The sequence below is a fragment of the Ochotona curzoniae genome, unplaced genomic scaffold (genome assembly GCF_017591425.1).
Source record: "Ochotona curzoniae isolate NIBS_2020 unplaced genomic scaffold, NIBS_Ocur_1.0 scaffold_1037, whole genome shotgun sequence".
Classification (NCBI taxonomy): Eukaryota; Metazoa; Chordata; class Mammalia; order Lagomorpha; family Ochotonidae; genus Ochotona; species Ochotona curzoniae.
Genome location: NW_024467083.1, coordinates 17,153,710 through 17,211,965, shown reverse-complemented (window position 1 = coordinate 17,211,965; position 58,256 = coordinate 17,153,710). Strand labels below are relative to the sequence as shown.

Genomic DNA, 58,256 nt, shown 5'->3' with positions numbered 1-58,256 from the left:
TCCCACGCGGGTGCAGGTTCCCAATGGGCCGTCCTCGACTGCTTTCCCAGGCCACAGGCAGGGAGCTGGATGGGAAGCGGGGCTGCCGGGATTAGAACCGGCGCCCCTGGCTTGCAAGGCGAGGACCTTAACCGCTGCACCACAGCGCCGGGCCCTAGCAGAGCTGTTTTACCATTTACTCATCAGAACTACCTGAATGGTCTTTCAGTTATTGAGCCCTAGCTCCTGAGATCCTGGCCCTGCTGTGCACAATCAGAAGTGATTGGACTCGAATGAGCTGCCAGCTATTCTTAAAGGAGTGGCATCTGTATTCCATAATCAACAGGTGTTGCCCAATCTCATTTCCCTCTTAGCTGTTCTTTGTGGTCACCTGTTCTGTACCTTGGACATGGCCTTCAGTCTCTTGGGTAAGAAAGGAGAGGTTTAATGGCAGCCAAGTCTAAAAGAAATCTTTCTTGCTCTTATTCATGAGTTTTCAGTTTATGTGGCTGGTTCCCAAAAAAGCGACAAGGGTCTGGTGTGTTTTTCTTGTTAATGTTCATCTGCTTGTGAGACAGAGATCTTCTATCTGCTAATTCACTCCCCAAATGCCCACAATCCCTAAGGTAACAACAGGTGGAAGCCAACAGCTGTAGGACTCCATCCGGGCCTTGCATCACCCGCCTCCTGGGATGCATGTGCGGGAGCTGCTCAGAAACAGAGTAGGCGGACATGACCTCATTGTGACCTGGGGTCTGGGTCTTCTGAGGGTTGGTCTAACCTGCTGCGCCTTCCAACCTTGGTTGTTTTAATTTAGCATTAGCGCTTAGAAAAATATATTTTATAGCAGTATTATGCAACATAAGAGACAGCGTTCCCAAAACATGCTGAAAGAAATTTATTTCTTGAGTTTTTTACACTGGCTTTGCCCTAAAAATATACTGAAAATAGATTTTCTTAGAGAAATCTAGTTTTTTTCTAATAAGACTATTTTACATAGCTTTTTTACATTAGTCAAATACATTATTTTTACTAGACAGCACAGATCCTCACTATATCCATGGTTAAATATAAAAGAAAATGCCATCAAGATTAAAAAAAAACTCAGCACAGGATTAAAATCTACTCCAGGAGTCATTTAAATTGTCCTTTAAGAACTAGAGAGTGATTCAGCCTACAGAACAACCCCCAAAATGACGCTAGCTGCCGCCGAGGCCCACAGACCCTCCACCTGAAGCCGGAGTGCTGAAGAAGGTCCTTCACCCGCCACGGAAGGAAGTCCTGACGTCCTAAACGCTCCTACAGCGCTCACGGCTCCTGTTCAGTGTTCTGGAAGGAAACAAGGTCTTTTTAAAGGATACCCACACTACTCGGTGGTTTGCCGATTATTTTTCTGTATTTTAAAATTCTAACAGAGCATTGTTAACTTTGCAAAAGGTCCTTTAGTCCAAATCCAGCGTCTCTGTTTTGATCTCTTTGTAAAAGAACTCTCTGTTCATCCATTCTTTTTGCCTGCGACCGTAAAATAAGGCTGAAAAAGTCTTCGTCTGGTACTGTGGGGCCCTTTGTGGCAGCAGGTGGTGGGGCACATCTTTGGTCATCTAATCTGGACCCCTAAAATGCATAAGAAAGAGGGAAGCACGTTATTACATCGTCAACCGTAACAAGAAAATGTAACTGAACCTTTTTGCCTCACCTGGCAGTTCACTATCTAAAGTGACTCCGTATATGCATACATATAATCAGAATATAAGGAATTATATAAAATTCTAGGTATGTAATTATTATGTAAAAATTCAGTAGGTGAATTTCTTTATATTGTCACATGAATAATCTGGGATTAATGAAAGTGCAAAGCTAACTATAAATTTGACAGTTGAAGATCCTTTTACCAATAATATATACCAACAATATAACTAATCCATTCTTTAGAAATACAATGCTGTGTACAAAAACCCCCATCTTGGGCTGGCGGACTCAGCCTGTAACCCCAGCGCTTAATTTTGTAGACAGTTGTGTTTTTGGTCATTGCTGAAGCATCTGTCAGGCACTGCCTCAGGCTGCTCTCCATGACAGCTGAACATCCGGCTTGTGGATACTAACAGAGCTGGAATGGGTGTTGGCTGGTTGTGCAAGGCTGCAGCTCCTGCCAGGACAGAGGGTAGGCCAAGTCGGGGCCAAGTACCCACCAGTGTGTGTGAGAATCTGCCACTGGGAGGAGACCTGATAGAGGATCTTGGGAAACTCCTGTCAGGACACAGTCCCTGAAGTTGAGTGCAAGAATCAAGGCTGAAAGTAGCCCAGACCAGGCCAGGTTATAGTACCTGCCAACATACGTGTGGGTCAGGTCTGGGGCAAGTCAGGCTGGGCCATTTCATAGCACCCATTGACAGACATGAGAACCAGGATGGGGTACAGGACAGGACAGGTTGGACCACAACACCAGCCAGTATACATTAGGGCCGGAACTGGGGACAGCCCAGGCTGGGATAGGCTGTAGCACCCACCAGCATGAGTTGGAACTGGGGGCAGGCTGGGTTGAGCCAGGCTTCAGCACCCACCAGCACATATAAGATCTGGTGGTGGTGGTGGTGTGTGCACACACGCGAAGATTTTTCTTGGGCCACTGCTCCCAGAGATGAGCGTGAGCACTGGGACTGGGGCAGACGAGGCCAGGCAAGGCTACAATACCCTTTGGCTTGCATATGAACTGGGTTGGGGGAGAGCCAGGCTGGACTGACTGACTATATTCATTGGTACATGCATGAGCCACAGTAAGTACAGGCTGGTTGGGCTTTGCCACAACATCAGCTGACAGATGCTAGGAATAGGGGCAAGTCTTGTTGGGCTAGACTGCAGAACCACCTAGAAAGTGCAAGATGCAGGGCTGGAAGTGAGCCTAGAAGGGAAACTGGGCACCGCTCTGATGGGCTACAATTCCCAATGGTAAGCATGAGAACCAGGGCTGTGCCTGTAGTGTAGGCTGGATAGTGAGGTCAGTTGGGCTGAGCTAGGCTGCAGCAGCCATTGGTGTATAAGCTGAAAGGGACGTGGGACAGATCAGATTAGTTTCCTGCACATACTATCATGTGCAGGAACTATGGCTGGGGCGGTCTTGGTGGGAGTTATTACGGATCACTTTGAGCTGCAGTTCACACTGCTGTGCCCGAGAGCTGAGTGTGTGGTGGGCAGGGTTAGGCTGGGCCATAGCATTCATGGATTTGCCTAAAACACGGGGCTTTAGACAAACTGACCGGGCAAATGCAACCACGTGTGTGTGTAGGCTGATGTGGGTGATGGACTGAACCAGATCCTATACTCGCAAGTCACCTCAGACAAGGTTTCTTTGGGGATCCCCCCAACTGAACCACTCAAAACTCCAACCACAAGGAAAATTGCAGGATCTGTGGTATGACCATAAGGTGCATGAGTTAGAACTGGGCTTCCTCATTTGCTGGAGCCTGGGCAGTGGATGGCATGCCCTGATGCACATGGGGGACATGGCATGTCATTGAGGCCTACAGAGGACATCTAGTATCACTGACAGCACTGACAGCAAGTACCTGGACGGATGGAGACTGTAAAGTGGACTATGTCAGCCAATGGACTTTTGGAGGATTTCCTCAACCTTAGAGCAACGAAATCAACAGAATTTCAGAACTATCAAAACCACTTGAGCAGTACTTTCAGAGCATGCTCCACATCGAGGACCCTGGGATGACATTAGGTAGTCGCCCCAAATCCCCAGGTACTTATGTGGTTAGGATGCTGGGTGTGGCTTCTCTCTCCCTTTCCCCCACTCCCCCAGATACAAGAAGAAAAAGAAAATGGGAAACAACGGTCTTATCCACTTTCCTCTGCCCTTCCCACCCTGACCCTGATTATTGGTCCACATGGCATGCATCCTCAACTATGTAAACATCAAAAACAGAATTTTAAAAATTAAAAAAAAAAAAAGCGTATGAAAGACTCCCTACCAAAAAGAAAAGTACATTAGACATGCATTGATCAAATTAGAAAAACAAAAGGACTCAGAAGCCTACAGCGTCTGCTGGCGAAGCTCAGGGATGAGAGTGGTCATGTGACAACACGTAAGGCACGGGCCAAGTACTCCTGCACACTAACTGATCTCCGTTCTAGCCTCCTGGTCTCAGCCCCCCCACCTCCCATACCCAGCCTCCCTCAGTTCTGCCCTAACACTGGTGACAGCCATGTCCTCCCGGCATCCAGCGCTGCAGCTCTTCAGTTCTCAGGCCTCTGGCCAGTGTGCTCATTCCTCTTTCTTAACCATTTGTTCTCCATGGTCACTGCCGGGCTCTCATTAGCCTCTTTAGGGAAATGTCTGATTTTATTCTTTGTCCATTCTTAAATCAGGCTGATTTCTAGTTTTAGTAGCCCCTATACTCTGCATATTAATTTCCTACCAGATCCAGAATTCCCAAATATTTTCTGTGGGTTGCTGTTTTACTCTGTTAATTGTATCCTTTACTGTTATTGACACACACGTTTTTTTATTTCAGTAAGTATTTGTTTCCTGTGCCTTTGGTTTACTACCAAAAAATAATCACCAAATCGAATGTCACAAACTTTCTCCTTTTTATTCTGTGAGTTTTACAGTTTTGGTTCCCACATCTTTCATTTTGAGGTAACTTTCAATTTTGTTGTTACATAAGATTCCTACTTCAGTTCTTCAAGTGTGCCTATCCAGTTTTCCCAGGAAAATTTGTTGGCAAGACCGTCCTTTCTCCCTCTGAATGGCCTTGGCACCTGCTACGATTTGAGGGATCTCCTAAAGTTCCCGTGCCGGAAACTTAATCCCAGTACTGTCAGGGAGGGCCTGGGCGGAAGTGGTAATGGTGTTTTTATCCCAGGAGAAGGGGGAATGATCTGAAGAGGGGGTCTGCTGGAGCACCGAGCTCAGCTGCCTCCTGCTTTGTGCCCTGGTGGTCTCTTGCTTCCACCAAAGCCCAAAGGTGCTCACCAGATGCTGGTACCATCTCTTGGGCTTCACAGCCATCCAAACTGTTTATCAAATCTCTGCACTGTAAGTCACCCCGTCTATGCTATTCTGCTAGGACAAAAGCAACCAGACTGCATTCCTCTGGAACACTGACCACATGTGCAAGGGACTGCCCCGGGGCTCTCTGGGGCAGTCAGTGGCCCACGTGTCGGATGCCAGGACCTTCCTGCAGTGCAGTGCACTCGGAAATCATGACTCCAACCGGATGATTATTTCTCAACATACTTTGACACTTAGGGCCCCTGGGGATTTCAAACATGTTTTAGGGCGAATTTTTCTATTTCTGAAAAAAACAAAAACAAAAAACCTGGAGTTCTGAGTTCTGATAGGGATTGCAGTGATCTGTAGATCACCTTGGGCACTACGAAATTTTAACAATAAATCTTCCTAACCAAGAACATGGTGTGTTTTCCCATCTTACTGATGTTTTCTTAAATCTCTTTCAGCAATGTTCTGTAGTTTCTACTGCACAAGCCTTTTGCTTCAGTAACTTCTTTTTGATAGTATTTTACATGAAATTACTGATTTCCTTTCCCAGTTGTTCTCTGTTATGGTATAGAAATGCGAGTGACTGATTAGAAAGGCAGACAGAGATGTCTGACATGCTGGTTCATTTCACAAATGTCCGCAATCGCTGGGGCTGGCCAGCCAATGCCAGGAGCTGAGCGCTCGGTTCAGGGCTCTCGTGTGAGTTGCAGGCACCCAAACACTGGAGCCATCACCTGCTGCCTCCTGGGGTGCATGCTAAGAGGAAACTGGAATCCAGAACTAAGCTGAAATGCAACTGTGGACATCCTTACTGGCATTTTAGTTATTGTGCCCACACCTGATTTATGTTTATGTCGACTTTATATCCTGCCTCTTTGCTGAATTTACTCAGCTAGTTTTTGTGTCTGTGTTTCAATACTGATGGTTTTCTATACATGTATAAGGTTATATCACCTACCAACAGGATAATTTCACTTACTCCTTTCCAACTTTATTGTAAGCATTATGGCAACTTTAGCATTATGCTGAACGGAAGTTGCAGAGTGGGCATTCTAGTTCTGTTGAAAAAGCTTTTAGTCTTTCATCACTAAGTATGATGTTAGCTGTGGGTTTTTCACACATGATTATTATACCATGGTAGTTTTCTACCATTCCTAATTTAAGAGTGTTTATCATGAGTGCCAATGCCATGGCTCAGTATGCTAACCCTCCACCTGCAGTACTGGCATCCTGTATAGGTGCCAGTTCGGGTCCTGATTGCTCTGCTTCTGATCCAGCTTCCTGCCTGTGGCCTGGAAAGGCCGGAGAGGACAACTCAAGTGCTTGGGTCTTTGCACCCATGCAGCAGGCCCTGAGGAAGCTCCTGGCACCTTGCTTTGGACTGGCTCAGCTCTGGCACAAGTCTTTTGCTTTGGTGATGTCTTTTTGATAGTATTTTACATGATTATTGATTTCCTTTCCCAGTTGTTCACTGTTATGGTACAGAGTTCTCCATTTCTCCCTTCAGCTCTGTTAGTTTTGCTTCATTTGGACTGTCATTAGGTGTGGATCATCAATATTTCTTGCATCTTCTGGGACCACTGCTACACTTCACTTTCACACTTCTCATTTCCTTACCTCTCACTTCTTGACCGGCCTTCCCAAGGCTATTGTTGAAGTTGCTCCCCGGCAGGCCTCCCACCAATGCTCTCCCAGTCTCCTGGCAAATCATGCTTAAACCCCCATCCTGCTTCTCAGGCAGCAAGTCCCTGGTTCTACTGGCCAGATTAATTTCCAATGTCCAGTGGACCTGCTGCACAGCTCAATAAGCTTTTCTTCACCATTTTAGTTTCTCAAAGACAACTAATTTCCACTTCTTTTCTCTTTGAATTTCCAATGTCCCAACTCAATCTCAGTTAATAAACCCACTTCCTGCCTCCCTGAGAAAGATTAAACCAGAGAGATTTCCTATTGGTTCCAATCTCTAAATCTACACACACACACACACACGGTTTTCCCTCTCGCCTTCAATAATCCCACACTCCCTGTTTCAGCACTGGCTCTGATCTTGTGTAACTCTTCCTTCTGTATTAGCCCAGTTAGTGAGCCACTAAACACTTCTGTTTTCTCAACTTGCTCAAGCCTTTGTCCCAACCATACCAGTAAAACAACATCTTTCAAAATTACAAAACATCTCCATGTTGCCCAGTCATGTAGTCGGGGTGCCATCTCACCCAGCCTCTCAGCCTCTGCCAGGGCTGAGCATTCCTGAAGACGTTCACTTTGTCAAGCTTCCACCATCTCCAGTTCTTGTCCTTCCAATTCTTGCCCATCTTGTACTACCTAGTAGATTTTGGAATGTTTCAGCAGGGCTGATCCTTGGTTTCTTCCTATCCCTGTTCCCCACACTCCTTTTTTTATTTCCCCCAAAGCTCCCACGTACTGGCTCATTACTCACAACAACCAATGCAGGGCTGTGCCAAAGCTGGAATGCAGAAACACAATTTAAGTCTCACACGGGCATGGCAAGGGCTCAACAACCTAACCCACTCTGCTGCCTCTCAGGTCTACATCAGCAGGAAGCCAGATCCAGGAGCCAGTCTGTTCTTCAGGTGATCTTTCTCCAGAATTTCAATACTAGCCATGTGCTTATTACTCCCAAACTTTCTTGTCTCCAAGGCTCCAAATTTTGTATCTAACTACCTATTCAACTACTCCAATTCACTTCTTAAACTTAAAAGATCTAATAATCTCTTTGAAAGGTAGTTACAGAGAGAGGTAGTCTACCTAAATGTCTACAATGACCAGGGCTGGGCCAGACTGAAGCCAGGGCCTTACCTGGTGACAGGGACCCAAGCACTTGGGCCACCTTCGGCTGCCTCCCCAGGCACATCAACAAGGAGCCAGATCAGAAGTGAAGTAGTCAGGATTCAAAACAGTGTCCATAAGGGATGCTGGCATTATAAGTGGTAGCTTAACCCACGGTACCACAAACTAGATCCTCATTCCATTAAAAACAAAATCATTTTATTATTCCATTATACAGTTCCATAGGCATCATTTCATTTTCTAATTGAGCGCTCTTAATTAAATGTACATAAATTAGAACTCTTGCTTTTTTCCCAACTTTTCCTCTAGTTCTTACTGTAATAAATGACAACATTCATTCATCCAGTTATTCAAGTCAAAAACAAGTTATCCTTCTCAACTCTGCCTTATACTTTCCCTTCTGTTTATTAGCACATCTTGCCCATCAATCCTAACTTTAAACTATATCCCTATTCTAAGTAGTGATCATAACTACAACCCTGCCCAACTCACTGCCTGCACTGCCACGCCGGCTTGTCACTCGGTCTTGTCCCACCAGCAGCCAGGACAATCTCTGGCGGCTTCCTCATGCCAGCACGGCTCTTCAAGCCTGCAGGAGGCTGTACGATCCATGCCCCATCACTCATCCGTCTTCCATTTGGACCACTCTCCTCTCTGCTCCCTCATTTCACACCACTCATGCTGCCTACTTCGCCATTTCTTGCACCTGCTAAGCTCTGACATCCAAGACAGGATTTGCTGTCTTGGCAAAGAATATTGTTTCCCAAACTATTCACACAGCACACTATTCCATTCAAGTCTCAGTTCACACAACAATCTAGAAAGGTCCTATCTAAAACAGACACACCCTACCAGCACCCTTGCTCTCTCCTAGCATTCCTTTAGTCTTTTTTAAACTTTCTTCACAGGGGTATCTATCTGATTCACACACATGCTCTTTCTTAACTCATATATATATATATAAAGCTTATGAAAAATGTATATTATGAAAAAAAATACTATTTAAGGAACCAGATTTTTGAGGGGGGGGGACTAAAATAAGCTTATCTTCTGATTGTTCTTCTATAAACTTTTTGAAGTACCTGTGTGTGTGTGTGTTTATTATATAAAATTTTGTTCATCATCTCCCTCAACTAAAATGTAGGATCCCCAATGCCTAAAGTATCACTTGAACCAGAGCAAAACAGGTTTTCAATAATTTTTTGTTGATATACAAGATGAGTTCTTCCTGAATGCAAATTATAAATTGCTAAGCTCCTAATGGCATATGAGCTATATGAAAAGAAAGAAAAATGCAGCCGTACCTGGCATTTTACAAGGATGTCAAAGAAGTCTTCATCGGGCTCCCTGCTGTCTTTAGTCATCAGGTGGTCGAGAACAGACCGAGTGTTACTCTGTGTCAGACGAAGTCCTGGCAGGTTACTGAAACTGGCCCTCTGGTCATCCAGCCTGCGGCTCTGGGAGCTGGCGAGAAGATCCAGGAACTCGTCTGTGTTGGGGGACACCACAGAGACCGGCGGAGCTGTGAGCAGAAAACAAATCCAAATGTCACAAAAAAGTCCCAGCACATCTGTTACATACAGGGCTGTTTCTGCTTTGCCACATCAGTGTGCACCCTGCCCTGCTCCTGAGTGCGGCCATGGCATGCTGGAACTACAGCACCGCGGCTGCCACTGCAGGGAGGAGAGAACCACACCCAGGCTCTTCACTGCGGCTGGAGGACACCCAGACTTGGCTGTTGCTCTTCACCAAGTGTGTATCTAAAACTTACAACAAAACGGTGCTAAGTTTGAGAAAGCGAACAAACTTTCACTTAGCATTTTATATTCCAGTCCTGAACAGGAATCATTTAGTCAACTGAAGTGAGTTTAGCATTGCTGGCAGATAATCTGTGCTACAAAAAGTCTTGTGGTAGCTGAACTCTTTCAGGAATTTCTAGGATCCAGGCTGACCTTAAACTCAGTCTCAGCTGCTGATTACTTCTTCAATCTGTCCCAGTGTTCTCTCAATCCATATATGAAGTCTTTACATTTTGTTAAAATCATGCAGTATGAAAAACTGCCACTTTTGCTTTCTAAAGTCAGATTTTTTTCTAACTCCAAAGAAACTAAGGTGTTACATAATGAGTAAAAAGCACATTAGAATAAAAATATAGATGCACTTAAGGGAACTGAAAAAAACTGTTTTGAACTATAAAAATACCAGCTTTTCAGATACACCTGGGCTTAAGCTCATTTCTTTTTATATGCTATGACTCATGTCTCAGAAACAAAAGCAAACTGAAGAGGTCCGTTCAAGCTGAGATAGAGCAGATGACTTACTCTTTTGCACCTTGGGGGTAGTCGTAGCAGCTGCCGCTGAGGTGTGGCAATTCTTTGCTTGCAAGCAACACCTCTGATCATCCATCCTATTGCTTTGAAACCGGCTTAGCAGGTCAAAGAACCCTTCATCTCCAACAGTATCTGCACTGATTTTCTAAAACATTGAGAGGAAAATCTACTGTGCTTAGGTATTCCACCGTTATCATTAGATCACCAGTGACTGTCATCAATGGACTCACATGCAAAAGAAGACAAAAACTAAATAACTGACTTTTTATTTTCAAAAACAATACCAAATGGCAATATTAGTAACAAAAAATTATGTCAGTTCAACAAAAATTATTTCTGGTTATTTCAGTTTTAATCCCTGTATTTCATGGACTTAGAATTGCTACAGATATAGTCACACTTCACCTCCCCACAGGGAAGCATTCTGCAAAGTGCGTCACTGGGCGATGCCGCTGTGTTAGCGTCAGACCACACTGCACACTGTGTGCACTCCCTCTGCGGTCTGCTACTGACTGACAGCTGTAACACTGAGCATCCTGCAGGAGCATCACTGACACAGGCAGGCTGACAGGCACACGATGGGCCTTAGTAGAAGGGAGTAAATGATTCTTGGGGAAAACAGGGAAAATCTCCTAGCCTGTGTTTTTCCGGCTCCTGAACAATGAATGGGAATTCGCAGGTTAGAGATGTTTTGCTTTCATCAACTACAGTTGCAAGGACTGATAGTGTCAGGAGACAACAAATGGGAAGATGAAGAGGGGGGAGAAGTAGTCCCCTAGTAAGGGTATCTGCATGCAGCTGTAAGTTTCACAATTATCCTATGGGAAGAAAGAGGGGCACTGGCAACAGTCAATTTTAAGCAGTTTGTTCAGCCTTTCCAGTGAGTGGAGGGGCAGTCATGAAGGCAGGAGAACAGCTAAAATGCCTATTCCAAAGGATACAGATATCAAGTCCTCAGGTAAAATCTGAGAGCAGAGATGTAACAGGAAAAAGAAAAAGAGGAGGCAAGGACAGGCCTAAGGGACTTGATGTCTCGATGTGAAGAGAAGGGGATCTGGATTGACACCTGGTTCCTGGCTTGGGGACAGTGCACATGGCATCCCTTTAATTAGTTAATTCATATCCCGGCAGCCCCACTTCCCATCCTGCTCCCTGCTTGTGGCCTAGGAATGCAGTCAAAGACGGCCCAAAGCCTTGGGACCCTGCACCCGTGTGGGAGACCCAGAAAAAGCTCCTGACTCCTGGCTTTGGATCAGCTCAGCTCCAGCCAATGAGGCCACTTGGGGAGTGAATCACTGGGCAGAAGATCTTCCTCTCTGTCTCTTCTCCTCTCTGTATATCTGACTTTGCAATAAAAATAAATCTTAAAAAAAAAAAAAGAAAACTGGGCCCGGCAGCGTGGCCTAGCAGCTAAAGTCCTCGCCTTGAATGTGCCAGGATCCCATATGGGTGCCAGTTCTAATCCTGGTAGCTCCACTACCCATCCAGCTCCCTGCTTGTGGCCTGGGAAAGCAGTCCAGGAAAGCCCAAAGCCTTGGGACCCTGCACCCATGTGGGAGACCTGGAAGAAGTTCCTGGCTCCTGTCTTCGGACTGGCATAGCACCGGCTGTTGCACTTGGGGAGTGAATCATTGGATGGAAGATCTTTCTCTCCTCCTGACTCTCCAATAAGAATAAAATAAATCTTAAAAAAAAAATAAAATGCAGAAACTCAAAACACAATACTGAAAAACTTGAACATACCCTCTGACAATTTGGAGGTCGGTGGTCAATGGAATTACTGGTATCTTGGAGAACTTTAGTGGAAGAATGATTTTTGTATTTTTTCCCTTTCAATCTGTTGACAAACAGTAGCTTTGCAGAAGGTTTGGCAATAAGAGGCTTTTGTTTAGCAAGAATTTCGCTGTTCCAGTTCTGTACCTACAAAATTATAAATGGAAAGAAGGACGTGAAAAACTCAGCTCTCTCTGGTTTCCTGCAGTAATGATCTGATACATTCACTCAATCTGGGAAGGAGAGTTTTAGGTTTCTTAATAAATCCCCTTTTCAGTGTAATTCACTGACTTCAAGAGCTTGAACCAAATGCACACTGTGGACTTCTCATTATCAAAATATTAAAATGGTGGCTCCTCAGACCCTAAGAAGAAGAAAGCAAAGTTTTGCCAAAACCCTAAGAACAAACCCTGAATGGTCAAAAAGAGCCAGTTTCATTTTGGATGAGTTACTTAAAAATCTATTACTATTAAAAATTCTGGGTATATGCAATGTGACTTTGCAGGCACTGGTTAGAGCTGTACCATGATGCCAGGCCCAATGCTTTTATTATACAGATGGTAATATACTATATACATATTTTTGTGCACTGTATCTTTTCTGATTCTTTTAGAAGGTAAGTTTTCATCAAAATGTACTCATTTTGTAAATTCCTATTTGCTGATCCGTTACTCAAATATCTTACAATGGCTAAGGCTAGACCAGGCGAAGGCTGGGAGCTGGGAACTCAACGAGGTCTTGTACATGAGCATTAGGAATCCCATTACTCGCTGCTTCCCATGGTCTGTGTTAGTAGAAGCTGAAATCAGGAACCAGAGACAGGGTTCAAACCCTGGAACTCAGCTGTAGGATGCGTGTCTTAACCAGTATCTGAACTGCTAAGTTACACCCTGTTCCAGCTCATGAAATTTCAACAAACAATATCCAACCTTTTCTGGTGTTAACTTCATAAGTTCCATATTTTCCATACTGTGTCGGCGTCCCAACTTTGGGCGTGCACCTTTATGAAAAAAAAAAAAGGTCAAACAAGCAAGTGGGACATTGGGAATACAAACAGCATTGCTCTGTTGGGTCTAAAGTTTATCTATAAAACTCACATGAAAAGAGGAAACAGCTACAAACTGACTTCATTTAAGAACAATCATTTTCCACACCAATTACATAAACATAGACTGTACATTCCCTCTGAAATGCTCTGACTTAGGGAAGTATGTTCTGGTTGGAAACTGACATTGGTTACTAACATAACCTCTTAATTTAGAAAAAGGCTATTCATGAAAACTGGCTTTACGCCATCCATATGATCTCAAAACGCAAAACACACTACAGAGTGGTTTGAAGAAGTGAAAACGTAAGGAAAGGGATCCAGACAGCATTCCCAGCTCTATCCTGCCAGTCCTTTGCATCCTGAGGTCTCAGTCAGAGAACAGATTTACTGCCAGCTAGGAAACAAGTTAAACAAAAAGTACAGTCCTCAAAAGGTTTTTCCGTAAAGTTATTAACAACTAAACACAGAGAATCTCGATTTTCAGTTTTTAAAAAATATTTTGAAATGCGTAAGAGATATCTGAGAGCTAACACTCATCCTCCCTGTGTGATTCCTTGTTAATTCTCCTCTTCCTCCCTGCACTTTTCTTCATACACAGTGCAGTTTGGTGATCACTTTGACAAGGTTAGCTCTTTAGCAAGAGGCACTCGCAGACAATCAGCAAATACTTTCCTGCTAAAGATAAAACGTCTGATTTTTTCCTGTCTTTTTGAAGATGATAGTGCATTTGTGATTCAAATTTGGTTGAACCATTTTAGTCTTTCACTCAATATTTCGAAGACATCCATTTTTTTTTTTTTAATTTTAGATCATGCTTACACAGTAGGTCAGGATGGGAAGGATTCAGGGTTCGGAACCCGCCCTTCTCTGTGTGTTCAGTGCCTACGCATGTCCCAGCGATACGTGACTGTGTGCTTGGAAACATCTGTAGGTGGTACTGTATGTTTTCTGCAACTCTCCTTTTCTTTCTTTTTAAAAGATTGTTTTTAAATTGAAAAGGCAGATTTACACAGATAAGGAGACACAGAAAGAAAGATCTTCTAGCCAGCCTTTAATAAAAGAATATACCAGGCCCAGCGGCAGCGTGGCCTAGCAGCTAAAGTCCTCGCCTTAAACGCACTGGGATCCCATATGGGCGCCGGTTCTAATCCCAGCAGCTCCACTTCCCACCCAGCTCCCTGCTTGTGGCCTGGGAAAGCAGTCGAGGACGGCCCAAGGCTTTGGGACCCTGCACCCTGCACCCGCGTGGGAGACCCAGAAGAGGCTCCTGGCTTTGGATCAGCATAGCATCGGCCGTTGCGCTCACTTGGGGAGTGAATCATCGGATGGAAGATCTTCCTCTCTGTCTCTCCTCCTCTCTGTATATCTGACTTTGTAATAAAAATAAACAAATAGATCTTAAAAAAAAAACTATAACATATTCTATACTAACAAACAGGACAGTGTAAAGTAATTAAAATGTAAAAAGCTGAACTGACATTCTCTCTAGCTATGCTGAACACGTGTGATAAGTATGTACGTATGTATTTAAAGAGTAATTTTTTTTTTTTATTGGAAAGGCAGATTTACAGAGAGAAGGAGAGACAGAGAGAAAAATCTTCCATTTGCTGGTTCATTCCCCAAGCAGCTGCAACAGCTGGAGCTGAGCTGATCTGAAGCCAGGAGCCCCTTACGGGTCTCCCACATGGCTGCAGGGTCCCAAGGCTTTCGGCCATCCTCCACTGCCTTCCCAGGCCACAAGCAGGGAGAGGGATGGAAAGTGGAGGAATCAGGATAAGAAATGGTACCCACATGAGATCCCAGCGCTTGCAAGCTTGAATAACTACTATGCCATTGTGCTGAGTTCCGTGATAAGTAATTTAAATGTAAACTTGAGGATGAAGAAATTGAGTTTGGAGCCTGTGGTGCTGTGGCGTAAGAGGTAAAACCACTGACTACAATGCTGTTTTGAGACCTGGCTGCTCCACTTCTGATCTAATGGCTTGGGAACGTATGGGAGGAGGGCCCAAGTGTTCAGGCCCCATCCACATCCACATGGGAGACCTGGAAGAAGCTTCTGGCTTCTGGTTTCATACCGGCCCAGCTCAGCCACTCTGGCCATTTGGGGAGTGAACCAGAAAATGGAAGATTTCTTTCTGTCTCTCCTCCATTCCCCCCTCTTCGTTTCTGTGACTTTGAAATAAAACACAGAAATCTTAAAAAAGGAAAGAAGGTAAGGAGGAAGGGAGGGAGGAAAGGAGGAAAAGAAGGGAAGCAAAGAGGGAAGGACGCAAGGGAGAGAGATATGGGAAGGAAGAAACTGAGTTTGAGGCCAGCATTGTGGCACAGCTCCTCTTGTGACACTACTATCCTGTATGCGCAACAGCTCAGGCGTCAGTCGCTCCACTTCCAATGCGGCTCCCTGCTAATGTGCCTGGGAAGCAGCAGTCTTCCGGTGCTTCTGAGGAAGAACGAACGCTGCATCTGAAAACTGATCACACCCTTGCTTCAGCCTGGCCCAGCTCTGGATGCTGTGGTCATTTGGAGAATGAACCAGAAGATGGAAATCTCTGTCTCCGCTTTTTTTCCTTCTTTCTTTGCAACTTTCAAATAAATAACTCCTAAAACAAACAAACAAAAAACCAACCAAACAAAAAAAACAAAGAAAAAAAAAACCCTCAAAAGAAACTGAGTTTAAAAGGCCTACTACTACTTACCATGCAAGCTGTTATCTATTTCAATATTTTCAGACATTATGGAATTATTGGTGCTGTAGCTTAGACCAAGAACCATTTGAAGATCTGAGAGGTTCAGTCGTGCTGTTAGCTCTCCACTTCTATCACCAACCTACAACCACAAGCATTTATATTTTACAATAGTATTTAAAGTTTATTTGCAATGAAGATGGTTGAAAATATAAACCTAAACTGAAAGGAAATATGGGGAAATGAGAACATCTGCGTTAGAACTGAGACTATGAATGAACAAACAGGGGCTTTCCATTAAGCTTTTAAAAGAATATAGAATAAAATTTCCATAGTACTATAAATAATTAAAATTAGTTAATTAGTAAATATCAGTTAATATTTTCTGTTAGCTCTGGGATCATAATAAAGAATAATATAGCTCATTCTGTGACATTTTCTTCACATTCCATGAATGAGAGGTCTCCAAAATATTTTATTTTCATGCTTAATAGTTAACATTCAATAATCCAGCACTAGATATAGCTGCTTTAAAATATATTATTTCTGGGCCTGATGCAGTGGCCTAGCGGCTAAAGTCCTTGCCTTGAATGTGCCAGGATCCCATATGGGTGCCAGGTCTAATCCCGGCAGCTCCACTTTCCATCCAGTTCCCTGCTTGTGACCTGGGAAAGCAGTCGAAGATAGCCCAAGGTCTTGGGACCCTGCACCCACATGGGAGACCTAGAGGAAGTTCCTGGCTCCTGGCTTTGGATTGGCACAGCACCAGCTGTTGCGCTCACTTAGGGAATGAATCAATGGATGGAAGATCTTTCTTTCTGTCTCTCCCCCTCTCTGTATATCTGATTTTCCAATAAAAATAAATAAATAAATAATATATATATATTCTAATTGTCTGAATAATTTGCAAGGTAGATATTATGCCCATCTTAAGATGAATTGGCTCAGAAAAGGTTTTCAAATTCAAATAGCCATCAAGTTCCAGAAATGTAACAGGAACTAGTACCCGACTCTTTTCTTCAATGCCACACTGCTTCATGCAGAGGGCGGGATGGAACAGACCATGTTTTAGAGTGATGTCCACCTACGCCCTCAAGCCCAGTCTCACTTTCCTGGCTTCCTGGCCTATGAAAGCTGGCACAAACATTCCTCTATGGATTTTAAGGTGCTGTGAGGATGCTAAGAGAACAGTACAATTTCAGCCATATAAAGCCATGTGGAGAAAAGACAGGGGTCCTGCCACCCACCGCTGATCTGTGAGTTACCGTGGCACCCACAGTATTTTTTTCAGTTTAATACCTCTCTTGAAATTTCCAAGTGCTTTTCAGCAAAATGCATTGCTTGATCATGATTTCCCAGAGCGGTGTACGCATTTCCCAAGCTCCAACATGCTCTTCCTTCACCAATTCTAAAACATAAATGAAAACCAACGTGCAATTATCTAAAAAAGGTCTGGGTAAGAGAATACAATTCTCCCAGCAGGGATTTAAAGCATGGATAATACTTGGGTTTTACTAGGTCTTTTGTATGAAGAACATACCATCACAACACCATGCACACACATACATACACATACATACATATTCCTTTAATGTAAGAAATATACTATGAAACAGTAAAATCTCAGGGTAAGAATTCTGTGCAACTTGGCCACATCCCTGCTGTAATTGTCCTAAGAATTAACTACTGTGTATAGGTTTGAACACTAACTCTGTGTGGGAGCATTCTAAGCAACCACAATGAAGTTCCTACTCATTCCAAGGTGAAATCAACCTTGTAAAGAAAGCAAACATCACAAAATAACATTAGCACATACACAAAAACACAACCATTGACTCAGCCACCATCATTTGAAAATCACAGCTCATGTAAAATTGAATTACCAGCCTCTCTTCAAAACACTGGGAAGCTCTGCATGGCAGGGACCCACGTTCCTGCCTGGCAGCCTTGAGCAGCAACAGCAGTCCTCTTTACGCTGGGCAGTACTCACCATCACTCCCACGGGATGTGGACACACAGGCTTTGGTAGAAGCATCAAGTATGTGACCCAGTTGCACATTTAAGGTGATGTGGAACCACACTCACCCTGTACCAGCCTACCCTTCAGAGAGGGACCCTGAAGGCCATTACCGAATCAGAAGTAATTCCTTACAAAGCAAGTAAGAACATTCTGGGGATTTGATAAGCCATCTGCACTTCAGATGAAATACGATAAAACAAAAAGCAAAGATGTGGAACGTACCTGTCATTTAGCTCTCGAGCGATGGCCAAGTGCTTCAGATGATAATCAATGGCTTTCTCATAGTCCTGAAGTAAAGTGTATGTGTTCCCAAGGCTGTAGCATGACTGCGCTTCCACAGCTCTGTCTTTAAGCTGCCGAGCCAGCAGCAGCGTCTTCCTACGAGAAGACATTCCTCCTTAGACCTTAGCTTGCGCGTGGGCCATGATGTGATAATCATAAACCCATTACCCATCCTCTCGGCTTCTTCTGCTGCCTTTCAGGTATTTCTGTTCTGCATCTGAACATCCCATACTTTAGACAAAATGATGTTTGTGAAACACAAAAAGCAGGTTCAGATTTTCAGAATAAATGTGACAATTCTAATAATTCACCAAAGGCAGCAGCACTGAAACCTGAGCTCAGGGCTCCTAAAGACAGACACAGCATTGATGTTTACAAAGCTTTTTTTCCCTTTTGTATTATAAAGAACCCAAACAAGCCTCTCTACAAATCACCTGTTCTTAATCATCTTTCCTTCTGTTTTGTCAAAATCCTAACTAACCAAATGAATTTCTATGTGTAGGCTATTGATTACCAATTCAAGACAGATCCTGAACACTTCATCTAAAACATTATCCACATTCTGCCACATTCTGAACTGTTAAGTGAGAAGCCACAACCGTCAATAGCAGGGGCACCGAGGGCCTGGATTCAAACCCCGGCTATGCCAATTACCAGTGATGTGATGGGGCCAGTCGCTCGCCTCCCTCTGTGCCAGTTTCCTCCTGGCATTCTAACAAGAGTCAATGAATTGCTCTGGAAAGTGCTTAGAATGGCATCCTGTGCAGTGACAATGCTCTTTCATTACCAGTGCTTAAGGCAACAGATACTTCTAAATCCAATCATTTAAATGACTTTTTCTATAATTTCTGCCAAATACAGATTCTGTTAATGCAAAACAAAATCAGACCTGATGTATTTAATGATGATACTTCAAGGCTGTCTAATGCTCTTACGTACTTACTCTAATGTTGTCTGTCCTGCCAAACATTTTTGGAAGACTTCGGGAATTACCTTCAGACCCCGAGGCACAGTCTTTCAGACACAACATTAATGGCTGTGCAGTTAATTTGTAAATGGTCAGAACTCTTTCTGGAATTAACTTCACACTACTGAAGTTTACCACACTACTGTTTTGCATCCTGAGGCTTAAGGATCTGCAGTGGCAGTCATTTTGTGTGGACCTGAAAATAATTTCAAAACGGAATTCCAAAAGTAATTCTTACTGCTACTTTTAGAATATATGTAAAAGCTCTGCTTTCCAAGGGGCAAAGCTTGCTCTCCTTTCACTCAGACTAACCTAATCAGTCACTTTCTATTTTATAACAGAACATTTCAATATTTAATACAGCTATCCCATTTATGTATCATGTCTTCTATATCCTCTGGCTTTAAAATCCAACAGACATTCAAAAGCAAGATCTGTACTACATTCCTCATAAAGTAATATACTTTATTTGGGACAACAGCACCTAAGTAACCAATAATAGTAACCATTTGTCAATGTTTGAAGGAAGATGGGATGCTGTTCAATTTTTTACATAGACATAAAGCATCTTCACTTCTTTGTAGATGACTAATTAGAACTCTAGGACTCTCCTAGGTTGGGTTTTTCAGCCATGTAGTACAAATCAATCATATTACTTTGGTTTAGTCAAATCAGCTAACTAGCGAAAATGCCAAATGATCTAGAAAGCCCACAGAGGCGACCTAAGCGCTCCGCATTTGGCTGATCTCTCCATTTTGAGTCTACTGATTTTTGAGAATGGCTCTGCCCCAGATAAGTGAACAGAACCTCGGCTTCTAGTGAGGACCAGAGTTAGCAGGGAAGCAGGTGTAAGAACTGCTCACCAAGAGGTTGGAACACCAAGAGGACCCAAGAGGGCAGGAAAAAAGCTCAGTTCTCACTGGTAGAGCCCAGTGTGCAGTCTTATTACCAAGCTTTTCTTTGACCTCTTTTCTAACCCATGATTAGCTGAAATAAACAATACTGACATGCATGCCATATATACAAAAAGAGGCTTATAAAATACTTCAAAAGTTTAAAATAAAAGTAACCCAAGTGTCTGGGGTACATACTATGGATACTATATTTCAGGCATAAAATGCTTAGCATGTGTCATTCAACTCTTAGAACAATCTCAAAGGAAGGCAGTGAGTTACAGGGGAGGAAACACAGACTTAGAAGCCCAATGTGCCACTGCCACTATGCAGCAAAAAATAATTTTTAAACCCAACATCTGTTTTAATGGGACTGTCAGAACTGCTTATTTTGTATCAATCTACAGAAATATTAGACTGACTTGTAGTACTCTGAAGCAGTTTCAAATTCACCAAGGAATATGTATGCATTTCCAAGGTTGCTGTAGGCTCTTCTTTCAGCCGCTTTATCTCCAAACTCTTTGGCAATAAGGAGACGCTGCAACAGAAAACTTCAATTAGACACAGCTATAAAGAGAGGGAGTGCAATCACTGTTCAGAACTTCGATGCAGAAAGTGCTGTGGCTCTAAGGCTCTCCACTGTACCTGCTCATGAGCTATAACTGCATCCCTGAAGTTGCCAAGGAGGTAATGTGTGTTTCCAAGATTCCCAAAGGCACGTCCTTGGGCTGCTCGGTCACCCAACGCGGTTACCAGGGACAGGTTTTCTCTAAATGTAATAAATTGAAGAAAAAACAAGTTGGGAAATAAATCATTTTGTTTAAAAATCAAATTATTTCAATTAGGAAAAAAACAATGTATTAAGATTACAGCCATAATGTGCAACATTTCAATGATATCTCTAGGATGGAGGGCCCGTTATAGGAAGTAGCTGGGAACATTGGATCACCACTGAGGATGTTTCTGCCCAGGGTCAGGCAGAGTTAATCAGGAACTCCTAGACCAACAAGTCCTATTAAATTCTATTGGTGGGAAGAAACAGAATGGAGGGACAAGGTAACGACACATTTAAACAGAGAATCATTAACCAGGGTGAAGCAGAGAGACTGCAATCCCAGAAAATTGGAGAGGACAGCCGGACAGCAGAGGAGACTCATGGACATGAGGAAGCAGCAGAGACACCGGAGCAGTGTTGAAGTGACCAGACAACCCAGTGGTGGTCAGTGATCGGTGATTGGAGATCCGCTAGTGGTCAAATGGGAAGGGAGGTTCACCAGGAGCTCAGGAGGTGACCCAGGCATAGAACTGCCCATCCTGCTGACTTGGTTAATTCAACCACGAGCAGAAGCAGAGTAGCGGAGCCCAAGCTGTCAGGTGCAGGAACATGGTAGATTTTGTGGCTCATCCCCACTAGTGTCACATCAGGTGCTATTTTGTATACTGAGGAAAAGGGTGTGTGTGTGTGTGTGTGTGTGTGTGTGTGTGTATGTCAGTGCAACTGAGGAACAACAGCGAGCTGAGCATGCACTAAGCCAGGAGTAAGCTCATTTCTGGCTCCACATATTGTACTGGTCCCACATGGAAGGCAGTACTGACTTGGCAGTCTCCAGGTTCTACCCAAGACAGGTCCAGATGGCCCCCAGGCCTAACAGCCAGCAGGCCCAGATCTACACTGTGCCACACTGGGCACCATTTTATGTACTGAGCAAAAAGCTGTGGGGCTGAAGGAACAATAGCGAGCTATATAGGCACTAAGCTGGGAGAGAACTCACTTCTGGCTCAACATATTGCACTGGTCTCACAGGGAAAATAGCATTGACTTGGTATCTTATGGGTTCCACCTAAAATATATCTGTGGGGGGCCTTTCAGACCTAATGATCAGTAGGTTCTGGCAAGACCAGTACTACTGACAACCCAATGATTTAGGACAGCTGGTGTCTTCCTAATCCTAGACACTGCTCAAACCAGGAGCGGGAGAAAGGTTGTGCAGGCAGTGTTGCAGCCACAGCACAGGATCACAGGGGGTGGAGAGTGGTGAGTCAGACTGTGGTAGAAGCCTAGCACAAGAGCCCAGGACCGAAATGTGCCGCAGGGAGTGGCACAAATGAGTGCAAACGAAAAACTGGGCACTGAATACATTCAGTAAAATCAACAAGACCAGTGGGCAATGCAGCTTAGAAACCGGCCCTATGGAGAGGAATCTGCTAACCAGAATAGCAATGACCAAGAGCAAAAGAAAACACAGAGCCACAATGAGTATTACTGATGCCTCTCCTGCAAAGGAACAAAAGCCTTTGTCAACCTCTGAGCTAACTGAGAAAGACATAGATGAAATGGGGATAAAGAGTTTTAAAAACTTGTTATACAGCTTCTGAACAATGAGAAGCATATATAGGAGTCCAAGGAATTTAATGAATATGTTACACAGGAAATAGCAGCAATGAATCAAATGAAAGCTGATGTATTAGAAATTAAGAACACAATGGAGCAAATAAAAAATTCTGAGGAAAACCTGAGTAACAGAATGAGCAAGGCAGAAGACAGAATCTCAGAATTGAAAGACATTTCCTTCAACAATGGGGAAAAAAGTTCAAAAAGCTGGAAGAGGAACTGACTCAAGCTAAGAGAAGTATTTAAGAATTAAAGGGCACTATTAAAAGGCCAAATATGAGTTATGGGAGTCCAGAAGGTTCCAAAAGAGAAGTTGGGTTTAAAAATGTGTCCAATAAAATAATAAAGGAGAACTTTCCTAATTTGGAGAAAGAATTGGGAAACAAAATACAGGAGGGGCACAGAACTCCCAACAGGGTTGACCGAAAGCGATCTTCACCATGACACGTGATCATCAAGCTCTCTTCAGTTGAACACAAGGAGACGATCCTTAAATATGCATGTGAAAAAAAAATCAATGAACATATAGAGGAACTCCAATCAGACTCACAGTTGACCTCTCAGAGGAAACTTCACAATTATCAGCCCGGAATAATTTACCCAGTAAAGCTTTCCTTTGTCTTTGAAAATGAAATAAAATCTTCCACAGTAAAGAAAAGCTCAAAGAATTCACCTCTCCCACATCTGCCCTTCAAATGATACTTAAAGATGTTCTATTAACAGAGAAAAGGAATAACACCTACCAAAATCAGAAGCAAACTTGGAGAATGTTTCAATAAAACATAAACAATAAACAATCCATTTATAAAATGACAGGACCAAATTACTACTATTAACCCTGGATGTAGATCAGCAGACTAGATCACTAGATCAAAAAATAAACTCCATCTATCTGCTGCTACAGGAAACACATCTCACCACCAAAGACAGGAGAAAGCTGAAAGAGAAATGATGGAAAAAGATATTACAGGCTAATGGAAAGAAAAAAACAAGCTGGTGTAGCCATTCTTACATCAGATGATATAGACTTTGACGCAAAAAAATATTAAGAGATGAAGGATACCATATAATGATTAAAGAGGATCCATTCAGCAAGAAGAGATCACCTGACCAGTTTCTCATGATGTTTTCTTTTTCATCTCTAATTTTACTGTTAATTTTTCTCTTGCTTTTCTTAGCTAATCTGGCTAAAAGTTTGCTTTGCTCATCTTAAAAAAATGGCTCTTTCGTGTTGCAATTTGTAGTCTTTTAGTTTCAACTCCATTTATTTTTGCCTTTACTTCTATCTTGCTTCCTGTTAATTCTTTAATAAGTCCTTGAAATGCATTATTAGATCATTTATTTGAGATATTTTTATTTTTGTAATCATGCAATGTAATAAATGTCTCTCTCAATATTGTTTTTGCTACATCTCATGGGTTTTGATATTTTTGTTTTTATTTTTATTTCTTAAAGTTTTTTCTTATTCATTTCTTTAGTGATACATAAGTTATACAGCAGCACTGTTTTTTTTCAATAAGGTTTCTGACTTTTTCAATTCTTCAGCGACACAATGGTCAATCAGTAGCATGTTATTTAACTTTATGTTGTAAGAATTTTCTATTTTTTTCTTCCTATTGTTGATTTTGTTTTATGGCTTTTCATCTAAGGGATATAGTAACTACAGTAACTATAGGGACAACCATATCCAGATGTGATGATACAATTCAGTAAGCACTTCTACTTCCAAATCAAAGATGTACTCCAACGAAACTGTTAAATGTATCTTGACAATAGGATGCTGGACTCTGCCACTGTCCATATCTACAATGTCAGGACACAGTTAAATGGCAGAATGATGGACTTCTGATTGTTTATAAAGGACTATACTATTATAATATAGGAGAAATCAGTTTATGTGGGGTATCTGGGAAAGGTGGAATGGAAATCCCAGAGCCAATAGAACTGTATCATTAAAAAAAAAATTCTATTGGCAAAATAAATACTAGACTGACTGTAAATAACTTAGATAAACCGTTGCTATTTCTTGTTATCACCACTAAGGGGCACTAGTCTACAATTTAAATGAAAATTGATTACTAAGATAACTATTGTTAACACTAAGATGTAAACAAACAATTGATTTGATGGCTTACTTTTTATTTGCTGGCCCATAAATATAAAGCCATTGCCAAACCCTAAGACTTACTACCAGATAAAGAACCAGCAGCAGATTCCCAGCTTAGATATGCCCCCCATGATGACCCCAGCCCTACTCACTCATAAAAATCCACGGCTGCCTGCAGCGCATTTCTTACTTCTTCTGGAAATTCTCCAACATCCTGGGGACCAGGGCAGCCAAAGCTTTTCCCTTTGGCATGATACACATTCCCAAGGTTGTACAGTGCCCTGGCCTCTCCAACCTACATGAAGACAACCACAAAATGTACATTTTGAAATCAGAGGCCAGGTTTTATAATATTTATCACATATTTTTCATTGTATCTTTGATGTTACTGTCGAGGGGAAAGAAAATTTAGGGATCGACGTGATGGTGCAACACGTTCAGCCACCATTTGCAATGCCAGCATCCCACATCAGAACTACATTTAAGAACTACAGTTAAGTCCCAGCAGCTCTGCTCTGATCCAGCACCTTATTACTGGACCTGGGAAGACAGAAGATAAATGTCCCTTATGCTTGGATCTCTACCCATGTAGGAAACAAGGGTGGAATTCCTGGCTCTTGGTTCTGGCCAGACTCAGACCCGGCTGTTGCAGCCATTTATGGAGTGAACCTGTGGAAGGGAGAGTTCTGTCTCTCTCTGTTGATCTGCCTTTTAAATAATTAAATCTTTAAAAGAAACTTTTTAAGTTTTATCGATTTTTATTGGAAAGGCAGGTTTACAGAAAGAAGCAGAGACAGAAAGATCTTCCATCCGCTAGTTCATTCTCCAAATGGCTGCAATGGCCGCAGCTGAGCTAATTTGAAGCCAGGAAACAGGAACTTCTTTCAGATTTCCCACTCAGGTGCAGGGTTCCAAGGCTTTGGACCTCCTTCCCTAGGCCATAAACAGGGAGCTGCTTTCCCAGGCCATAGCAGGGAGCTGCCCAGACATGAACTGGCACCCATATGGGATGTTAACACATGAAGGTGGAGGACAGCCAGTTGAGCTATTGTGCTGGACTCAAAAGAAACTTTATATTATCATTTGCATAGAACCAAACAATTCCTGATGGATAAAGGATCTCTAATAATTTTCTTATTTATCTGTACTTTGTTTTCTCTTTTACTTCTTCTGTGTTTTTTTTTTAAGATAAACTAAGAAATAATAAATAGCATTTAAGCACAAAGCCATTTCAATGAAAACATTTGGGCTGCCATGTGACATTTCCTTATTACCTTGTCATTAAGCTCTCTAGAAATATCTAGGTGTCGCTGACAACAAACAATAGCTTCATCAAAATTCCCAAGGACCTTTAAGGTATTTCCCAGATTACCACTAGCTTTGGCTTCTCCCAATTGGTCTCCGATAGTTCTGGAAAAGAAGAAGGTGAATGGTATTAAAGATATAAAGCAAGCAGAATGCAGTGTTTCTAGAGGACAACAGATAGGCTTAAGTCAAGAAAAGCCCATCTAGCCTGAAATCTGCTTTATAAATTTAACATTTCTGCATTTAAAGTTACTTGATTTTCATTCACTTAGTTAAACTTCAGCATTATTTCACTACTATTCATTCATGTAACTAGATTCTGTGTTTGGCCTAAAGATTAGTTTCCCAAAGCAATGTTATTCAACTAGAATTCATTAAGTGTATTTTGTTATTTTGTTTTAATTGAATGGAAATACCTTTTACAATAAAAAATCGGATAGGAAGAATATGAAAAAGCTTAATTACCTTGCAAGAGTTAAGTCATGATGGTGGTATTCCAATGCTTTGGCATAATCATGCAAGTAGAAGTAGGCATTGCCCAGCTGGCTGTAAATAGCACTAAGTGTTTTTAAGTCTTCAGTCCCAACTTGAACTGCGGCTTCAAAGAATGACACACCTGCCCGGCAGTCTCCGGATTTACAAAGACGTTCTCCTTCCAAAGCGAGCTCGAGGCAAGAGGCTTCCATTCTACAAAATTACATACAGTGGACGTTTACAACATCACGTAACAACTACACAACAAGGTTTTTAACTTTCCGTAATGCAATTTAAATGTGGAGTATGTGGCCACTCATGCTCAGAACAGCTGTGCCTATAATTAAATAATATATCTGTGTATATGCATACACTGCTGATTAAACAGTAAACACTTATCTGCAGCCAGAGATCATTTGCCTATGTAAATGTCTCTGCACCTCAGAGGTCTTTTATACAGGATAAGGATAATGGAACTCATTTTTATTCCTTCTTTAAATAATTCTTTAAAAATTTTCACTTATGGGCCCGGCGCGGTGGCGCAAGTGGTTAAAGATCCTCGCCTTGCACGCCCGGGATCCCATATGGGCGCCGGTTCTAATCCCGGCAGCCCCGCTTCCCTTCCAGCTCCCTGCCTGTGGCCTGGGAAAGCAGTTGAGGACGGCCCAAAGCTTTGGGACCCTGCACCCGCGTGGGAGACCCGGAAGAGGCTCCTGGCTTCGGATCGGCATAGTATCGGCCCGTTGCGCTCACTTGGGGAGTGAATCATCGGACGGAAGATCTTCCTCTCTGTCTCTCCTCTCTGTATATCCGCCTTTCCAATGAAAAAAAAAAAAAAATAAATAAATCTTTTTAAAAAAAATAAATAAAAAATAAATAAAAATAAAAATTTTCACTTATTTATGTGAAAGAGAGAATCTTCCATCTGCTGTTTCATGCTTCCAGTTGTCTCCAACAGCTGGGACTGGAAAATTCCCACACAGGCAGCAGGGACACACGTACTCTGTCATCCCCTCCTGCCCTCCAAGGCGTACACCAGTAGCAAGTTTGAATTAGAAGTGGAGCCAGGACACACCAGGTACTCCAACATGTAACGTGGGCATCCCCAGGAGGTATCTCAGCTGCTGTACCAAACACAAGCCCAGGGGTCTCACCCTACCTGGCCATCCAGACCAACTCACTTCACTAGTGAGTGAACTCAAGGCAAAAGCAGTGCTTCCTGAACTGTTCTGACTGTGGCAGACAGGATTCCTGACAGGTGAGGTCCCATAACTAATACTGTTCTCCACCCAGGTACACAAGTGATCCACTCACGTGTCCATCCATCCATCCCCCTCACCATCCACCCATCCTTCCATAAAACCATCCTCTTCCCCTCCATTCTTCTCTCACACACACATACTCATTTTCCTTCCTTCTTACCATATACAACTACCTACATCCTAAAAATGAAGGAGCAAAATAACCGACCCAAAGGGACACTCCCACAAAAGAACTCAGTGACAAGAAAAAAACATTAGAAAACAACACTTCAGACATCTGCAGATAGTCTAATTCTCAACATCTGTCTCTATGGAAAACAACCAGAAGGATCAGGCCTTGCAAATACATCAGGGAGAAGAAACACTTGGGTTTTAACACCTGACTTTGGTAGATGTCCTCCTTCAAAGTCATTACTTTGTGTCTTCTAATGCCCACTATGTCTATGAACCATCTATTTACCTAATGTACATCACCACTGCAAATTTTAGATTGGAATAGTATAATTTTTTAAAAATTTATCTATCATTATTAGAAAAGCATATCAGATTTACAGAGAGGAGAAACAGATCTTTCATTCACTGGTTCATTACCCAAATGACCTCAATGGCCAGAGCTGAGCCAATCCAAAGCCAAAGGACCAGGAGCCAGGAGCCAGGAGCCAGGAGCCAGGAGCTTCTTCTGGTTGCCTCATGTGGGTGCAGGGTCCCAAGGCTTTGGGCTGTCCTTTGCTGCTTTCCCAGGCCACAAGCAGGGAGCTGAATGGGAAGTGGAGCAGCCAGAACACAAACTGGTGCCCATAAGGGATGCTAGCGCTTACAAGGTGAGGATTTATCTGAGCTATCATGCTGGGCCCTGGTCTGAACACTATCTTTAACCTACTTTTGAAGATCTATCTTTATCCAAATTAATATCCATGAACAAATCTGATGTGACATTTATATTTACTATCTAATGTATATTTTAAAAATACATAGCTTGAAATTTAAAAATATGCAAAAATACCTTATGTCATCATGTGGATATATATTGCCCTTTGAAAAGCTGACTGAAGTCATCGAACTTTTTAGTGTTTCAAATAGCACTAAATTATTCCTTGCTAGAATGAGCTGTGAGCCATTCTGACAGGGCAGGGGGTTTAATGCTGGCTGCAGGGCAGGCATTGTGGTGCAGCATGTCACACTATTGTGTAGGGCAGCTGCATCCACACTGGAAAACCAGCTTGAGTCCCAGATGCCCTGCTTTATTCCAGCTTCCTGCTAGTGTGTCTGGGAAGGCAGCAGATAAAGGCCTAAGAACTTGTGTCCCTACCACACAAAAGATGGAATTCAGGACTCCACATGCAAGATCTCTCTCTCTCTTCTCTGTCACTCTTCCTTTCAAATAAAGAGTAGCAGCAGCAGCTGCTGCAGGTGCAGCCAAGGTCTTCGCTGCTGCACAGCAGTAGAGCTCAGAGCACTTGTAAAACTCTCATGGCGGGTGGGCCCGGCGCGGTGGCGCAAGTGGTTAAAAAGGTCCTCACCTTGCACGCCCGGGATCCCATATGGGCGCCGGTTCTAATCCCGGCAGCCCCGCTTCCCTTCCAGCTCCCTGCCCGTGGCCCGGGAAGGCAGTCGAGGACGGCCCAAAGCTTTGGGACCCTGCACCCGCGCGGGAGACCCGGAAGAGGCTCCTGGCTTCGGATCGGCATAGTATCGGCCCGTTGCGCTCACTTGGGGAGTGAATCATCGGACGGAAGATCTTCCTCTCTGTCTCTCCTCTCTGTATATCCGCCTTTCCAATGAAAAAATAATAAAAATAAATCTTTAAAAAAAAAAAACTCTCATGGCGGGGATGGACAAGTCTGGCCACCAGATTTTCTTAAGTCCCCAGGTAATTCTCACCTGCAAGCCAGGGAAGAGTTAATGCGGTAATAGGAAATGTGACTTGAGCTCCCAATATGCTAATATCTCTCAAACATGATTATATTTTACACATTGAGGGGCAACCAATGAATGTGTTTCTTGATGTTTTAGGTCTATAAAACTTCAGGGTTATTTAGATCCATAAATAAAAATGAGACTACAAAAGTAGAACATAAAACTGATAAAGCTAAAAGACTAGACTAGGACTAAAGGAGCCACTGGAAAGGTTGAAAGCTCACATGTGGTCCAGAAAATGCAAATTTATACAGTCATTTCTAATTGGTAACTTTCAAAATTTTATCTATTTATATTTTTAAAATGTCCAGTGTTTAGCCATTAGCTATTTCTTACTCACAGCTAGATTAGTAACTTCACTTCCATATTGATGATTCTCTGTAAATAATGCAAGTAAAGCTTGACTTAAGTTTGCCTCATTAGAACAAAACAATCAGCTATAGCATGGAAAATCTGAAGTACAAGGAAAATTAAATCAAGGGAGAGAAAGATTTATCCATCTGCCGGTTCACTCCCCAAGCAGCCACAACGGCCAGAACTGAGCTGATCCAATGCCCAGGAACCACGAGCTTCTTCCCACTCTCTCACGGGGGGTAGAGGGTCCCAAGTGTTTGGGCCATCATCTGCTGCTTTCCCAGGCTACAAGGATGGGAAATGGAGCAGCTGGGATAAGAACTGACACTCATATGGGATCCCAACACATACAAGGCAAGGATTTAGCCTCTATGTTATTGCACTGGGCCCATATCAGGAACTTTGAACCATGACATTTATGTCATTTCACAATTAATAAAGCCTAATTTGTCTTTCATAAGTTAAAACTGCCCTCTTAGAATATTTCTGAATGAGTAATTTCATAAACAAATTAAGAATATTTCTTTAAAAGAGGAATATTTCTACTTAAGGTTTAAATTTTAAACATCCATTTACTTTTTAACTTATTTCAAAGACAAAAGAGGAAGGCAGAAAGAGTAAGAGTGAGCCCGAGTGAGAGAGAGAGAGAGAGATGCACTGAGATACAGATTTCCCACAAGTTTACCCTCTAAATGTCCACAGCATCAAGGATGAAGCTGGGAGCTGGAAACTTGAGTGGCATCTCCCATCAGACGGCAGGGAAGACACACATGACCTAACACCTGCTGCTAGAGAGTGTGCATCAGAGGGAAGCTGAAACAGCAAGCAGAAGCAGGACTGTATCCCAGGTATTCCAATACAGGATACAGGCATCCCCAGCAGCAGCTTAACCACCTCAAGTGATGTCTGCCTACTTCAGATTCTATGAGGTTACTGGCACACCAACCCTAACCCTGACCATAACCCTAGCCCTCTATGGAACAGAGCCAGCGAAATAATGATATGCAAAAATGAGACTCACGTTAGATGACACACCTGAACTGGTTGTTTTACTTGTCTAAAACACTGCAACTACTGAACTTCTAAGAATTAAAACATGAAAAAGCCCTGAAAGGGATATTTTTCTATACTTTTCCTATTAAACAGGTGTAACTTAAGCACTCTATATTAAAAAAAATTAAATATCTAGTGTTTTTAACTGGTAGAAACTGGTCTTTGTGCACATGTACACAAATTCAAAGGTATATATGAAAGGCTATTCACAGCTAAACTGCAGAAAGCTGAATTTCTTATTTTATTTTTTTTTTTAGTTACACACCTCCATTAAGTGGAACACCAGTGATGGCTCATTAGCCCATTGAAGAAGAGATAGGAAAATCATCATGCATGATATTGCCATCAGTCCAGCTTGGAAAATGAGACAGAAAGCAGGACTGTCTATTCAGACATGAGGTGTTAAAAACGAGAGGCTTAAAAGTATTTGTCTAAATCCACATGAAGCATACAAGTGTCTTTCTCAAATAAGTATCTTCACCATAAATATTTGACCATTTGGGCTGAAATTTACACAGCATTCTACTAGATCCATGAATCCAAATGATGTGATATTCTGAGTTGCACGTCTGTCTGTGAAAAGGCTTCTTACAAAGCTGCCAGGAGAAGCAGTGCCAGCCAACAGGAACTCAGTTGCCCAGGTGGCTTTCCTCCCAGCAGGTGGGCGGAGACTGCACTGCACTGCGGACTATCTTAGAAAGCTAGTTCAAGAACCAAGGCCAATGTAAAGTCCAACATGCCCTTGTTTATAATGAATTCTGAGACATTATTCCTGGGTCTGACATATTTTATTTGACAATCTTAGTCAATATTTTGGCAAAATCCCCAACTACTTGATCAGATATATGCAACTGCAAAATAGGGCAGGTTAATTTATAAATTTTTTAGAAGAGCATTAAATAGTAACACAGAAAAAGTAATTCTATATCCTCCCTGTCATGATAAAGGAATAGAATTACTTCATTTGTTTACCAGTTCAGCTGAAAACAAAGAACATATCCAGTTGTAGGGGACAAATCAGAAAAATACCTCTCCATTAAAATACATCCAACATCTTCAGTCTCTTAAAACATTACCTAGCTGTATAATTAAAGAATATATATTTTTAATATCTGTAAGTAATCACATAACTATTATCCCTAACAAAAATTTTACATTTTTGCTAGAAAATTAAATATTTTAATGTAATTCCTAATCTACACAAACATGTTATTCAACAGAAAATTTTGAATCTTTTTTCTTTGCTTCATTTTTCCACTAGATTTTGACCTTTATTACCTTCCCCTTCCTCAGTTTTGGTTTCCTGTGCTCACAGTACGTCAATGAAAGCAATTTAGCAATGGTGATGTTGTCTAAGCTGGACTCATCCCCCGCAGCACTTACACACTTACTCAAAAATAAATAATGAGATCAGGACTTAAGCGTCCACAACAAGGTACTGCTGTCCCCTTCTCTACTGTGCAATCTCCTATCATAAATCCTAGCTCCACATTCGTCACCAGTAAATACTGGCCCCAGTAAATACTTTTTATCCATTCAATTAACTACATGTGTCTCGGCTGTTCTAGTTTGTAATATAAAAGAAACGGTGCAATGTTTATTTTAAACTTTACATGGTAACTTAGTTTTAAAGGTGATTTTAACATACCACATTTAATTCTCAACCATCTGAAATATGTATCATTACAGAGATGGAAAACTGATGCTTATAAAGATGAAGAGAACAAAATTAGTGGGTAGCAAAGGTAAGACAGGAGACGCTGTTTTCTTCCCCAAGTCCAGAGTTCCTTCTACTGTTCCAGGTTACTGCAACTTATTACTTGGGAAATAATATTATTAACAATTACATTTATCCAAAAGAGTGAAAGCAACAGTTCATACCTAAATTGTATTCTGTTACAACTATGTAAATAATTTCTCAATATTAAAGTACTGAAATGTCTATTATTCATATTAACAAGTATGAACAAGAATATTCTCAAAGAAATGCAAAACTAGAGAAATTAGTAAATAAACTTGATGTATCCATCTTTCAGCTCTAACAATTTCCAACATATAAGATGGTATTATCAATACATTTTATCTCTGCAACATCCTCATTCCTCCAACTCCACATTTTAAAGTACATTCCAGAATGCATATTTCATTTGTTGACGCTTTAAATTTGCCTCTAAAAAGAATTATTTTGAAAATATAATCATAGTATACCTGAAATATATATATAAATATATATATATATAATCTCCCCTTAAAATCAATCAGGCAAAACTTTTAAGTTGCGATATTGTTCCATTTACTATCAGTGTCCACCTTCCCAAATACGTAGGTTTCACATTGTATTATGATGTACCTCAGAAAGTTCCTTACCATTCAAAGATGGATTTTGTTTCAAAATTATAAACTCATCATACCACATAAATCCTGCCAGTGATAGCTGAGGACATCCATTATAAAAGAGCCAAATTGGTAAGACATTTCTCTACTAAGTATTTACTGGAGAAGGAGAGTAATTTATGATACTCAACATCAAAGGGTCAAATGTTTAAATTTCCTCTGGTGAAGTCCTAAAATGATACGCAATCATGTTTGACCTATGCTGTTATAGAAAAAGAACAAATCAAAAATTTCCCTACAGGCAGAGATATAATCCACTCTTCCTTATCTATGGCCTTAGAGTATTATCAGGGAGCATACCACTCTTCAAAAGAGAGACACATACTTATCCTAGGTTCATATGATAGTTATGTCCAATGAAGGTCAATGAACTCACGTGCCACACATACAAAGCACAAGGTTACTCTAAGGAGCTAAGAGTCAAAACAAACAAACAAACAAACAAACAGGCCAGGCGCAGTAGCCCAGCAGCTAAAGTCCTTGCCTTGTATGCACCAGGATCCCATATGGGGACCAGTTCTAATCCTGTCAGCCCCACTTCCCATATAGCTCCCTGCTTGTGGCCTGGGAAAGCAGTTGAGGATGGCCCAAAGCCTTGGGAACCTGCACCCGTGTGGGAGACCCGGAAGAGGATCTGGGCTCCTGGCTTCAGATCGGCACAGCTCGGGCCATTGTGGTTACTTGGGGAGTGAATCATCGGACGGAAGATCTTCCTCTCTGTCTCTCCTCCTCTCTGTATATCTGCCTTTCCAATAAAAATAAATAAATCTAAAAACAAACAAGCAAAACAGGAATGGCAAGAAAGAAAGAATGTCCACAAAAACAGACATGTTGAATTTGGTGCTAAGATATGTATAGGATGTAATAAGAAAACTATGGCATTTAGAAATGGTTCTCAGGAGAGCCTGGAGATGAATCTTGGAAATTGAGTAAATAACAAGGAAAAGTGGGAAGGAAATTCAAGTCATAATGTACAATATTAACAAAAACACTGGGAATGAACAGCAAGGCACATGTAGGGCCCCAAGTATGCGAGAGCACTGGGCCCAGCCAGCAGTGAAGACATGGGCAGGCACACCTGTATCCACTTTGCTCAAGTTCCTGCCACCTGAGTGGGAGGCCTCAAGTGGATTCCTGCTTTTTGGCTTCAGCCTGGTAGCTGGGGAGTGAACCAGTGGATGGGGGCTCTGTTTGTCTCCCACTCCTTGTTTGGAAAAAAAAAAAAAAAAAAAAAACAATGCCAGGTGAATAAAGAATGGCAGGAAGTAAGGTCTAAGGATGAAGAAACACCCAATAATGGAAGACCCTCATGTTATGTTAAGCTCGGCTCTCTACAGGGCACCAGAGGTTAAATGGTCAGCTCCGTGTTTTTAGAGTCCTTCAATGGTAAATTAAAAAAGATGATAAAAACGGAGAATAGAAAAAGTCTGGCAGCAAGATCCTAGGGACCTGAAAACAACAGCAGTGAGAAAGATGCAAATGAGTAGATGAATCTGAGAAACAAGATAAAAACTGGTAATACTTCATGCCAGATACAGAGATTGGTAAGGGAAGAAAACTACTGAAAATAACTCTCAGGTTTCTAGAAATATGGTCTATAGATGAGGACATTTTAAATATGGTCTAAAGATGAGGACATTTTGCATGTTAAAAACTCATAATTATGTTGAATGTCTTCCATTTTCTTTTATTTGAAACTTAAAAATTTGTAACACAAATATCTTTACAGGGCCAGCACTGTAGCACAATGCAAAAAAAGGCTGCCACCCATATCACCAGCACCCCATATGGATGCCAGTTCACATCCCAGCTACTCCATTTCCAATCCAGCTCCCTGTTAATGACCTGGGAAAAGCAACAGAAGATGGCCCAAGTATTTGTGGACCCCTGCCACCCATAAAGGAGACCTGGATGAAGCTCAAATGTCCTGACTTTTACCTGGCCCAGTACTGGCCATTACAGCCATGTGGCGAGTGAACCAGAGGATATAAAATCTCTGTCTCTCCCTCTTTCTGACTTTCAAAATAAAATGATACATCTTCAGAAGAAAAAATAAAGATGTCCTGACCTTATCTTACAACGGGGTTCTTAAAAATTTGTGGAAATTTTTGCATTATTTTAAAATTTCATTTTCCATATAATTTTTCAAGCCCCTGAAATACAAATTTTCATAGCAGCATGTTCTAACATGAACCACTTACTCTACAGGAAAATAAATCTCCCCACATTTCCTACAAACAAGGGTACTTCAAGAAGTCTGTGGAAATATGGAGTTAAAAGTTCAGAGTGTTTGCCTAGCTGTTAACAAGCCTACGTCCTGTATCTAAGTTCCTGCACTGGGCACACCCCTTGGGTGACTTCTACCTCCTGGAAATGGGGCTCCTGGGAAGCACCAGTGATGGCTCAAGTGAGTTGGGTCCTGTTATCCCTTGGGAGACCCGGATGACATTTCCAGCTGCCAGCCATGGCCTGGCCCACCCTTGGCCACTGTGGACATTTTTGGAGTACATTAGTTGATGTACTTTTAGGTCTCCTTCTAGGTCTCTCAAGCAAAGTAAGTAAAAATTTAAAAGAAAACAATAAAAAAAAGGCACGGCAGAGCAACAGAGACCTTTTTGTTTTCTTTTTTTAAAAAGATGTTCCTGTTGTAACATTTTCAAATAAATGTGTAAGTGAATGAATCTTCTACAAACTGAAGGCAGAATTCTTCCAAAAAACATTTCCATAAATTTTTTTTAGGATTCCTTGTATATTAAAACAATTAATGGCTGAAAGTAAACACTTAAAAATTTTTGATTTCTAACCACTGCTACAAATTTCTGATGATTTCTTAATCAGAAAAATTTTGACAAAAAAATTCTGCTATGAACCTAATCATCTTGATAAGCAATGATAATGACTGTGGCTAACAATAATGACCCGAACTCTCAGATGAATATTCAATAATAATGATAGTACAGATATCCTTGCTTTGTTCCTAACCATATCAGAAACATCATTAACAGTGCCACTGAATAGTACAATGACTACTGACTGGTCAAGTTTACAAAACGCCTACCCACTCCAACATTAACACTCATCTCTTTATTAACAGCTCATATGTGAAGGATCACCACTTAAAAAGTCTAACACTCCATCTTTTGCTCCCTAAGATTTTAAAATATATTCCCTTTTATATCTGTGTAATAATAAAATGTTATAAAATGTTAAATAACCAGTCATAAACTCTTCCAGACAACATTAACAAAGCACAAGTACATAATTGGTCTCTATTGCCACCTTCCTATAGAACAGATACAAAAACTTAAAAACAATTAAGTACAAGAGATATTGTAGCTGGTATATTTTAAATATTTTCAAGTTAAAACCTGAAATGGTCAGAGTTAAATACATGTTAGAATAAGCACTAAAAGTTACCCACTAGGAAAGCAAGTCTTACCTGTAGCGAACATGAAAAGAATGGTCTTCCCTCATGCTTATCAAATTGTCCTCCATTGAGTCATATTACAAGCGAGTAAAATATGAAATTATTTTATTCTGTGCCAATCCAGCTCGTTCTCATGCAGAATTGCGTGCAGAACATTGTCCGGTTAGTATATTAATGAGTTGATATTAATGCCTCCTAAGCTCCTGCTTCTTCTTTATTAATACTGAAAGGAGGTCAATGTCAGACAGCTTAAAGGTTCAAAATGTGTCCCAAATCCTTGTGTCTCTGGCCCTTTCAGCAGCACTTCAGCAACATTTCTGCAAAAGGAATACAAGATGCTTTGCTTTGAGGTCCTATTTTCAAAGAACCGTCTAAGGCAACCCTGAGCTAAACATAATCACACAGCCAGCTCCACAGAGCTCTGACACATTCACCACTGCAGACAACATCAGAGGGCTTAACGATCACAGGGAGCTTTAAATAAGAATATGAATATATGAGATTTGTTTGAGAAATGCACTTTAATTTTAAAAATTGATTTTTATGTAACACTTTCATGTAACAATTTTATGTAACACTTTCTACTACAAATAATTATAGAGTATGTATCAGATTAATATCTAGAAAATTATAATATTTAAGCTTTAAAAAGCTCTTAAAAACTATTAACTAACCATGAGGTGAGAGTTGTGGTATAGCCGTTTAGGCTGCCACTCCAGGTATCAGTGCTGGTTTGAGTCCTACCTGTTCCAGTTCCCATCCAGGTTCCTGCTAATGCATCCTGGGAGGCAGTAAACTATTGTTCAAGAGCTTGGTCTCCTCATTCATGTAGCAGACCCAGATGGAGCTCCAGGTTCCTGGCTTCCCTGGGTTTAGGGGTATCTGAGGAGTGAATCAGCTGATAGAAGGTCAACTGATCTCTTCCTCTCTCTCGATCTGCCTTTCAAATAAATAATAAACAAATACATCTTTCTTAAAAACCTCAATTGGTATGTTGTTTGGGACTAAACAGACATTTCTAATAAAATTATATAGACAAGCAAGGGAATAATAAAATAAATTTAAGAGCTCATTGAGCTCATTGAGGATGGGTTAAGTTAGGCTCACAGGAGACCTAGCAGGTGTATCAGCAGGGAGCTGGATCAGAAGCAGAGAAGCTAGGACCTGAACCAAACTCTGACACAGGATGCTGGCTTGCAAGGAGCAGCTTAACCACTGCACCACAGTGATGTTCTGTTGGTGGTGGGCATTTGGATCATAGTTTCTGAGACTTTTTTTTTTTGCTATTAACAAAAGTATTGCCATGAACAATGACACCACTGATGCAATGTAGTAAAGAAGCAGAACTGATATCATTTCAGAGAATAGCAAACAGACAAAAATGAAAAATACTAAGGAGCAGTCAGAGAAAAACAGGACAAGTGAGATTCTCTAACACACATCTAACAGGAGTGCTGAGAAGACAAAAAGAGAAGCAAAGGCAAATTATTCAAAGACAAATCAAACAATCTCTCAGAGCTGAAGACACGGATGAGCAGATGAAAGAGGTAGACTAAGTTCTAAATGGAATAAATAAAAGCCCACACCCATGTGTATAGCACAAAGAAACTATAGCACATCAGATACCAATCATACCCTTTAAGGTAACACTTCAGAAATGAAAAGAATATATATTCATATGTGTGTGTCACACAAGGGAAATTAACAGGTATATTAATCATAAGGTCCTAAAATCTCAACAAAAAGAAACACCCCTACATCAATTAGTCCAACATTTCACTACCGTATTCCTAGAAAGGTCTGAAAACAGCTCACTGTAATTTTGAGTAGTCCTATTAGAAAGTTGATCGAAAGGTCCTATCAGTAAGTTTTTTTGTTTTTTTGTTTTAAGAATCTTTCCATTTCTACTCTCTCCTGGTTCTTTATTCTGCTACCACTTGGTATAGATTTCTCATTCCTCTTCCACATAACATCCTTTTGACTATTTTAGCTGTGACCTAAGCCAGACTCAATAAGTGACCCCAGTTTATTGTTACTTAAGTGCAGTCAGAATACTCTGGTTTCTCTTCAGATTGTATAAATCTTTCGCCTTTTAAGTCCAGTCAGAGTCACAGAGCATGGGGCCCTAAGGTGAGGAAGGCAAAGGCGGAAAGGATTGACATTGGGAATACTGACAAATGCAGAACAAATTAACAAATGTGTAATGATGAAGTTGTAGAATGAATACTTGATAAAATACTTGAATAAAATTACAAAGAACCATTTAAAATGATACTTCAAACAAGAGGACAGAGTGAATACCACTCACTATTTCATTAAGAAAAATGTACAATATGGCCTAACTTCAAAGGAAGAATATCTAAAAAAGTCACTCTTACATTTCATATCTTAAAAATTACTTAACTGGCAAACCAGCAATTCTTGATTTATGATTCATGCTGTATGAATTCACTAAACAACTTAGTAACAATGTGTTCACCACTCATGCTCCACCTTATATGGAGTTAAGCCAACTACTATTTTTTTTTAAGATTAATTTATTTGAAAGGCAAGAGTTCACACAGAGACAGAGATCCTCCATCCACTGGCTCACTGCCAAAATGAATGCAATGCCCAGAGTTGAGTTTGTCAGAAGCCAGGAATCAGAAACTTCTTCCAGGTCTCCCATGTGGGTGCAGGGTCCCAAACACTTGGGCCATGTTCTGCCTACCCAGGCACATTAGCAGGGACCTGGGGTTGAGGTTCCTGAATCTTTATCTAGATCTCCCACCCAGGTAGTAACAGGGCCCAAGTACTTGGGATATCTACAGTTCTACTAGGTGCGGGAGTTTAATCAGAAGCACAGCAGGTGGGATTTGAACTGATATGGGGTACTGATATTGCTAGTAGCATCTTAACCTACTACTCCACAACATCACAGCAATCACTCCATGATTAAGTTTTAATTCCACCAGGGTAACTTATAAAGACAGGCATTTGCCACAGCAGTTAAGTCACCACTTGGAGTGCCCGGCTTGAGCCCTGGTTTTCTATCTCATCTAGCTTCCTGTGAAAACACACTGTGCGATGCAGGAGATGATGGTTCAAGTACTTAGGCCCTGCCCCCCACATAGCAGTCTTGTTACTGAGTTCTGAGTTCCTGGCTTCAGTCTGGCACATCCGTGGCTGTTGCGGGCATCTGGAATGAAACTCAGTGGACAGAAAATCTGTGTGTGTGTGTGTGTGTGTGCGTGTGTGTGTGTGTGTGTGTGTGCATGTTTCTTTCTCTGTTTAAATAAGATGAAAATAAAGTTTTTAAAAAGACAACACTTATTTACAAAGGACACATACCATTATTATTGTCTTAATATTGTCAATGCTCCAAAAACTTAAGAAAATTGTGGGCTCACAGTATCTTCTGATCGGACCATAAAGAAAGAGAAATTGTTAGAAGCTTTTCTATATCCCTAAAATTGAGATTACCATAAAGGTCAATTGGTACATGCAACTCTTTTGCCTCATGTTGATTATCTGATTAGAAAGTCAAACTATGGAGACTTCTGATGCAGACAGATGGATCCTGTAGTTCCTGTCCAAGATGTATAATCAGCATTGATAAGAAAGGCTTGCTCTAAGAACTCCGGGCCTTGCTACACTCCATCAACAAGTCTGCAAGCCAGGGCATAGGGAAGAACCCAGGGAATAGATGGTAACATTCATATCTTTTGGGTTCTCTGAATTTATCTAAACTAATCCCTCCTGGCTGCAACTTAAACACCAAATCTTCTGATCTGTTGCTTTCTTTAAGGATATGTGTAAACTGAAAATATCCAGGAAAAAAAAAAGGAATGGAAAATACTTTCTTGCCTTCAGGTTAAGTTATTGAAATTCCTTATCCTTTTCATATCCTAATAATTCTATGGCACAATATGTAACAACACTCTCTTAGTTGTCATATTTCCAGTGAGACACAGTAGCTCTTTGTCACATCTAGCATAGATAAGTACTGAGTAAGAATCAAGATCTTTAAAACAAAGCTCTGGGGCTGGTGTAGTGGTTCATCAGACCAATTATCTTCCTATGCCACAGAAATCTATGTGGGTGCCAATTCATGTCTCGGTTGCTCCACTTCCAAACCAACTCTTTGATGAGGGCCTGGGAAAGCAGTAGAGCATTCCCCATGTCCTTGGGCTCCTGCTTCTTTGTGGGAGACCCTGGAAGAAGCTCCTAGCCGCAGCCATTGGGGAGTGAACCAGCATATGGAAGATCTCTCTCTCTCTGTAATACTGACTTAAGCAAAATAAACAAATCTTTAAAATAACCAAACAAAAATAAAAAAAGCTCTACAGTATTAGAATTCAAGGTACAGAGTACAGTAACATACATAATAATTATGAGAATTAATAATAAAGGAGGATGGGATGCCCAAATATCCACTTCTAGAATAAACTAAATAAAAAGATTTTTTTTTGCCAAATATGTATCTGTAAGTAGACAATTTAATTCACTTAGACCAAATTTAGCTTATCTCTTAATCTAAACTTCTGCCATTAACTCCATTTTATCTGAAAAATAAAGGAAAAACAGCAAGAATAAGAAGCAAATGCAAAATTAGGAGTCGTGTGGTAAGACAAGTGAGTTAATAAGGTAGAATAATGTAAGAAAAGTATGTACAAGAACAGAACAGGGTAAGCAAAGCCTGTGTTGGATTGTATTTTATTGTAGTGAGTTTGGAAGAATCAACTCAATCTGATAAAAACAAAACAAAATTGTGGCACTAGAACATGATGCTGAAGAAAGACACTAGCACCTACAAAAAGGGAAGTCAGGCCCAAGAATGGCTGGCCATGTGACCTCCCTCAGGTTACTCGATGAAAAACGCAAACGATGCCTACTGCCTAGATGTGAGAGCCAAAGGTCAGTCAACAACAGAGTCCAGGATTTCCAGTCTTGCAGACAGGTCAAACAGTAGCAAGTGATGGTGCAAGTTGGATTCCAAGAGTAACACAACGGAGAAGAGACAATGAAAATTTTTAAACACAGTGAAGTGCTGTAATACTTACAGGAAAAACAAAGATATTGAGTTTGAGATAACTGGAAATCAGATAAAAAAAATGTGATAAATATGTGACAGTCTAGAGTGGTATTTCTGAATTTTCATATGTATTTTAAAACAAAAATATTAAAAAGTACCAATGGGATCTAAATGCTAAGTATGTATCAAGTACAGTTGCAAAATTAAAGAGAAACTCCAATAGAAAGGAACAAAATCAAAATGGCAAAAAGGAGCTAGCATGATGGCTCAATTGACTAATACTCCTCTGCAATTGCTGGAATTCCATATGGGCACTAGTTCTGTCCCAGCTGCTCCACTTGCCTGTGGCCTGGAAAAGCAGTCGAGGATGGCTCAATGCCTTGGGATCCTGCACCCATTCAGCACACCTAAATAGGTTCCTGGCTCCTGGCTCTGGATCAGCTCAACTCCAGCTGCTATACCCATTTGGGGAGTGAAGCAGAGGACGGAAAATTTCTCTCTATCTCTCTCTCTCTCTCCTTCTCGGTAACTATGCCTTTCAAATAAAAATAAGTAAATATTAAAGAAAAAAAGTCCTGATTCTGTACTCAACATACTTACACTGTTATTAATAATACAATAAAATTGTTGCATAGAACTGTAAACTAAAGATGAACTCAAGATGATATACTCACATGTCTAATCCCTAATAGTGCTGAACAAGGTTTTATTTAGTATTAACTTCCATTTGTCATATTTAACTCATAAATTCATAATCCCAAATTAACAAATTAGAGTTAATCATAATGTTTAATTATATTGTATTACAAAACTGGGTTCATTATAAATTATGTTGTAAAAACTTTAAGCTTTCTTTAGTCAAACTTACAGTCCTAAATTATGTGTTTAAATTTAAAGTTTCTTTAGCTCACACAATCTTTAAGAGCAACAAATAGGATTCAATGTATGTGTGTAATGTTAGCTTATTTAGGTCAGGTTACTATAGAAAGCAAGTATATCTATAGTGTAACCACTGGCTAAGCACACATAATAAAAACTCTGAGGCTGGAGTAGTGGCATACAGGCTAATCCTCCACCTGCAAGTGCCAGTATCCCATAAAGGTCATAGTTCAAATACAGGATGCTACTTCCAATCCAGTTCCCTGCCAATGGAGTGGAAAAGCAGTGAAGGATGGGCTCAAGTGGTTAGGCCACTGCACCTGTGTGGGTGACCCAACAGAAGCTCCTGGTGCTGGCTTCAAATTAACTCAGCTCTGGCTATTGTAGCCATTTGGGGAATGAGTCAGAGGATGGAAGATCTTTTTATCTCTCTGTAACTTTGACTTTTAAACAGATAAATAAAATCTTCAGAAAGAAAAAAAAAGCAACAAAGTAAAATAGAAACACGTGTTTCCCTTAATAAGGGCCACAGCATGTAACAGTATAGATGTTAGCAATTCCATTAGCTATACTGTTACAATTTTCCCCTCTCATTATTTGTTATTGTCTTACTGTGCCTAATTTATAAACTAAACTTTATCACAGGTGTGTCTGTTTAGGGTAAAAATGTAGTATATGCAGCTTTGTGCTATCTCAAGGCTCTAGGCATCTTCTGGGAGTTCTGAAGTGCATTACCCACTGGTAAGGGGAGACAGACACTAAAATGCTGATCATCCATCAACGTCAACCAGTTAACTAGTTTATGTGAAGGGCTGAGAGAAAGAGATATCTCTAACCCACTGGGAACTCCTAAAATGCCTGCAACAGCTGGGACTGAGCCAGGATGAAGACAGGAATTCAACTGGTGTCTCCACAGCAATGGCAGAGATGCAAGTACGCTGAGCCATCACCTGTGGCATCCCAAGACATGCATGAGCAGCAGGCTAGTATCAGGGGTGGGTTTAGGATCTGAGGCCAGACACTCCGACATTGGATGTGGGCATCTGAAGCTGAATCTTACTATGCTACTTGGAATGGTAATTTTGAAATTCAACAGGGAAATAGAAAATAAATACTCCATTGTATTGAACATCGTTCTTGAGTTAGTAAATGACAAATCTGTTCCCTAGGGAGACCTGGAAGCTCTGACTCCTTGCTTTGGCCTGGCCCAGCCATGGCTGCTGCAGCCATTAAGGGAGTGAACCAGCAGATGGAAGCTCTGCCTCTCCCTGTTTCTATAACTCTTTCAAATAAATAAATAAATCTTTAAAGAAGAAAAGTTTGATTTCAGAATTTTCACAGGAAAGCATATTAAACACAACTCTGTCCTATCTTAAAAGAACCAGGAAAAGCTTTCTGAAAGCGAGAAAAACTGTGCTATACCTAGAAAGATAGGTAGACACACACACACCTTCTCCAACCTCCCTTTTTTTATTTTATAGGCAGAGAGATGGTACTTCCATACACTGGGTCATCCCCCAAATATAACCATAGGGGCACCAAGTGGGCTCAATCAGCTGGGGAATTCAGTCTGGTCGTCTGAGCTGAGTAACAGGAATATAATTACTTGAGACGTCATCACTGCCTCCCAGGGTCTGTACTGGTAGGAAACTGAAGTCAGAAGCCTGAGCCAGGAACTCAACCCAGGTACCTGAAGAAGGAAGTGCCGTCTTAATCCCGTGGGACTCAGAACCCGCCCCTGGATGGTAGATCAGGTTCATGGAGGGAAGGTCCTATGGTCCTATGGTCAAGGAGGAGGGGATGTCCAGAATGTGTTCCAGGACAAGTCTCCTGGGTTGGGAGTAGTTACAGAGGAGTCTGGAAGGCAGAACAGTGCCCAGTGGTAAGGGACTCTGAATGCAGCAGCAGAGCACAGGGGATTCTTTTTTCAACAAAAGAACAGCAAAATTGAAGCTGTGTTAAAGAGGAATCAGCGGCAACAAACAGGGCAGAGCAGAGGAGATAGCAGAAAGATCCTGCAGCAAACTCCAGAAACAACCAAAGAAAAGGAAACCTTTTGTCATCTCACAAAACCATGTGCATTGCTTTACACCCAACAGATATTAAACAAATCTTATTGATTTAAAACAAGACCTATGCCACAGCGAAGAACCCTGTACCAGAGAGAAAAGTCGCCTTTAACATATTTCTCCACAGCAAAGAGTATGTTCTTAGTCCCTTAAGTAACTCAGAAGTCTCATCAAGTCACAAAAGTTAAAAAGGCACTGAACATGCTATGCATTTATAAGGTATAAAAAGCAAGATAGATCTAAAAAAAAAAAAAAGAATTGAAATATTTCTGCATAATTCACACCAAAACACAACATTTACAGGCATCTTTTTAAGAAATGTGTCCCTACAGGAAAAAAATACCTACTCCACTGCTGGTGGGAGTGTACATGAATACAGCCATATGGGAGTCAGCAAGGAGAGTGCCCAGACAACTGAAGATTGATCTATTGCTTGACCCAACAACCCCAATCCTGGGAATATATCTAAAAGAAGCAGCACAACCTACAACAGCAAAGACATGGAATTAATCCAGACACCCATCAAAAGAGGAATTGATTAGAAAAAAAAAAATGGTGGTACATCTAATCTATGGGATACTACTCAGACATTAAAAAAATGAAATCCGACCACTTGCAACAAAATGGTCCCAACTGGAGATCATTACGCTCAGTGAAATAAGCCAGCTTCAAAAGGACAAATATATGTTCTCTCTGATATAAGGCAACCTTTATGCAAAACACAAAACACAGCTAATGAAGTATACACATACATTCTCACAGAGTAACGGAGACTAGAGTACCAAGAAACAAAGAACTACAGCATGCATCTCTACTTCTGAATAAAAGTAGGCCCCCCAAAAAACTGTCAAACATACCTTGATAACAAAATACCAGACTCTCTACAATTGCTTATACCTACAATGTCATGACACAGGGAAACAGCAAATGTTGGAATTGGAACTGCAGATGAAGAACTATATTATAAAATACAGGGGGAAGTGGGGAAGGGATGGAAAAGGGAGAGGGATGGAGGAAAATCCTATACCTATAAGACTGTAAAATGGAAAATCAAAAAAAACAAAACAAGACCTGTGTCCCTACAGAATCCAGGGACACAAGGAGATGGAAGCAGACACACAAAACAACATGGCATGTGCTTAGGGGGCAGGCCAGGTTTAAATGCAGCATAGTGAATTAGCAGTTCAGTGGTCTGAATCAGTGTGGGGGTTACAAGGCTCATCTACCAGACCCCGTGATGAGGGATGACCTGCAAACTTGGTGCCGGTGCCTGGCCCCACGTGAAACACAGGTCCACCATCAAGTCCAGCGGCCACAGCCTTCACCGCAGTTGTTAGTATAAACTAGCACAGGTCTACTAGGGCACATGTAACATACTGTAAGTCTACACCAGGTTTTCCAACTTTAAAATTCCGTAGAAAATCTTGGGGTTTTGTTAGTTTCAGAAAAGGGCATTTTAAAAACTATGAGAAGTGACGAGGCTTGTGTTGTAATTATCACCCATTTGCTGTGTCTGTGAGAATCCATACATTAGGTTCTTGTCAGTAAATTCCTAATAAAAATCTACTAAAGCCTATCACTGCTATAAATAACCTAGTACCAAGTATCATATTACATTAAATAATTCTACATTAAACAATTTAATGTCTCACATTAAAATACATTTTTAATACCACATGTCCGATTTGATTAAAAAAAAAAAAAGCTCAACTTGCCACTGACGCCTCGACAACAACATGGCACAATTCTTTACTTTGGTCAGGTCTGCACTCCTGCAACCATCACTAACAGCGAGAAGTGACTTGTGCCAAAGAAGCCAAGGTGAGCTGGGAGAAGCCCCGCGCCTCACCCTCCCCACACCCACCCATTCTCACCTCCTTCTTTTTTATAATGTCACTTCGGAACAATTGACCCAAACATAAGCGGTGTTTATCAGCGCTCATCATCCCGGCTGTGACCAGGCGGGGGAATTTGGGGGTGCACCCTTCTCGAAGGGGTCACGGCCGCTTCCAGAAGGCATGCACGCCCCGCGAGGCGCAGCCCCACAAGCCCGCAGAGAGCAAGGCAAGCACCCGCTCGGCCTCCTTTAACACACCGACGGATAAATTATGCATGGGGCAAAAGCCATTTCTACACTTGCTCGCTTTTCTTGACCATAATTCAAACGAGACTAAAGCGATCGGACTGGGTACCTTTATAAAGAAATGTAGACGTTCCACTTTTTTAAACTGAAGACAGGCAACAGATGTCGGGGAAAGGTTTTTTTCTGAACGTTTTCTGCTTGAACTGGTTTGCTACCAACTTATCTAGTAAATAGACAGGTTGGTGCCCTCCAAGTTCGCCAATTTAAATAAACATAATAATACAAGCACTTTACAAACACTGGCCGGGTGATTTGGGATTTAATCGCACAGCGGCTTCGGACTTTGTAAATCTACCGTTTTGAGGCTCGATGCATACAGGGAAGTCATGAGGACCCAAGGTATCCCAGGACTGTTTCCCAAAGAAACGAGGAAAGGAGGTTCTGAAGGCTTTCCTCTTCGCTAAAAATTAACAAGCGAGCCAAGCAGAGCTGGTCTCGGGGCGAGCCGCTCCTCACGCCCAGTTTCTAAGCCCGCGACGCCGCGTCCCCGCAAGGCGCCCGCTGCCCAGTCACGGCGGACCTCTCCGCCCCGCACCCGAACAAAGGAGGTCTCCCCCGAAGACCCCCGACACCGACGCCGCCTCCCTCAGCCGCCCGCTCCCCTGTCACCCGCCTCCCGGAGCCCCCTCCACGCCTCCGTCCAAGAGTGGCCGCAGGACTCACCTCCCACGGACCAGGCTCGCCCCCGGGTGCGCCGCCGGCTGGGCGACACTGCTGCAGCGGCCGCCCGGGGCGACGGACGACGGTCAGCGCGCCTCGGCCAGGCAGCCGCGCGGGACCCGGCACCGAGACGGCGACGCGCGCCCCCGGCGGGTCACGTGGGCTAGAGCTCGGCGCTGCCCCGGCCTCCCGGAGCGTCCTCCGCCGCCCAAGGGGTCCCGCAGCGCTGCCTGCCCTCAGCGCCTTCTCTGCGCCTGCGCTCCAGCTCCAGGCGCTCCCATTCAAACCGACAACGCCCCGCGTCTTTCGGACCGGCCAATGAGCGGCGGCCTGTGGCTGGGGGGCGGGGCTACCGTGGGCGGGGCGGGGCGGGGCGCTGGCCGCCGTGCCGCCTCCTCCCTCCTCGCCCAGGACTTAGGTGCCCGGTCCCGGGGAGGCCTCGGGGGCCCTGGCGCGGGAATCCTCGGGAGCTTGGTTCTTTGCTCCAGGGTCCAGCCGACGTTTCTTTCCTGTCCTGTCATCTGCAGACATTGAAAGGTGGGCACAAGATAACCTCTCAGAGTTCAGGGAGGGTCTGACTTATAAGACCCCTTTAAATGATGAGCGGGTCAAACAAGTGTCTCTTTCCCATAAGGACTCGCCGCACCCTAGACAATGAGTTTCCCAAACCGCAGATGCGAAATGTTTTCACAGAAAAAGGGGCCTCTGTGAGCCGAACAGAGGGAGCCGTGTGGAAGCCCGAACAAGGCAGTCTCAGTTGGCAGCTGCTGGTGTTTGCTGCTGAGGCGCTGGCTCCCAGGAAAAGGCCTGGGACTTTGACTGTTTTGCAGCTCCATTCCACATACCCAGGGAAGAGTTAATTTTCCTTTCCGTGTACAGCCCCTTCCATAACAGGTGGGCCAAGATGGGGTCTTTGACCCTTCATAAAGTACCAAATACTAGGGTCTTTTTGGGGGAAACTGGTTCACTCAGGTCATTTTTTCCGAGTCTTTATTTATTTAGTCAGCTTTTCATCTATTAACAATTTTTTTAATTCTTTATCTTATGACAATTTAATTTACATTGTGTCTTCCCTCCCTCCCTCCCCCCAACTGTTCTCCTTTCCAGTCTTCCAGTAGGAGTCTGCCGAGAACCCTCAGAACCCATCACGCTGCCATTGAGGTGTCTCCCAAAAGTGTAGGGGCTTATCTGTTTCACTGTGAGACCATCCTTGTATTGCAAGTACGGGGATATACTGCTCTCTGTTTCTGCCTGTGGACGTATTTATTTCTGCTGCACTTCCATAAAAATGTGGAACGCTTCACGAATTTGTGTGTCATCCTTGCGCAGGGGGCATGCTCCCCTTCTCTGTATCATTCCAATTTTAGTATGTGTGCTGCCAAAGCAAGCACAGCGAGGTGATTTTTTTAAACATCTGTATGCTGAAGTGAAACCCAGACATTTCTGCAGAATTAGGGATGTTAAAGAGAACCCGGATTTGATTGCCTTTCCGAGTGGTGGCAATACTCTGTCATCCTGACCCTCCTTAACCTTGGTTTCCTTCCGTGCGCTTCTAACAAGATGTGTTGTGATGCCAATGACAGGATGAACACAGGTGCTTGCTTGACGCATGGTATCTATTATCCATTCTGTCAGCAGGCACCCCTAAAATCAGGTTCTTGTAAATAGCAAAGGAATTATCTGGCTGTAGTATCTCAGAGGTAGACATTATAATTCTTTCTTCATCATAAATTCTTTGGCGGGAGGGGGTGTTGAAGCTGTAGGAGCCTCGAGGAAGTACCATGTGTCAAATTCAACATGTTCAAAATGAGTCACTGTGACCCCACCCCCACCACGCACACACCTTATCCGCCTCTGACTTCCCATGGCTGATATAAGATCCCGCATTCCTAATCGTGCAGGTTGAACTATCTTTAAAAGGCATAAACCCAGTGGTGTCACTTTGCTGCTTGAAAATCCCTAGTGACTTCCCATTTAGTTAGGAACAAAACCCAAGCTCTGACCATGGTCTGCTGGCCCTGCCTACCCCTCTCTCTGACTCACTTCCCTGTAAGTCCACAGAGGGCACTCCTCAGGCCCAGGACACGTGAGGCCTCTGAGCTACCTCCCTGGTAGCTCCCTCTGCCTCGGTTTTTTCCCTAGCTCTTTAAATGGCTGCTGCTTTTATCCTCGGTGCTTTGCGTGTTCGTTACAGGGTTCAGCGGGGATTTATTCAGGATTTATGCCATGTGTTCTGTGTGTTCCTAGAATGTGTCCCTGACTGTCAGAGTGCTCAGCAAAAATAAATAACCCGAGGTGGAAGTGGCCTGGTCAGGGCAAAAAAGACAGGTCAGGGACCAAGATTATGATGACAGTATGGGAGGATGCTCGAGGCATGTTGCTTGTTGACTTTCTGGAGGAAGATGAGCAATTGAAGGGTGTTTGGCGAAAGTTAGCTAAAGCTAGAGTAGAAAAACACCCTGGAAAGTGTCCTCTGACAGCCATTCTCCACCCTGACAATGCATCAGAAAGGGCACTTTGTCCAGAGTGTAGATGGGAAGTTACTGGGCATTCAGTCCACTTTCCTGGTGTGACTCCTTTGGATTCCTGATCTTGAAAACTTCTTTAAAGAGCAACTGTTTTTCTACATTAAATAATGTAAAAATGACTGCCCTGTCCCAGGAACTTTACTTTTCTAGGAAGGGGACAACTGGTCAGTATTATCACTGTAAAAAGTGTCTTGAACTGGATGGAGCTTATGTTGAGAAATAAAATCTGTATTTTTAATTTATATTGGAAAGACACACAGACAGAGAGAGAGAAAGAGACATCTTCCATCAGCTTTTCACTCACTTGAACTGGCACGTTTATGTGGGATGCTGGACTCACAAGAGAAGGCTTAACCTGCTACACTATAATGCCAGCCCCAATAAATATTATTATTTGATGTTACAGAGACTATATCAATAGCTCATTCCACATTGATAATAAGGATATGTTTGAATGGAATATGTTTAAAAGATTTATTTTATTTTGGGCCCAGCACAGCAGCAGAGTGGCTATAATTCTCTCCTTGTATGCTCCAGAATCCCATATGGGTGCTGGTTTGTATCCTGGCTTCTCCACTTCCCATCCAGCTCCCTGCTTGTGACCTGGGAAAGCAGTAGAGGATGGCCCAGAGCCTTGGAATCCTGCACCCGTGTGGGAACCTGGAAGAAGCTCCTGGTTTCAGAACAGCTTAATTCCAGCTATTGTGACTGCTTGGGGAGTAAACCAGTGGATGGAAGATTGTTCTTTCTGTCTCCCTTCTCTCTGTAAATCTGACTTTACAATAAAAATAAATAATTTTTTAAGGATGCTGCTTAAGATGCCTGCAGCCCATATTAGAGTACCTGTCTCTGTGCCCCAGCTCTACTGCCTATTGAAGCTTCCTACTAATGCACACTCAAGAAGTTGGGCCCTTGCCACCCATGTGGGAGTCTGGGATGGAGTTCCTGGTTGCTGGCCTAGGCCTGGTCTAGTGCCAGCCTTTTAAAGTATTTGGGGAATGAATTAGCACATGAAGTGTCTCTCTCTCTGCCTCTGTCTTGCTGCCTTTTAAATAAATAAAAATTTGAACAGATAAAAAACTACGGTTATTGAGCTGGTAAAGGCAATTGCGTATGGAAACCCTTTTTGGCTGATGGACCACAAATGGTAGGTTTAAGAAGCCTGTTTAATGAAGTGAGCCATTTGAGGATTTAACCAAGAGATGGCCCTCCAGTTCTTAGACAGGATTAGCTTTCCAGGTTCTATGAAATGAGGTGGGTGGTGTCCCTGCTCACCTCGAGGCTGCCTGTGGTAAAGCATTAAGTGGACTTAATTTGTGTCATGTGCCAAGGCAGTTGCAAGTCCATCGTCCAATGAGGCCTCTTTACTCACCTTTGTTAACGGGGTGGATTGGGCAGAATGGAGGCAGGACTCTGTGATGACTGCTCTAGCATCTCCTGTGTTGCCGGACTGTTTAGAGGCAGTTTGCCTTCAGGATAGGAGGCGTTTCTCCTCTGAAGATATTACCATCGTTTTATGATGCTATTATCAGTCTTAATTATGGGATTGCAAATGTGCCCAGAGGTTTCCTTGCATAGGAAAAATCTGGGAATCCTAGCTGTCATCATTGGGAGTTCATTCTCCCTTACTGATTCCACCTCCTAAAGGTGTCATTCACCCTTTCCAAACCAGTGTGTGTATGCATGTGTTTTATATCAGTATGACCTTAGGACCCTGTTCTCAGCGACCTGTCACTTTCCAGTGGAGTCAAGTTTCTCCCAAGACACCAGATGTAGTCATCCTACACACACTTGCTAGCGCACTGGAGAGGCTGTGCAATAAAGTGTCGCTGTCTGAAGGACGTGGCGGTGTCTCAGAATACCGCTCTCTACTCAGGACCTTGAGCCCGGGTCCCCTCTAGGACTGGTTTGCAACTTTTAAGCCTGTTCACTCTGTTGAGACGGTATATGGATGCTCTCCCCTCTGTCAAGCTGGCTATGAAGACTTTTTCATGCCAGCTTTCTCCATCAACTTTCTCCTTGAACCTGCTCTTCTACAATGGGAAGAAATATTTCACATTGAACACACACCCACATCAGACCCTGAGACAGGCTCTTTCCACATAGTCGTGCACTGCGTGATGACATTTCAGTTGTCATGACTGTGCATGATGGTGTCCCCCAAGATTCTGTTGCATGGTGCCGTCTCACCTGGCAGAAGTATACTCTGTGATGTTCATGTGACTCAAGCACCAGACAACACATCTCTCATATGTCCCTATGCGAAGAGCAGCATGACTGTGCTTACCTCAGCCCCACACTATGAGACTCATGTTACTTAAATGCTGTGTCCCAAGTTCCTCAGCAAGGAATGGAGAGGAGAGTCCAACTTGATTTTTAACCACTGTGTTCTCCAAGCCTTCCCAAGCAGCCATAAGGGCCTGCCTTCCTGCCTCTATAGCCAACTCCCCTCCTCTCTTGTTCCTTCCAGCAATTATGATAAATACTCTTAAAGAGATACACAAGGTGTTCTCTGAGGACTTACATCAGGAACCTTGACCCGGTGTAGGAGGTGAGGGGAGGTTCGGGAGAGAGTGATGTGTTAAAGGACGAATGAGGAAGAACTCAGCAGAAGCTAGGAGGAAGGTAAGGCAGGGAGATGGGAATGGAGGGATGGTCCCAGTGTGAGCAGGAGCTATGTACGTAAAGAACAAGAGAAATAAGAGCCTGAAGTAGTGGTGGCTAAAGGGAGTAAGTTCCTCAGGATTGGGGCTGAGGCAGAGGAAGGATTCCGGTACTCAGCCCCAACTGTGCTCATCACACCCATCTGAGATGTGAAGGAAGAGGTGGGGTGGCCTTGCCCTCCTCAGAACCACCTGCACCAGTTCAGGCTGCTGGAGTATCACCCTGCCCACCCACTCCAGGCAGCCCCTTTGGTGGGCTGCCTTTCCTGTAGACCCTTCTCTAGGGGTCGATGTTTATGACATACATATCACGAACATGTCCAGTTCCATGAAGTACATGTTGCGGTCCTGCTCTGTCCTCTGGAGGAGAGGTGACAGTGCACATAGGCTGGGGACCTGGACAGATATAAAGATGGTGGGGCAGGAAGGTGCAATGGGGATGGGGAAGTTTGGAAAGAGTTGGGGGTAGCTGTGAAGGAAGTGCAAATGTCTCCCAGCCAGGGAGGCTAGAAAGGAAGGGTGTTCAAGACAAAGAGGACAGCAATATCTTCTGACAGGAGACAGGAGAGCAAGAGAGTGTGAAGAGCTAAAACAGCTTGGGATAGTCGCAGCCAGCTTGTTACGGCAGGGCATGGTGGAAAGTCAGCAAACTGTCTCCAGCAAGAAGTAGGCAGCCTTGGTTCACGAAGGGCCACGTATGCTGTACTGAGGACCTAGAAAGCACTCAGAATGAATTCCTCAAGGTGTTACTTTCCAAATCTGAAACAAGAGCATCTGAATGAGGCACTAAAACTTTTTCTGAAAAAATTAATAGCTAAGATGACTGGAAGGAGAGACAAGTTTTCCCCTGGCCCTGTCATCTCGCTTACAAAGTTCCCATGTGTCTCGTGCTTGGAGTGGTGAGACTGGCAGCGACCCATGAATGGTGAACTATTGGAACCACTCGATCGAGTATCTCAGAGCATGCTCCACATCCGGGACTTAGGGTGGGCGGGAAACTGGGTGGGGCTTCTTCCTCTATATCCCCCTTTAGGCCTTGAACCTTTTTTTACCCCAATTAAATATGTAAAGATTGTCAAAAAAAAAAAACAAAGTTGCCATGTGTCTGGAGGATTTTAAAGTTTCTTTTTGTGTATTGTGTTTAACAGCTGTCTTTGAACTATATATAACTGACATGCAAAAAACACATAAAGGCATGATCTGTTCAATTCTGACATATGCACACACCTGTGAAACCCATGCTGCCATAAACACACACCTCTGATGCCGTCAGGACATTTGCATGGGCCCTATACATTGCTTCATGCCCCATTGGCATCCCTTCCTGCCTTTCCCAACCCCTACCCTAACTTCAGGCCAACACCTGTCAGTCTGTCTGTCTCTATTAGTGTGTGTTTTCTGGAGTTTTTTTAATAAGTGGAGTCAGTCGATCTGTAGCATAATTATTTAGAGATTCATTGATGCCCTTGCACAGATCAGCCGTTATCATTTTAGAGTCTTCTAAGCTTTCCACTTTGGAGCTAAGCCCTCCTACAGTGTTTGCTGGATCTCAGCCATTCATAGCTGTTCCCAAGAAGACTGAGCTGCTCACTGCGGGGAGGGGTGGCCCCCCCTTGGGGATGAGAGCTGCTGCCTGGGTATGGAGAGGTCGTAATTTAGTTTGGCTGTCTCCAAGTGATGGTTCCTGAAGATTTCTGTGCCCTAGCCCTGGGAATGCATGGGTCTCTGGCAAGGCGTAAAGGATTGTGTCCATCTGGTGCCGTTGAGGAGGGGACATGAGCTGGCTGTGCCCAGTGCAGTCGTGGGTGGGAGGGGGGGTGTGGGCTAGGAAGTGATAGAGGGAGGCCAGGAAATTGAAATCAGAGGAGAGTTGAAGACACTGAGTTGCTGCCTTTGAAGAGGGAGGAAGGGGCCGCAGGGAAGAGACACAGCAGCTGGAAAAGGCAAGAGCGGCCCTGCCCTGGAGCCTCGGAAGAGCAGCCAGGCCTGCTTCTGGATGGTAGGATTGAGAAATCTTTCCGATTTCCAGGCTTTCCAGAATTAAAACTAATATGTTGCGTTGTCATACATGATTAAATTTGTGATAGTTTTGCTAGCAGCAGTTTGGCTGGAGCTCCTGCATTAGCTCCAACAGACCAGGCCATATCAGAGGGAGTAACCTGTGTTAGGTGCCAACAGAGCTTTAAAATGGGCTGGGTTTCGAAATCATGACATTAGGTTCCCTCTTCCTTTGACCCTCTAGGGAAAGTGATTTTGCAGTGACTAGTTCACGTTAATTTCTGGTTTCTGCTTTTTTCAGTCTTTCCTATTCAGCTCACCAGAGTACCTTCCTATTTGGTAGGTGGATGCTGCCCTGTTTATGAATCTAGTTCAGGTTGAGCATCCCTGTTCAGAAATCCCAAATGCTTTGCAATCTGAAAATTTGGGGATATCATGTTGGAGTTCAGAAAGTTTCAGATTTTAGATTTTGGATTTTTGGATTAGGAATACTCAATTAGTAAAATCTATTCAATATCCCCAAACTCCCAGACCTAAAACACTTAAGGGTCCCAGCATCCCAAAGGAATACTCAACCTGTAAAAGCCAGTCAGAACTTCAACTCGTTGAAATCTGTGTATTTAGTTTTTAAAGAATTTGTCCCATCAACAGCAGGAAACTAATACAGTTACCAAGGAAACTAACATAGTTATCAAACTCTGTATAAAGGGCTTATCTGATGAATCTGTTTCTATTTTCCCTTGAGACACAGGGCTAACAGGACTGGAGGCAAGTTGTTTTTGGATTTAGACAGATCCACCCACTCTACTCTTTGGCACTGCTTCTCATCCTCACGAAGGAATGATATATGGGTCCACCATTGTGGTGTAGCAACTTAAGTTGCCATCTGTGATGCCAGCATTTCATAACAGAGCACCGGTTCAAGTCATAGCTGTTTTCCTTTGAGCTAACTCCCTGATAATATACTTGGGAAAATGGTGGAAAATGGCCAAGGGCTTGGACCCCTATAACACACAATGGAGTCCTAGGTGTAGTTCCTGGCTCTTGGCTTCTGTTTGGCACCACCTCAGCTGTTGCAGCCATTTTGGGAGTAAATCAAAGGATGAAGGCACTTTCTCTCTTTCATACACATGTGCACATACACATGCTTCAATAAATAAATAAGAATGATATGCCTTGAAAACTTTGCAAAAGATGAAAGAGATGACATACTCCAAGTGCCTAGCTTAGCACCTTGTGGCTTCTCAAATCAGCATTTATCTTCCTCACTTCCTGCTACTGCCTGATTCTGAGCAACCAGGTCCTGGCTCTAGAGATGAGCTGTGCTAACACCAGCTGAATTGCTTCCCCTTCTTCATCCTGTTCCATGTAGTTTCAGGGAGATACTCAGGAAGTCCCTGTTGTTTCATTAGAATTTGTAGTGGGACTGGCTAATCTTGGTTGAAAAAATGTGTAGAATCAAAGTGATGTTATTAGCTCTTGAGCAGATCATTGCTTCCTGTCCTACATTGTTTAGCCTTTTACTGTGCTTCCTCTCTGAGATAATGACCTTCCCAGAGGGGGGTCAAGACATACCTTAGCTGCTGTTACACTAATTAGTTAATGTCTGAGAAGCCTGTACAAGCCTGTCATGAAAGGCTAATTGTTGTTCATTCAGCTTGTTCATATGGTCATCACTTCCGGTGTTTTAAATATAGAAGCTAATGTTGTCCAATGAAAGTGAGTATTTCAGCGTTGAATTTGATAACATCCCATTCTTCCTAAACATGTTGAGGGGGGTTTAGTTTATTACTATTAAGGAGCTTTGTGATGTCATGAGGAAGGGGTTGGGGAAGTATTGGCACTTATATATTTATTTTTACCATGACATGATTTTTAGCAGATTTACATCTCAAATTTTTATCTGTTATGTAATAACCTTGCAAATGGACTTAAAACATGCTAAGATTTTTGAAATATTTGGAGAGTTTATCTAATATTTTAACTTTTTGTTAGAGCTGGTGTTTATCAGACATTATACATCAGACACTATACTATACCCTGTGTATGCATTAAAGGTAAGGTGGGCCTAATCCAGTCCACAGGTCATATTTATTTAAGGAATATGACTCTGTGGGAATTCCCAAATATCTAACTGGTTCTTCAGGATTTCTCATACTGGGGTGAGGGTGGAGAAGAAGTCACTGGGCATAAGGACTTTGGTTTCACAACCATGGCTGCCATTTATTGGGCATGGCAGATACAGCGCTGAGTGAATGCATGATCTCTTTGAATTCTTATGGCAACATTTTGAGGTAGGACTGTCTCTTCTATTTTATAAAGTAGGAACAGAAAAGAAAAGGCAAGTAACATCCCCAGACTGTGAAGCAGAGCAGAAGGGCAAAGGCCCTGCCCTCTACTTCTCTATGGAGAGTGCTCTTCCAACCAGGCAGTCCTACTTTTATCTCCTCAGAAAACATGCTCATCAGCAAGGGTTCTGGTGATTGTTAATATCTTATTTTCTAAAATATTGATTTTATTTATGTGAAATGCAGAATTACAGAGAGAAAGAGAGATCTTTGATCTGCTGGTTCATCCCCAAATGGCTGCAACAACTGTGGCTAAGCCAAGCCAATGCCAGAGGCTTCACCTTAGTCTTCCACATGGGCTTGGGGCCCAAGCACCATCTTCTGCTGCTTTTGCAGGCGTATCAGCAGGGAGTTGGATTGAAGTGAAGCAGTTGGGACTGGAACTGGTGCTCTTATGGACTGCTGGCATGGCAGGCAGCATTTTTAAAGGTTTTATTTATTTGTGTTGGTTATTTTTATTTTTGATGATATTTACATAGTTGATCAGGGCAGGAGGGGTCGAGATTTAGGGGAAAATGGGTGAGACCATTGTTTCCAAATTTTCTTTTTGTTTCTCCTGTATCTGGAGGAAGGAAGGAGATAAGGGGAGAATCCACACCCAGCCTCCCAACTGCCTAAGTACTCAGGGATGGAAAGTGGCCACCCGATGTCATCCCAGGGTCCCTGATGTGGAGCATGTTCCAAGGGTTCTGCTTAAGTGGTTTCGGTATTTCTGAAATGCTGTCAATTTCACCGATCCAATGATGAGAAAATCCTTCCGAGGTCCATTGGCTGACATAGTCTACCTTAGAGTCTCCATTCACCCAGATATTTGCTGTCATCACTTGGCTAGGGTAGTTGTCCAATTTGTTCTGCCCTCCTTCCTCTGCTATGGTACCAGGTGTCCTCCACAGGCCCCAAAGGGCTGCCATATCTTCCACGTGCATCTGGGCATGCTGTCCACCGATCCATCTCAGTCACGGAGGATGCCCAGTTCTGATACATGCACTTCAGAGTCAGTCCACAGATCCTGCAATTCTCTTCCCATGGTTGGAGTTCTGAGCCCAGAAGTTCAGTTCGGGGAATCCCCAAAGAGACCTCATCTGAGATGATCCTAGACCTGACTCGTTTGTGTGCTTGTCAGTGTGGGATCTGGCTCAGTCTGGTCTGTCACCCACATCTGCCTACACACACACACTAGTAGTTGCAATAGCTGGATTATTTTCTGTCTCCAGCCCCATCTCCTACGCAAACCAATAGATGCTGTGGCCCAGCCCAAGCCAGCCCACCGCACACTTGACTCTCAGGTACACCAGAGGGAACTGTAGCCTAGTCGGAGTGACCCCAATAGCCCCTACCAGGCCCATCACCAGCCCAAGTTCCCATACTCGCCAGTATGTGCAGCAGACTGGTTCAGTCATTCCCATATCCATTCAGCTCGCATACATGCAATTGAAGCATAGTTCAACCCAATCAATCCCACTAAGCAGCTTACACT

General features: G+C 42.6%; 1 protein-coding gene and 1 non-coding gene across 3 annotated transcripts; both read right to left on the bottom strand.

Annotated features, from left to right (window-relative positions):
* Positions 1-870: 870 nt before the first annotated feature.
* On the bottom strand, positions 871-47,391 carry GPSM2 (G protein signaling modulator 2). Of its 2 annotated transcripts, XM_040998885.1 has the most exons (15): positions 47,246-47,391; positions 36,490-36,794; positions 26,062-26,283; positions 25,566-25,701; positions 24,444-24,586; positions 20,438-20,561; positions 20,215-20,330; positions 17,873-18,028; positions 16,930-17,038; positions 15,643-15,772; positions 12,828-12,898; positions 11,869-12,045; positions 10,117-10,270; positions 9,100-9,317; positions 871-1,593 (listed from the first exon to the last, which is right to left on the bottom strand). In XM_040998885.1, exons 2-15 carry the CDS (start codon positions 36,543-36,545, stop codon positions 1,402-1,404), a joined length of 2,004 nt encoding a protein of 667 aa, XP_040854819.1. In that variant the 5' UTR covers positions 36,546-36,794; positions 47,246-47,391; the 3' UTR covers positions 871-1,401. The 2 variants fall into 2 exon arrangements, with proteins under 2 accessions (XP_040854819.1, XP_040854820.1); XM_040998886.1 differs by lacking the exons at positions 20,215-20,330; positions 20,438-20,561 and having other exon boundaries at positions 876-1,593.
* A 1,135-nt stretch (positions 47,392-48,526) lies between these two features.
* LOC121168957 lies at positions 48,527-48,633 on the bottom strand. Its single transcript, XR_005885809.1, has one exon. It is a non-coding gene; the product is annotated as a U6 spliceosomal RNA (small nuclear RNA).
* Between the last annotated feature and the right edge of the window lie 9,623 nt (positions 48,634-58,256).

Excerpts from the sequence above, each read along its gene's own strand:
- GPSM2 (XM_040998885.1), bottom strand. The coding sequence starts at position 36,545 with ATGGAGGACAATTTGATAAGCATGAGGGAAGACCATTCTTTTCATGTT. Across the intron at positions 24,587-25,565 it reads CTAGAGAGCTTAATGACAAG|GTTGGAGAGGCCAGGGCACT; the intron begins GTAATAAGGAAA and ends GTCTTCATGTAG. Across the intron at positions 15,773-16,929 it reads ACTTGGAAATTTCAAGAGAG|GTTGGTGATAGAAGTGGAGA; the intron begins GTATTAAACTGA and ends TTGTGGTTGTAG.